This window comes from Podarcis filfolensis, assembly GCF_964270895.1.
Source record: "Podarcis filfolensis genome assembly, chromosome: 8".
In the NCBI taxonomy this organism is placed as follows: domain Eukaryota; kingdom Metazoa; phylum Chordata; class Lepidosauria; order Squamata; family Lacertidae; genus Podarcis; species Podarcis filfolensis.
In genome coordinates, this window is record NC_139611.1 from 44,411,329 (window position 1) to 44,472,276 (window position 60,948).

General features: G+C 41.2%; 3 protein-coding genes across 12 annotated transcripts in view; 1 reads left to right on the plus strand and 2 right to left on the minus strand.

Annotated features, from left to right (window-relative positions):
• The window catches only part of PDP2 (pyruvate dehydrogenase phosphatase catalytic subunit 2), a 13,647-nt gene extending 2,234 nt beyond the window's left edge, over positions 1-11,413 (minus strand). The window contains exons 1-4 of one of the 9 annotated variants that reach the window (XM_083625903.1): positions 11,352-11,413; positions 8,450-8,510; positions 6,675-6,740; positions 1-4,696 (exon numbers count right to left, since the gene is read on the minus strand). The exon at positions 1-4,696 is cut by the window's left edge and continues 2,234 nt beyond it. In XM_083625903.1, coding sequence (XP_083482029.1) covers positions 3,040-4,653 — 1,614 coding nt within the window. In that variant the 5' untranslated portion in view covers positions 4,654-4,696; positions 6,675-6,740; positions 8,450-8,510; positions 11,352-11,413 and the 3' untranslated portion in view covers positions 1-3,039. Of the gene's footprint in view, positions 4,697-6,674; positions 6,741-8,449; positions 8,514-10,126; positions 10,219-10,437; positions 10,733-11,351 lie in introns of those variants that run through there. The other 8 variants (XM_083625898.1, XM_083625904.1, XM_083625900.1 and 5 more) reach the window with 8 other exon arrangements.
• A 13,471-nt stretch (positions 11,414-24,884) lies between these two features.
• Positions 24,885-40,262, minus strand: CA7 (carbonic anhydrase 7). 2 transcript variants are annotated; one of them, XM_083626548.1, is made up of 7 exons: positions 40,040-40,262; positions 33,715-33,912; positions 30,863-30,981; positions 30,381-30,476; positions 28,746-28,808; positions 27,666-27,821; positions 24,885-27,226 (listed from the first exon to the last, which is right to left on the minus strand). In XM_083626548.1, exons 1-7 carry the CDS (start codon positions 40,128-40,130, stop codon positions 27,104-27,106), a joined length of 846 nt encoding a protein of 281 aa, XP_083482674.1. In that variant the 5' UTR covers positions 40,131-40,262; the 3' UTR covers positions 24,885-27,103. The 2 variants fall into 2 exon arrangements, with proteins under 2 accessions (XP_083482674.1, XP_083482675.1); XM_083626549.1 differs by lacking the exon at positions 40,040-40,262 and adding an exon at positions 36,205-36,261.
• Positions 40,263-40,346: 84 nt separating this feature from the next.
• NAE1 (NEDD8 activating enzyme E1 subunit 1) lies at positions 40,347-57,693 on the plus strand. Its single transcript, XM_083626495.1, has 20 exons — positions 40,347-40,506; positions 41,845-41,948; positions 42,034-42,094; positions 42,677-42,707; positions 45,144-45,215; positions 45,886-45,965; positions 46,856-46,965; positions 47,636-47,745; positions 48,463-48,525; positions 49,403-49,466; positions 50,534-50,625; positions 50,723-50,782; positions 50,865-50,998; positions 51,851-51,926; positions 53,299-53,338; positions 53,889-53,975; positions 55,774-55,866; positions 56,233-56,347; positions 56,433-56,482; positions 57,237-57,693. The coding sequence occupies exons 1-20, from the start codon at positions 40,439-40,441 to the stop codon at positions 57,344-57,346; spliced, it is 1,620 nt and encodes a 539-aa protein (XP_083482621.1). The 5' UTR covers positions 40,347-40,438; the 3' UTR covers positions 57,347-57,693.
• The last annotated feature ends 3,255 nt before the right edge of the window (positions 57,694-60,948 follow it).

A 60,948-nucleotide genomic window follows, 5' to 3' on the forward strand; every position in this document is an offset into this window, starting at 1 on the left:
AATAACAGGCATGAATCAAATAACAGGCAAAGGACTTCAGGTGGGACCGGACATGATCCAAATTGATGGAACAGAAACATACATTTATTTAGCAGAGGGGCTTTGAACTGATTCAATGGGTCAGATACACCAGGAGGGTAAGCCAGCTAGGAATTGTGTTTAGATCAGAAACAAAAACAAAAACATGGAATGAAGTGTCATACTGACACTTGGGAAAGTCACATGCTCCTGAAAAGTAACAGCAGCCTGAAGAAATTCAGAAGTTCCCTCAGAAGCACAGTAATTAATGGCAATCAACTGTATTGCTGCAGCTACAGAAAGAGTAGAATGTGCAGCCAACTGCATAATGTGCATATTTGTTAAACACTTTCTAAGTATTAATTTTCACACTCTAAATTTTTATAGCAGGCATACAGCAGTTATAAATACATGCTAAGTCTGTTTTTACACGAAAAACCCACAAATGTGGTCTCTTAAACAGTAATTGCCAGTTAACAAGTACAGTTCAACACAATCTTCGTAAACATTTTTTTTAAGGTTTAGTGTGTTTAAATAACACACACCATTTCTTTTGAAGCTGACATGAAAGAGCCTCATTTGTAGCAATCTTACTTATGCACAATTGACTAAATGATAAGAAAACCCTTCTACTCAGGTATTAGAGATTGTACTTGAAGCTAGAATCTGCATCTACTAAAAGGATATTACTTTTAGTTAGTTTTAGTTTAGATAAGTTTACCAACTGCTCACTTGAAATCCAATTCATAGTTAACAATTGCATCCTTCATTCAAAACCATCAGATAAAGGCACATTTAATACACTTCAACATCACATTTGATGGAGATCTTACACAATATTCAGGTCCGTTGCTAAGTAATGCCTAGACATGCATTCAGATCCAGCAATATTTTATGATTTAAGTCCTGTCTGTGTGCAAAACCAGGCACAGTAGTTTGATTTTAAAGTGCTGGCAGAAAAAGCAAACTTTTGAATTATAATATACTTTTTAGAAATTGATTCCAAAATAAAAAGTGTTAAAATTCTACAGAACTGAATACATGTTGTGAATGCCACCCACTTCCTTCCTTCCTAGTTCTCCTCTTACTCACTTTCTTCTGCTTTCAGTTAAGGCATTCCTGCAAACCTCAAGTTATATCACTTGGAAAGAGACAAAACTTATTTCTAATCCACATCAAAACTAAGTCATGAATTGTAGCTCATGCCATTCACCCAACCTGCCCACATTCCTTTGTACAGAGCATGACATTTAAGATTTTAATTCCTTGGGCTTTACTCCTGAAATTTGTACTGTCAGATGTGGCCTCCAAACAAGTCCCAATTTTGACTCACAGAGTGGAAAATTCCACCTGTGTGATTGTTCATTGCCTAGTACAAAGCCATTGTATTCTTTAAGCAATAGACTGAAATGTATTAAATGTGCCTTTATCTGATGGTTTTGAATGAAGGATGCAATTGTTAACTATGAATTGGATTTCAAGTGAGCAGTTGGTAAGGTAAGGTCTTATCTGAAAGCAGGATTCAAACTATACAGAACTCTAAATAAAAGCTCTTTAGGAAGCATTCTTCACGAAGATTCAATACGCATAAAACAATGAGCACTGTATGCAGATTCAAGACTGCATTTCCATATAGCCTACAAACAAAACTTCAGCCATCTTTTCTTAAAACAAAAACAAAAAATATCATTGTATAATTTTTAAGCTACTAAAAGAATACGTTCCCCAACGAGCCAAAAATAGTTAGCTTCCACTGGTAATGATTTATTTCAAAAGACGTGAGTTGCACTGATAGCAGATCCAGATGCCCAGACACGTTAATAGGATACTTTCTGAAAACTAGAAGTATTCAGCCATATGCTTTGCAAGGGTGCAACATAACTAAAAGTAGTAATTGCTTCTGAGGTATTTTAAAAAGGATAACATTTCCATAGGCTTGAGAAGCTCTGAGGCACAGATACAATTGGTACTATGGCAGCAGAAGCAGTCAGCAAGAGATTTGAATCCCTGTAGTGCAGTATAAATGCGTTCAAGCAGCAATTAGTCTAGTGCATAAACAATCTCACAGTCAGAATAAGAAGAAAGCTAGTTTTCATATTTTAAATAGGGCACTGCAGGAAGCTGAGAAGGAGAGCCAATCAAACTGACGTTTTATTTTAAATGGCTACACTGCTTTGTGAAACAAATGTTCCCTACAGGAATAAATGCAAAGGATTTATCATGCTGGTTTGGAAGTGAGTCTTAGTGAAATATTATGCATGATTTCCTAAGACAGTTTTCTAATATGTGCCCCTTTTGTTCAGCTACTATGCATTTCAAAAAATCTTGTACCAGAATAGTACCTAGCAGACTTTCCCATGGAAACAGTCAGTCCTGGGGGCACACCTAGACCAAGCCCCTCCTCACCTGACATACAGTATTTGCATTCATGGCTATCATGGCTATCTTGCAACTTAGCCTTCAAAGGAAAAGTGCTGTCCACCATTCTAGCATATTTTTCTAATATTGTTCAGTGTAAGTGCTCTCAGTTCACAGAGAAATTTGCCATAAATTTCAATGGCAATGATATTTGGCCACTTGAGTTTATGGCTTTGATTAACAAGCAGCATATTTCATTCTCATCCACCTTGGCACAAGGATGCCCTTTCCGCCCAGAATGTCTTACAATCTTTGTTCTATTAAAATAAATAATTTTGCATTGCTTTACCCCAGCTGTCCCCCCACCTGGGACCCTCCAGATGTTCTGGACTATAATTCACATCAGCCCCATCCAGCAGGTCTTTACCAGCTGGGGATGATAGAAGTTGGTAGTCCCAAAACGTCTAAATACTTGGGGGCAGCTGTTTTAATCAAAGCAGGCATTAGAATTTTCACATGAATTCTTCATTAAAAGAGCCACTATAAGACTTCTGAAGACAAGATAGGGGGAGTTTCTGCACAATGGTATTGCTAGGGATTTAATATTTTTTTTAAAATCCCTAGTGGTCCACAGAACATGTACGGTTCATAAAGACAAGTCCATTATTCGTTATCTCTGTAGTAACCTTCAATTATATCTGAATTAAAATATATCACAGTAACCGTGATGTCATCCCTATACAGCCGTGCTACATCATCAGGAAGAGTCAGCATTGCCATGAGCCTCTCTGGATCAATCTCTCCATATTCATTATTGCCAATGGCATTTCGGATGAGGTGGGTAGCCACGTTGTGGTCATAGGAGCGGATGTGCCTGCCCTTCCTCTGAAGAAGGAAGTTTTGCATGTAACCTAGGTTGGCTGGTTTCTTAAAAGCAAGTGGCGTTTTCTGGGCATTGTCTCCAAGCAGATGCATGGCAACAAGCTTGACCACCTCTTCATTACTCAACATGTCCCACAGCCCATCCGAAGCAATCACTAAAAATTTATCCTGCTTTCTTATTTTGTGGTACGTGACTTCAGGTTCTGCAGTTAAATAAGGAGGTGTATGATAGTTTGGCAGTGCATACTCATAAATGTTTAAAGCCTCCGTGTTGCAACCATTTCCTAGCACACTCTGCTGAAGTTCCTGGCTCCACTTAAATCTGACATCTCCGAAAGCTCTGGAGGGCATAAGAACTCCCAGCAACCTGTTGTTCACAATGACAGTGTCCTCTTCAGAGGCCGGGTGTTCACTTTTTAACCTTAAAGTTTCCAATTTGTTGAAGGCATTGTGGTCTTGAGTAAGAGGGAGGGCAGACCACATCCCATCTTTATTTTGAACCCCTAGAATTGCTCTACAGTCACCAGTATTTGCAACATGCAAATTAACACTGTCGATGTGAGCCACACATGCTGTTGCGCCCGAGAAAGCCACCTGAAGAGCTATGTTCCTTATCAATTCATTTTCTGTGGGAGCCTGGACTTCCAAAGAGAAATCTGAATCCAGCCTTTTAAATGCATAGATCAGTGCATCCTTCTTCGTATGGCATGGCTCCATGTCCAGGTTCAGCAAGTCTTGCCAATAAACTCTGAGCTGCTCCAAATACATTGGGGCGACCTCATGAAAGAACCTGTCGTTGGGGTGCTTGTGCCACTGCAGAATAGGCAGAACTGGTTTCATGGACTCCATGGCAGACTCGATTTCTTGCAGCGTTTGTTGAGACAGAAGAGAAACGGCAATGTAAAAAAACAGCCTCTCGCTGACCGACTGTGCACAAGCATAGCCTGCATGGCCATCAAAGACTCCAAACATCATCCCTCTGGTCTGCAAACATGTAGCTGCACTTCTACGGTCTTCACTCGGGGCGTTGGCAGCCAAGTGGTTACTCTCAAATTTCAACACTGAGCTCGGGTTCTTCCCATCAAATTCAGGTACTGTATAGGACAATTCATTAGCCCTTAAGATTTCATTTATCTGTGATGGCGTCAGGTGGAAGGAGAAGTCTTCTTCTTCTGTGGAGGTGTGTCTGAAAGCTTTTCTCACAGTGAAGATGCTGTCCATGCCACAACCGCAACTTGACAGGAAAGAAGAAAAGGAGTCTTTGGCAAGCAAACCCCTCCATGCTACTTTATTCTGGCTCGAAAAGCACCTGGAATACAAATGTCCTTTTCCATGCAAAGTGGAGATAATGTTTCTTGCCGAGATGATACTCCAGGAGGTCATAGTACTTGACATCTTAAGAACAGGTTCTGCTTTAAAGCAGGACAATCTGAAAAGCCTACAAGTAAAAATAAAGCTATTAATTTTTTTAAAAAGGCAACAATGCTTCATGTTAACATCCCTGCTGTGACTTATACCAAGAGACCACTGAGAATAAATAAATAAATAATTTGTTTTGTAACTTTATCATAAATTTATAAATAATTTGTGCATTCTATAAATTTAGAATTTAGTAGCAAGTTAAGCAGATTCTGAAACTGACAACTTTAGATGTTGGTGGAATGTACCCTGGCATGCTAATGTTAAAAGCACATTTACCTAGAAATAACCCTACATTTTCAAATGCCAACACACTCAGGATTATTTTCAGTGTTTATTTCTAAGGGATAGGCTACATGCCAAAAATATATTCCACATTGTCCAACCCTTTGCAGAGTTGTTTCATATCCGAAATATGCTACCTTCCAATCTGAATCTACTCTCAATGGCTATGAATGAACTGAAGTACATTCAAGTTGAGAGGACTTGTACTGAACTAACCCCAGACATGACACCTATTTTGTAATACCTCGTGTAATTATTCCAAGAAGGATCAGAAGTTCTGCTTAATCCTACTGCTAGCATGAAATATGCAAAATAACTAAGCGAAGAAATGCCTTCTATTGCACTAGCTTCTCTCTACCTGGAATCCTATGCACACCCACTTGAGACTAAGTAAAGTCTCACTAAAAACAATGGGGCATTTTTCAGAGTCAATATGTTTGAGGTCACTCTGTCAGCATAAGCAGGTATGGAAGTTTTGGAAACAATCATGAGTTAGCCTAATGAAAGTATATGCTCAATCTGCATAGTACAAAAGCATTGTCTTGAGTTTATAAGCCTTGGAATAGCACCTGCTTACAGAGCCCACTGATTGTTTCTAACTCTTTCAAGGGGGCAAGGAGTGGTGTCAAGGTGGCAGTAAAGGGGGTTTGCTTAGCTTATTGGTGGAAAAGAATGCCAGTAGCCCTGGAAACTATCACTCAAACTGGCTTTCTTCAGGAACAGAGCTGTTAAGGTTGCTCTAATCTTAGTTTTCTGTTACACTCTGTTCAACTCCTTTGACCAACATGCACCACCGCTGACATAACTCGAATTGCTACTGGTCATTGCTCACCATCCAAAAATTGTCTGGCACGTTAAACACCTCTTGGTTTAGAGAATGAATGCAAACTTCTCTTTCTAGGTAAGCAGACAAAACACTGAGCTTTACTGGCTTAACAGGCAGCTACACTGAAACTATTAAAATGTTGTTCTGTTAATTTTTTTCTTTTGTACTTAATATATCTAGTATCTAGTTTTGCTTTATGAATCTAGAATGCAACTGTAGTTACATGTCTGGCTGTACACACAACAGAATCGTCAGAAACTGGCTTGTAATTTCCCTCCCCTCTCTGCTCTCTCTCTCGGAAAAAAAAAAATCAAATACGGTTTTTATTGTCCTTCCAGTCCTAAGAGTTGAACCAAGCCTACATAGCTTATGACACATTGTTATTATTAATAATTACCTTCCCTTCACCCTAAAGCCCCAGAACAGGTTACAACATTAAAACACAGTATCAAAAATAGTTTAAAGCAACTTACAATCACCAAAATAAAATGGTTCCTAAAAATATACACCTCAAGTGTCAAAAGTCAGGGTAAAGAGGTGTCTATTCAACAGTCACTGGAAGCTGTACAGTTGAGGTACCAGACACACCTCTGCCAAACACATCAAACCAAACACAGTCCACTAACTACATATGAAGGACTACGTAAGGTGCCTGGTGACTCCGTGTCTATATTATCATGTATTCAGCAAAAACAAAGGTTTCATTAAACTTCTGGTGATCACCATACACAGTTGTTGAAGCGGAGTTTGGCTTTGCAGGCTACAAATGTGCATGCTTAAGGTGCTGATTTTGTTTGGGGTCCTATTGCTTGTAAAAGGGTAGTTTCAGGACAGAAAACTTCTACATGTACGATTTAAAAAAAAAAAATTCCAGGTATGCACTTATAATCGGGAGACTGTCCTATCCTGGGTAACAGCTGGGCATTTCCCAAGAATGGTCTTTTTTAAGGAACTGTGAAATAAAGAAGACAATCAATATATATCTATCAACATAATCAGAATCGGAACATCAAATCCTGCACTCCCTTTACCAATCACATTTTTCTCTTTAATTACTTCCAAGTAATTTATTAACTAAGCACAGGAAGCTATACAGCCCCTGAACTATTACATGTGTCAGATAAATGCCTCATTAACAGCTCATGATATATTGCATTTGTGAATATATAACACAAGGTTCCTTTGACCGGGCTGGATGTAACATGAGGCAGTGATCATTCTGTAGGAAGCAGGATTGCCAGCTTCGACCTACAAATCATGTGTATTACCGTATTTTTCACCCTATAGGACGCACTTTTCCCCCTCCAAAAATGAAGGGGAAATGTGTGTGCGTCCTATGGGGCGAATACAGGCTTTCGCTGAAGCCTGGAGAGCGAGAGCGGTTGGTGTGCACCGAATCCCTCTTGCTCTCCAGGCTTCAGGAAGCTCTGTGCAACCCTCGGGAGCCCGGCGCGAAGCTGCGCCAGGCTCCCAAGGGTTGCGCAGAGCTGCCTGCACTCCCGGGCTCTGCGCAGCTCCGCGCAACCCTCCGGTTGCGTGCAGCTTCGGCATCGCTCTGGGACCCGTTCTGGGGGCTGGGGTCGGGGGAAGCTCGGGCTTTCCCCGCCCCAGCCCCACACCTGTGTGGGGGGGAAATAAAAAATATTTCCTTTATCCCCCCCCCCCCAATCTAGGTGCATCCTATGGGCCAGAGCGTCCAATAGGGCGAAAAATACGGTACTTTGGTTTCTCTAGTATGGCAGGGCAGCATGCTGTGGGACTGATGGGACTCCTGACACTATCTATCTATCTATCTATCTATCTAATCTATCTATCAGATCCACCTAATTATTCTGATTGTAAATTGTCTGATTTTAATATTGTTACAATAATGCCCCAAGACCTTATGGTGAAGAAAGGTAAGAAATCCATTAAGTGTGTGTGTAAGTGTGTGTGTGTGTGTACACACACACACACACACACACACACACCCCTTCTGCAGGTAAGAGAGAAGGAAAGGTGCACTAATAAAGAAGACACTCAATGCTCAGAGTTGTTAAAATAAACTGGCACCATCTCCAGTTCTGATGGCAAGGCTGATGATTTTAAAGAGTCACAGAGCAGAGCCAGCGCCCCCATCTCTTTTCAAACATTTAAGCCAAAATTTGGGTGCGCTAGTTTAACCTCCACACTGCCAATAATGACTGGCCCACCCACTACAGTGGTACCTCAGGTTACATACGCTTCAGGTTACAGACTCCGCTAAATCAGAAATAGTACCTCGGGTTAAGAACTTTGCTTCAGGATGAGAACAGAAACTGTGCTCCGGTGGCGCGGCGGCAGCGGGAGGCCCCATTAGCTAAAGTGGTGCTTCAGGTTAAGAACAGTTTCAGGTTAAGAACGGACCTCCGGAACAAATTAAGTACTTAACCCGTGGTACCACTGTACTTTGGTTAAAGGCAGGAGTTGTGAACTTCCCTTTTCACAAGAACAATTGCTTGACTTTCCTCCTGTGTATCTTCAAGATGTGTGGTGTTTTGTTTCTTTGTTTTACTATTTTCCTCCCCCCACTTCCTTATTCCTTCTGTCACTTTCCCTTTCTCCCACCTAAAATCAATATGGTTTCCTTCTGTTTATATAACCAAAGAGAATGGAGATACAAAACATCTGGCATTTATTTACCTTGTTAATAATACATGTCCCAGCTATATTTCTGAACATAGGTAACGTCCTGCTTCTAAACCTGCTGAAAATCAAAATAAATAAGGAGATTAAAAAAGAAGTATGCAAAATAAACTGCTTTCAGAACAGAAGCTCTTATTTCCTCTAACAGCAAACTTGGTGGTCCAGTGCCAATTAGTCTATCAGTTGAACGAAGCTACCTACAGCTTAGGATTTCTGCACTGGCATTCAACTCCCCAGGTATGCATAAAAATATTACTTTCTAACAAGGGGGAGGAGAGCAAGACAGATTATTTTCACTTATGAGGCATCCCAAAGTGATAAGCATATATAAAACAGTTACATATATAAAAACAGTTTAAACTAACTATATATATATACACACACACACGCACGCACGCGCACACACACACACACACACACACACACAACTTAAAGAGACAACAGCACGTAAAGAAAATCAATTCAAATCAGAGACAGATACCATCTGGGATAAATATTTCTGAAAGCTTGCTGGGGAAAGAAGTTCAAAGATTGAAAATATTTAAAAGCTTTCCTGTAAGAATGTTAGAAGATAAAAGTTTTGACAATGAAAATGTGAGAGGAGTAAACTACTAAAACCGGAGAGACCAGTTTTGTTTAATGAAGGCAATAGGGGTGGAAGCAGAAATTGGCCCTAGAGACCAATTCTACCCCCTAACCCAATCCTTCAACAACAGAAAAGGAACCATCCGAAACAGAGAAAGAGATAATCCAATTTCCCCTGCTGCACTGTTCAGAATGGGGCTTAATTACACAGTCACCTCTGAAACTTCACTGCTCTGTAGAGCTACAGTGCTCAGCTTCAGAGCCCATGGCGCAGTGGGAGGGGGGCAGTCTGACAACCACCTATGCTATGCTACCATCAACCTTCCCTGATCTGTCTCTCTCCACCCCCAATAAGGGAAGAAGGGAAGATTAGCACACTGTGAATCCTCATGGATTCCCAATGAATCCAATACCCTCAATGCCAATTCTCCAAAAATGAACAGCATTTAAGATTTCAATCCTATCCACACTTACCATTGAATTTAATAAGGCTTACTTCTGCATAAACATTAATGGGTTTATGCTGCAAATTTATTTAATATCAAGACCAGTTACAGCAACATTGCATGTTGCCAGAATACTGTTGTTATCACCATAAACTTCACATTGTTTGCATAATAGATCAGCCAAGGTAATATTACATTGGAACTTGATCAAAGTGGTTCTCTTCTTGGTTGCAGTTTAGCTGCAATGGCGTCTGTTTACTTTTTCCTCATGTTGCCAAAGAGCTATCAGCAAGTTCAACAAAGTAAAAAAAATTCCAACAAAAGTTTTTTTAAAAAAAGAAAATGAAGGAGGAACAAATTAAGCAAGGACAGAGCAGCCATTCCTCCATGACAAGATTACACACTTGCAGCACAATCCTAATTGTGGCTACTCAAAATAAAGTCCTATTGAATCCAGTTGGGTTTTCTCCCAGGTTAGGATAGCAGCTTTATATATTCACATTTATACTAATCCACACAAATAAAACACAGACATTGTCCCTCCATTAAGATTAAAGCCTGAAAACAGAATAAATGGACATTTCCTAAATCCACTGTTAAGCAGGCCGGAGTTGGGAGAAGTACAGCAACAGTATAAACCTACCTCTTTGAATTTCTAAACAGTAGAAGATCACCCCAAAACTTTGGCTCCTGATTATTTCGGTATTTCTCTTCGCTGCTTTGCCAGGGACTATGCTTTTAGTAAAATTAAAAGGGGGGGAATCAAATGTTAAGAGAGCTCCTAAGAATACGGCTTGACATTCTAGAAAATTTTGGGAAGTTTTGGAATCGGGTTGCCAGCTTTCAAAACGGTTCCTTTTACAGTCGCAGCAATTAACAGGTGGCAAAGTTAGAAAATCTGATCCTGAAATGTATCACAGGTAAGAACTGCAAATAAACAGCGTTTCGTTTTACCTGCTGACTTCTTACACATCAGTGAAACCTCTGAGAGAGACAAGACCGAGCCGCGCCGATAGATTTCATTTTGCTTTGGTTCCCTCCCCCCGCCCCCTCTCCGGGCCACTGGGTAGCTCTCCGCTACACGGAGAACAAGTTGGACAATTCAGCCCGTAACACACTAAAGACAAGCTGACGACTTTAGGGAGGACCAGCTCGGCTCCTCCCCCAGAACGCTCAGCGATTGGCTGCAAAGAGGGGCGTGAGGCGACGATGGCGGAGCCAAGTGGCGCGTGTTAGGCGCGGACCGTCCCCGCCCAGCCATGCTGGTCTGCTGGAAAAAGGGGCGCGCGGGCGCAAGAAGTGCACGGCGCGGGAACCTGCTCCCTGAATGCCTTTGGAATGTGAACGTGTGAAGTTAAGGAACAGGTCCTATTGGCTTCAGCGTCCACCGGATCGCAGCCTTTAAAACATGTGCAGTTTCCCCTTCCGCGGCTGGGGCGAGCGAGTCCTAGGCACGCTTACTCGGGAGTAAACCCCGCTAGCTTTTGTGAGGTTTGTGCGCTGGCACCGGTTGTAAGCCTATGCTCAACGGGGCTTCCTTTTGAGTAGGACAAACCGCGTTGTTACCAGCCCTGCACAAGCCTGGCCATTTCTACTTCTCCTCGGAAGGGAGCCCCCTTGAAGGGTGTGGCTGTGGCCGTATGCTTATTATACCTAAGACTCCGGGCTTGTCTCCTACCACCCGACGCCCGTCTGCTCCCAAGTAAGCCCCGGCGACCTTCCTCAACGGAGCTTCCTTGCAGCAGGAAAGCGTGCAGGCAAAGGCGGCCGCTGCTTCCGACGCTGGAGGCTCGGCCCCTCCTCCTCCCGCAGCCAAACCCAGCTCGTCTCCTTCCTCGGCTCCCGCAGGACACCAAGCACCCCCTTACCCGCTTGGCTTGGCAGAGGCAGGGATCTGGGCCGCCGCCGTTCATGCCAGTTGCCCCATCAGTCCATGGTCGCCTCACGCCTTCCCCGCCCGCCCCCCAGTCCGTCGCCGCGCCTTGTTCGCCTGCTTGACGCGAGGTGATCCGCCGCCCGGCGTCTGCAGCGCGGCGAGGTTCTCCTCTCTGCCTTGACGCTGCTGCCTCCGCGTCCTCGGCTCACCTCGGCCTTGAGCGACTCTGCCCCAGGTGCTTGGCGTCCGCCCAGCTTCCCTCCCACGGCTGTGAAGGATACGGGTCACCAGCGACCTGTTGCCTGCTTCGCGCCAGGCCTGGGCTGTGCGTTATAGCGGATGTTCTGTTCCGCCTTGCCATAGAAAGGCCTGCTTTTCTCTCTTAAGAGGCTTAATGGTAACATTAGGACTCGGGAGCAAAGAGGAGGGCAAGGAAAGTTGTGCTTAGGACGGTGGCCGCCTTAATTCCCATTAGGGGGACCCTAATGATACTTTTATTGACATGACTCAGCTATCCAAACCAGACCCCATTAGGCTACTAAACCTCTGGTGGCTCTGGTCTGCCCTCCCCTTGTCAGAGGTGCTGGAAAATGCTGAAGTCAGAGCCGTTGAGCCCAGGACCTGCTTGCTGGTGGGCTTCCCAGGGAGGTGTCTAGGTAGCCATTGTGATAACAGGATGCTGAACTAGATGTGTGACTGGCCAGAGCCAATAGGCTCCTCTTCTGTTGTGTACAATAAAAAGAAAATGCAATAAAAGCTAAACACTAAATGGTTAAACAAAAACCCCAAATGACAGTGGCTAAAAATCAAACATCAAATCTGAAGAAGTGTGCATGCACATGAAAGCCTATACCAAGAACAAACTTAGTGGGTCTCTAAAGTGGTACTGGACATTAAAATTTTATATATATATATATATATATGAAGATAAATGCATCGCCATTAAAAAGCCACAGCACACAGGAAAGTCTTAACCTTAAAGATTGCAGTGTCAAGGCCTCTTTCTGGGTGTTATCTCAAAGGTCACAAAGGAGAGAGTAAACTTTCAAACCCACCAGAGCTTTTTTTTCAGGCCGGATAAGCGATGAGTATTCTGTGGCAGCTTAAAAACTAACCAAGGCAGCGTGATGTGGTTAGAGAAGATTGGGAGAGGGGGGTTCAAATCCCCACCCAGCCATTGGGCACGTTTCTTTATCTTTGCTTCTGGCCTACCTCACAGGGTTGCTGTAAGGAAGAGGGATGAAGGGAAGAACCACTTATGCACCCCTCAGCTCCTTGAAGGAAGGCTGGGCTTTAAGTGTAATAAATACACAACAAACTTTACATGGCATTTTTACTTTCTGACACATCATGAAGTATTATTCTCAGAAAGAATGGGTGCTGTTGGTGTGAAGATAAACAGGTCAAATGGACATGAAATTCAAAAGTTCAGTAAAGGCAGGGAGGAAGAAGGGAGAGGAAAAGGATGTTGGTAGTTATGATGGAAAAACCCCAGTCTGAACTTTATTACAGAGACAGTTGCAAATATTGCAAATTGCAACATGGTTTTTTCCATGACATCCAACATTTGTAAATGTCCGTGGTGCCTTTTTGCATAAAATTTAGCATAAAGAAAAGTTTTGGCCTCATGACTTTTTACCCTTTAATGTAACTTAAAGATGTCATCACTAAGCATTGTAGGGTGGGTAAACCTTATATTGATAGTATACTAATCTTTGGTTTACCGTTCTTGCTTATTTGTTTCTGTTTTAACTATAAGCGTGTGCATTTTAATTTTAGTTTTTTAAAAAGAGATATCATTCCAGCATGAAGCTCCTACCCACATATTCTACATCCTCTGTGGGTGTATTCAGTGATGAGTGGTAGTCATACAGTAGCTGCTTAAAAGCGGACAATGTGGTGCAACCATGTGGAAAGGTGTTTTCACTCCTACCCCACACAACTTGAGTTGCTAAACAATCATCAGGTTTAGATAGTAAAAGGGCTGGGGTTGCAAATGGTAGTTACTGCACGTAGCCAAGGCTGAAGTTCTTGTAATGAATTTCGCAGTATTGGTAATCAGAAGCAAACTTAAGATACTACAGAGTTAAACAGTAACTAACTGTCTACATATATAAAATATTGGTGGTGACAGTTACCAGTAAGTGTTCAGCTCATTCCTCAAGGACAGGAGCACTTCCTGGCTAAGTCTATTTACTATCTGTAAAGATAACAGGTAAAAATCATAAAATATATTATCCATTTGAGAATAGTTTATTTTTTATAATAAAATAAAAGCATATAAATCCAACTGGTAGAATAGCATTGATCCTGTACTATGGTCCTGTTTGCTTCTGGCCTGTGCATTTTATATATTTCTTTAACCTTCTCTTTGCAGTGCAACATGGAACTGCCTGGAAATTGCAATGGACGCTCACGAGCCACATCAAAACTAACTGGGGTCATTCCAAGTAAGTTCTACTCAGAGTAGACCCATAGAAATGAATTGACCTAAGTTAGTCATGTGTATTAATTTCAATGGGTCTACTCAGAGTTGCATACAACCAATAATGTATGAGTAACAGATCACCAGATAATAAAATACTGTTGTTGTAATAGCTGCATGTTAGGATCACGCAACTTATGAAGTAGACTCTCATCCACAAAAGCTTATGCCAAACAAAACACTTTGTTGTTATTGCATATTAGGATGTTTAGGTAAGAGGACATTTTCAATGCACTTTGTTTTCTTCCATTTGTCATTTAACAAACCACTTTTGATATAAGATACAATTACAATAAAAATTTTGTCAGTCAAAAAGTGCAAAGTGTTTTTTCTTTCTTTTCGTGTGCAAAGAAATTCATTAGTGCTGACGGCAGTCCAGTTTGTGTTTATTTCCAGAAATACTGCTGTGCATCAAGCCACACACAATTATAACACTTTCGATAACACAGCCTAATAACCCCAGTTTCCAAAAGTGATTCACTCTGTGACAGACTGGACAGACACCTGCCTGAAACCCTGGATTCCCACTTCTATTACTGAGCAAGATGGATCACGTGTTGCAGTTGAGTAAGGCAGCTTCCTATATTCATTCCTTTAAAAAGTACAGTGGTGCCCCGCAAGACGAATGCCTCGCAAGACGGAAAACCCGCTAGACGAAAGGATTTTCCGTTTTTCGATGCGCTTCGCAAGACGAATTTCCCTATGGGCTTGCTTCGCAAGATGAAAACGTCTTGCGAGTCTTGCGATTTTTTTCGCTCCCCCCCTTTTTCTAAGCCGCTAATAGCCTTTTAGCCGCTAAGCCTTTAATAGCCGCTAAACCGCTAATAGCGCTAATCCGCTAAGCCGCTAATAGGGTTGCTTCGCAAGACGAAAAAACCGCTAGACGAAGAGACTCGCGGAACGGATTATTTTCGTCTTGCGAGGCACCACTGTACAGCATGAGATTGTTGCATAAAGCCACAGCACAGATAGGAACAACTACCTTAAACAACCTTCATTTCTTTTAAAGGTGCATAAGGCAGAAACATACCCAAATATCACTGTAAAATCTCCAGCTCCAATAAAAAGTTCTTCCACGCAGTGCCTGCCCATTGACCTGTATCATTCCAATAGCTTGTCTGCCCCAAGCAGAAGAACAATAGATATGAACGAAGTGTACTGTGTGAAAGTCACCTGGAGGACAGACCAAGTCTAATAAATGCTGGAAGTCTTTTTTACCCACAGATTGATCTCAGATAATGCTGAATGTCTGGTGACTAGCATGAATATTTTGTCCTCTTATCAGCAAACACTTAATGATGATGTTGTTGTTTATATTTGTTAAAAACTTTTCCACAAAAGTGACTCAAGGTAACTTACATTAAAAACCAGTTAAACCAGTTAAAGGCCTAAAAAACACATTTGCAGATAGAAGTCAGATCCCATCCAGCCTTTCTCAACCTGTGGGTCCCCAGATGTTGTTGAACTACAACTCCCATTACCCCTAGCTAGAAAGGCCAGAGCTCAGGGATGATGGGAGTTGTAGACCAACAACATCTGGGGACCCACAGGTTGAGAACAGATAGAAGACAGATCCTATCCCTGAAAAAGTAAGGAATGAAAGCCTTGGCAAACAGAAAGGTCTTTGGTGCCTTTAACAAAAGATGGTGCCAAGTGTCTCTCCCTGGGGAGAGCATTCCACAGGTGGGGGACCACCGCTGAAAACTTTAAGTAACAACAGTTATGATAGCTCATGTAGACACAGCTAATTGTAACCCAGCTCATCCCTTTAAAGTTCTGATCCAGGCACTAAAGTGGCCAGTTGGTCTTTGTCTTCAAAGAAACTTGCCTGACCAGTTCTTCAACCTCCACCAAACTCTGAACAATATGTTGGGGGGTGTGTGCAAAACAGAGAATGGGACATATGTGGTGGCCATGTAGTTATTCAGAAAGATATTGGAAGGTGATTATTAGATTGATGACAAAAATATTGATATATGAAATACTCTTAGATCCTATATTGATATTGCTGAACTATATGTCATTTATCTTATTTTTTTAAAAAGGAAATTTCCTATTTATTAACAGCTGCAAGGATGTTATTGGCACAAAAATTGGAAAGTTACATTACTTCCTCACTGAGAAGAATGGCTTAATAATGTTTGGGATTTGGCTATAATGGCAAAAATATTGTTTCAGAGCAAAAATGGCAAGTGGATACAGAAACACATTCTAGGAAAACTGGCTGGCTTTTATACAATATAGTCAAGGAAATACGTCCTGCAAAAGCAAATTCATGTAGGTTTTGAATTTTTTAGAATAAATATTTCAGTTTTATGTTAATTTATATTTATTTGCATAACATGATATGAGGTGATTTTTGATTTAGTTTTGTTGAGAACTGATAATTGCTAAAAGAATAAATAAATTGTGAATAATGATGATGATGTACAAAGTCTCTGTCCAGCATCCTGTTCTAACAGTGACTGATCAGGTGCCTCTAGGAAGCACCATAAGCAGGGTGAGGGGGCCAAAGCTCCCCTACATCCTCGCCCTCCCCCAGTAACCTTTGCTGCTTTGGGATATTTCCATTTAGCTATTGTGGAAAATAACCACTGATTGCTCTATCCTCCATGAATTTGTCTAAGCCCGTTAAAGCCTTCTAAGCCAGCTGACCACATCCTGTGGCTGCAAATTCCCCAAGTTAATTAGGTGTTGTGTGAAGAAGTACTTTCTCTTGCCAATTTCTCTGGATGAACCTCATTGGTGTTATGAGGGGGAGAGAGAGAAAATCATCCCCCAGTTCACTTTCTCCACCATCATATATGTCATCTCCCCAATTTCCATACTGAAATCATTTGTGCCTATGTACAACCAGATTTCTATCAGCATGAAGTGAGCAAAAGTTTACTGACCAATGAATTCTCAACCAAGGCTGCAACCCTGAATATAGCTAACTTAATTAATAATGAAGACATCATCTGTAATACTTAGCTGATCATAATGTGAGTTTCACACTTTATCTGGTTTTTATTGTATAGATATAATGGTTGTAAATTACTTTGATATTTTTATATGAAATCGCAGCACAATTAAAAATAAATAAATTAGTTATGGGAGTTGTAGTTCAGCAACATCTGGAGAGCCACAGGTATTACTCCTGAATGCAATGCAAACACGTATTTACTAACCCTTATAACACCCTTGCGGAGCAGGTCTTATTATCTACATATTGAAGATAGGGGGTTGAACCTGAGAAATAGTGACTTCATTATATCTGCCTAGTAGTTCATGACTAAAGCGAAATTTTGAAACAAAAGCTTCCTGGCTCACAGCTCATACTCTTACCTGCCAGGCTATTACCTAACTGATTTTTACGAAAGTATTCATTTATACTATGTTGTTAATCCAGATTACTCCCTTAAATAGTTTACTGGAAGTGAACTGTCCGAAAATAGATAAGTCTCTGTGATTAACCTCAATTAATAGCAGGGCAATTCTATAAAAAGCACACATCATTCCAAAAAAGATTTGTAGGTAGGAACTGGAGGGGAAAGGTGGCTGGAGGGGAGATTTCAGGGCTGTCTGCACACAGAAGTTATTGGAGTAATAACTCACCACCCCATCTCCATCAGCAGTGCAAGATTCCAAAGGTATCAGGCATGCTTGCCAGGGTCTGTGTTCCCTTTGGGGGCAATGAGGCAAAACAAAGACTGTGGTGTTTTTATGATATACGACCTGCTTGCACATATATACAACCTGCACCTAGATGGAGGGATTACAGAGCATTGACATCCTAAAGGACTTGTCCTTCCTAGCAGCTCAGCATTGGATTCAGTGGCATCCTAAGTGCCATCCCCGTGTCTGTCTGTAACAGCCTGCTCCAGCCAGCCAGCATGGCGCTGCCCTTCAATCCCCACATGGAGTTCTGCTCTCCATCCTTCCCAGCAGCACTTGCAGCAAACAACCCCTCCCCTTCAGCTTCCAGTATCCCGCCCCTGCCCGCCATCACCCTGGCAACCTCCGTTTCTCAAGCTCACTGCAAAAGGCACATTTCTCTATTGTTTACACCAGGTTAACAGTAATCCTACGCCAAAAGCTACAGAGGCTGCACTGTCATGGCTTGCCATTATCAAACAAACCAGGCCATTATCAACTTTCGTTTCTTCAACAACCTGCCCCAGCAAGCCTTGCCAGGTTGACCTCATGAGAAAGGTATTGGAACTGGAACAAATCCCTTTTTAAGACAAACTTTCCAAGCACAGCTAGGATTTCAAAAGGTAAAAGCCTTGCCTAAGATCCAGAACAAAACGCTGCCTTTCAGAAATTCCCCCCAGACGTCTATCCACCTTGGAAATCTTGGTAAATCTGGATGTATGGCAGCCCTAAACTGCACCAAACTGGCAAAAGCATCCACATCTCCTGGTCCACAACCTTGAGTTACATAAAACTACCAATACCCATATTTAACACTGAATGTAAATTTTGTACTGATACAGTCCATAGTGCACATAAATGCTGACATCTTCAGAGATCTGATGTTTGTTCTACTGAAGTTGGGCACATAATGTTTTCCTGCGTAGTCACAATTTTTAGACACTCATATTTAAATATGGAGCAGGATGGTAAATTTGGTAAGGGCAATGATCTGACATTAAACCAGGACCTTGCGGAGCAGGAGACAGCCGGGTACACTTCCCCCAGGCCTTGGAGGGTTAAGCTGGCAGGGGCCCCAGCAAGGGGCATAACCTGATATAAAATATACCCTTAAATGAACTATATTGACCCTGGTGATGGTTGTTATCTTAGACATATCCTGAAAGGGATGAATAAATATTCCAACTTCTTAATTCTTAATGTAAAGATCAGCACACTAATCCTGGGTTATTAGCAAAGTCTAGTATCACCTGCAGGGGTTCTGCTCAGACAATAAAATCTTATTCTAAAAGTAAACTCAGCATTCAGGAAACATAGATAACTTACTCATTTCTCATTAGAATCATGCCTTTTCAACTAAAAATTGAGCAAGGTAAACAAAACACAAAACAACAGACAGCCAGGAGCTTGTTGGAATTAATCAACTTACTGTACTTTTCCGTGTACAAGACTAGGTTTTTTTATTAAAGAATTAAGTTCAAAATTGTGGGTCGTTTTATACACAGTTAGTGCATTTTGGGGACGTGGGATTGGTTGCTGCTGCGAGCTGGAGATTGTCATTGGCTATAGGTTGCGTTACTGGTGGCTGTGGCAAGGACTGGTGTTGATTGGCAGTTGCTGCGGCAATAGGGCGGGCAAGGGGACAGATGCTGTCTGGGCAATCCTCCCCCCAAAAAGCTCAATAACTCCAGGCAATCTCCCCCCATTTTCTCAATTTGAAGTCCCCCAAAATAGGGGGCGTCTTATATATGGAGGGGTGTTATACAAGGAAAAATACGTTACTCATCCAAAAAGGCCCCTTCCCGTTTCCATAAGTATGTAATAAATCATATTCAGGAAGACACAAAAGGCAATTCAGGAGCTAATGGCAATACCGTAGTAAATAAACTTTTGTGGCAGGGTGGTTGTGTAGTTCATAAAAGAAGATATCCACCAAGCCCAATGTAAAAAAGAAGCGTTCTGCTAGACAAGAAAAATCTGTTTGTACTTACCTTTTGCAAATAACTATATTCCCACATTATCCTCAATAAAAATATAAACATGTCATCTGCATTATTTGTACAGTTGTTTTGAAAAATATCAAACTATGCATTAAAAAAGAGGACAGGGAGGAGGATGCTTTGAAAGAACCAATCTATTGAAATATTTCTGCCCAGGACAAAACTAGTTAAACACTACTCCACCCTAAGTCACACACCCTAACTTTCTCATTTAACAATTTCAAAGGCAGTGCCAGGGGGTGGGGGAGAGATGAAACTCTAAAAATGCAATCTTATACATGTCTTCTCATAAGTAAATCCCAGTGAGTTCAACAGAATTTACTGCTAGGTAAATTTGTATAGGATTGCAGCCTGAATTACTGCTACCTTGGAGGCAAGCAGAAGCAACAGAGGACAGAGCTCATGCACTTTTAATAACTGTGGAGGAGGGGAAATTTCAATGGGTGCAGCTTACATGACAAGCTACACAGGCTCAAATTTCTACACAGCTGCTGAAAGTGCAGGGGCCCTGCTCTCTTTGGCGTCTGGCCAGCCAACAGCTATATGGACACATGCAGCCTCCAGACTGTCAATATTTTGCAGAAAGGATTTATGCACACAGAGTAGATTTAGGTTTGCACAATTAAAGCAGATTAACATGCTCTGTTGCCCTAACACAACAAATCTAAATTAACAAACAAACAAAAACAAAACAGATTTATTTATTTTTTGCAGTTATGCAAGTGATGGAGGAATGCACTGAAAAGTGTAGAAGGAAGAAATGGTCAACTCAAACATGTATATAAAAACCCTGAATGCATATCAGGATTAAGAATGGGCAAATCTGTCCATTTTCATTTATCTACACTTCTCATTTTTGCAATCTTCTGTTCAGTTCTCCTCATTTCCACATTTGCAATATTTTTTTAATGTCTCCATGAAAATTCATCAGCCTTTCAGTGTGCATTTATCCCAATGTACATATCTTTTGTGCACAGTTTTTGCTAAAAGAATGCATTTTTTTCCACCAGTATATGCACACTTTACTCTAGCATTCACATTTTTGTATAGATCTTTTCATTGGAGAACTGCATTGTAAAATCCAAAAAAGTGCAAGATTTGAAGGATGGCTGTGTTTTTGTTTGTGTATTATTTCAGACAGTGCAAATTGGACAGGTTTGTATCACCTCCCCCAAACAAATAATAACAAATGCTCAGTACTGTATAGCTTTGATGCAGTCTAACCTTTGCATACGTTTTGTGCAAGTAAATCAGGATAAATGTTAAATAAACAGGAGGAACAGTTTCCAGCAGTCATTTATCGCCACATTTCTATACCCTGCTGCAGGCAGTAAAGGTAAATGATTTCTGGACAGTAAAGTCCAGTCAAAGGTGACTATGGGGTGCAGCGCTCATCTCGCTTCAGGTAGAGGGAGCCAGCATTTGTCCACAGACAGCTTTCCAGGTCATGTGGCCAACATGACTAAACCACTTCTGGCGCAACGAAACACTGTGAATGTAGCCAGAGTGCACGGAAACACTGTTTACCTTCCCGCCACAGTGGTACCTATTTATCTACTTGCACTAGTGTGCTTTCAAACTGCTAGGTTGGCAGGAGTTGGGACAGAGCAACAGGAGCTCACCCCATTGCACAGATTCGAACCGCCAACCTTCCGATTAGCAAGCCCAAGAGGCTCAGTGGTTTAGACCACAGCGCCACACACTCCCTACTGCAGGCAGTGGATACGTCCAGTACCACTTCTAGCTGTAAATTTGCAGTCACACTCAGTTACTGACAGATTAGTATTTTAATAAATGCACAAGGCCAATTTTTCCATAAGTATGAGAATGGGCAACCCAGACAGGCTGGCTCTACATGCCAGCCATAGGTCACAGCAAAACATTATCCACTATTACTAGAGCAGAATCTACCTTTGAACCTTGAGAATAAAAAACAGAAAGCAAATCCTGTGGTCCCAGAAACGCAAACAAATTTCAAACAGAGTAAATACAGAAGGGACAAGATATTGCATCTAAGTGCCAGTGGTCAAAATACAACTTTATTTTCCTTCACTACTTAGTTGCCCTTTAATTTTAGTTTCAGTCCCGTAAATTTAATTCCCTGTCCTTTCATGCATATGCACCAGCTACGTACCCTTCTGGTATTAACTTGTTTACCTTCCTTTACTCATCAAAGTATTCACACTTCACATACATAGTGGCAGCTGACATAGTGGCAGCTATTCCCATAACCTTCTTTTTCTAGCTTGATACACAGTCCAGCCAAGTAACAGCGTTATGATATCGATTTTCAATTCCTTTTCTAATGATGACTAACATAGAATCCACCTTTTTAGAGCCACTTGCACACTGATCCAACATATTCATTGAGCTATCCACCACAAACCCAGTATCTCTTTCTGTCACTGCCAGTTCACAACTCATTGTGTGACATAGCTGAGAGTCACCTCAACCCTGGTAATAATGATTCAGTGCCCAGTTTCTGTTACTTCCACTTAAAGCTGTGGATTAGTGAAACAATCAGTCTTGAAATGTTACATTTTTACAATGTTAGGTTCAGTTCTCCACATTTCCACATCAGTTTGCAATTTACCGTATTTTTTGCTCTATAAGACTCACTTTTTCCCTCCTAAAAAGTAAGGGGAAATGTGTGTGCGTCTTATGGAGCAAACGCAGGCTGCGCAACTATCCCAGAAGCCAGAACAGCAAGAGGGATTGCTGCTTTCACTGCGCAGCGATCCCTCTTGCTGTTCTAGCTTCTGAGATTCAGAATATTTTTTTGTTTTGTTTTCCTCCTCCCAAAACTAGGTGCATCTTGTGGTCTGGTGCGTCTTATAGAGCGAAAAATACGGTATTTATTTTCAAACAGTCTTCATGAAACCCCTGCTGGTTTCTTCTCCTAATACACACACTTTTGTATGTAATTCTACCTAAAAGACATATTTTTGCGAAGCAAATTTCCCTCATACAATGCAATATACAGTGTATATTATGTTCATTAACATAAGCATTTTAATGCACACTTTATCCTAGTATATGCATTTTCAAATACATTACTTTGTTGGACAACTGCACTGCAAAATTTGGAAACCTTTTTGAATTTTCAAGGATGGCTGTGTTTCAGTTCACATTTTGCTTCAGAAAGTGTGAGTTAGGTAAGTTCACATTTAAATGTGAACTGAATTTCTGCGCCATCCCTACTGAAAGAGAACCCTCAAAGATTTCAACAGTCCTCATTTCCCAGCAAGTACGTTGGGAACTTAGAAGTGCAAGTGTTGCCTATGGCACAGCACAGTATTTTATTATTATTATCCAGAATGACCTGAAATACCTTCAGAAGTGAAGAAGGGTGTTGCTGAAAGCCTTTACAAGGAGCTATGTGATAAGAGACTTATCATATGGCCTTATCGTGCAGCCTCTGGATTGCTTTCATGCTGTATCTATCTCCTCAACCTTTGTGCAACTTTGAAACCCCACCGGTGCAAATCGCCTCGCTGTACTTTGTCACTTGCACCCATTTCCTGATCAGTCACACCTGGAATGCGCCCCACATGATCGCTTGTTGTGCCACAAGAGAGACGGCATGTCTAGCAACACCTCCTTCAACTCTCGGCACATGAAAGGATTCAAAAGCAACTTTCAATATTGTCTCAAGTGTTACAAGTGTACAGCTAGCTGAATTGCCAGCTGTGAATTCTCAGGAACAAAGGAGGTTCTTAGACAACCCCAATTTGGATTGATCTCTATCCTCAAAAAGCAAGAGTGGGGAACCTGTGACCCCCTAGGGGTTGTTGGACTCCCAGCTCCCATCAGCTCCAAGCAGCATGGTCAAAGGGCACTCTACAGTTCCCAGGATTCTCGGAGGGAAAGCCATGATTGTTTAAAGTGGTATGGTGCTGTTTTAAATGTATTGCATACATGGGGACTTACTCTCAACTACAGTGGTACCTCTGGTTACGAACGCTTCAGGTTACGAGCTCCGCTAACCCGGAAGTAGCTGCTCCTGGTTGCGAACTTTGCCCCAGGATGTGAACGGAAATTGCACGCCAGATGCTGTGAGCAGCGGGAGGCCCCATTAGCGAAAGCGTGCCTCGGGATAAGAACAGTTTCAGCTTAAGAACAAACTTCCAGAACAAATGAAGTTCATAACTAGAAGTGCCACTGTAAGGGCATAAAATTGCTGCCTAGGTCAACCAAGGCCACTAGATGGCATGTGCAAACTAGCTTTTTCATTATCCATTTTTATTAGTTAGTACTTGCTGTATACCTCCAGTATACAGAAGTCACCTATATAGCAGAGACAGTGGCTGACCGTCTGGAGCCTAGGGGAACAAGGGTGAAAAGAGCATGGTAGGAAAGGACATGGGTCAGTAGAACAGCATGTGCTTTACACCCAGAAGACCCCATCTTCAATCCCCAGCATCTCTAGGTAGAGATGAAAAAGATCCCTGCCTGATACTCAGGAGAGCCACTGTCAGTCAGCACGGAGTCCAGCCTTTCTCTGTCTTGGGTCCCCAGCTATGGTTGGACTACAAGTCCCACCATCCCTAGCTAGCACGATCAGTGGTCAGGGATGATGGGAGTTGTAGGCCAGCAACATCTGGGAACACAAGGTTAAGAAAGGCTGTGAGACAATGCTGAGCAAGATGGACCAATGGACTGAATCAGTATAAGGCATCTTTTCATGTTCATAAAACGTAACAGCCATTGTGATGGGAGGTGGGGGAGACAGAGCTGAGGTTTTCTAACTCGGGAGCCCTGCAGTTCTTCAGAACTTTAATTAAGAGGGTTCTTTATGAGACGAACATTACTGTCAGAAACATAAACTACAGCTGCTTACATATTTAAAGCACACACCCCTCCCAAAGAATACTAGGACATGTAGTTTACTGTGAGAACTACAATATCCAGCCCCCTTAACAAACTACAGTTCCCAGGATCCTTTGGCTAAATGTGTTTAATGTCTGGTGTGGGCACAGCCTGAAAATCTGCCTGCAGTTTTGTGTCTCCCCATCTCCCTTTAGGGAAATGTTAAGCAGGTGCTATTGCGTTTCCTGTTTCCACAGCTTGTCATGTAACCCAGCAGGTCTATTTATTCTTCCTGATTTGCTTGCAGGTGTTTCTGCATCTTCTTGTTAGTTATTTGTTCATCCCACACCTTTCAATGCATTTTCTTGCCTGTTTCCAAAGGGCAAAAGGTCAGACTATTTTTCAAAGTGAATTTGTTGTGCTAGAGCAGCAGAACACTTTAATCCACTTCAATTGCACAAACCTAAATTTATGGTATGTGCTTGAATCCCTCCCCCATTTCTCATTTATTTTGATGAAGAGACGGCAGCTTCGGAATTATATCACAGCATCAGCATTATAGATCAGCAGGAAAATGAGTGAGAATAGACTACAATTAGGTTGAACCTTTTTTATTTTATTGTGCAAAGTCAGATTTATAATACATCAGGTACAACTTTGAAGAGGATCGATTGGAACAAAAATATATGTACCATGAAGGGCAATGGAGTTCAGTCAAGAGCAACAAAGCAACCCATAGTTTCAGTCAAGCAAAACTTCCTTTTGCTTTTTATAGGCCTCACTGCTATAAGAATACCTAAGAGCACAACTATTAAATGTCTATGATTATAAAAAATATTGCCCCTGGTGTCCTGTTAATTCTAATCAGAAAAACTGCAAGACTTTTCATTGCAATTTCCCAAGTATTCCTGCTACTTTATTTTTGGACTATGACAGTCAACTGATCAGGAGACATTAACCCTTTTGTCCTAGTGTGGCACAACTTTGTGCCAGTGCAGTGTCTGCTATGCCTGTTCAGTTGCTCATTGGCGAGTCCCTTCTTCCACATCTGAATCTGCCTGCATTCATCATTCCTTCTATTTCTGATGTTGAGACATTTTGGAGGGATGGAAGGATCTGTCAGTTTTGGTTCTTTAAGCTTCTCATTTTTCCAGTCTTAAATTCAGTTATCCACATTTTGCAGTATTTTGCCATTTTAAAAAGAATCCTCCTTAAAATTCATCAGCATCTTAGTGTGAATGTCTCCTAAAAACACACACTTTTTATATGCAGTTTTGACCAGCATATACATTTTGTCAAGCAATTTCCCTAATATAATACATTTTTGTATGTTATTTTCACTGATACCATCATATTCATTCACATGTTCCTCTAATAAATGCATTTTTATTGGTTGGAGAACTGCATCACAACATCTGGAAAAGTGTGAATTTCAAAGGATAGCTGTGCTTCAGTTTGCATATTGTTTAGGAAAGTGCAAATTTTATAGATTCAGCTTTAAATGTACACTGAATTAAATTTCTCCTCCATCCTTAGCCATAGGTGTTGCTGCTTGTTGGGTGGAGGAAAACACAAAGAAATCCCAATGAGGACTGAGCATGCTGAGTGGGCACAAAATACTGACTAACTGTTGGAAGTGGAATGGACCAGAAAACTGGGTGGGAGGGGAAGTGGAATGGAGCGTTGTGGAGGAGGGCATGGCTGGCTGGCTGGCTGACAGGTGCAGTGAACAGGAGAGCTCCGCAATGCAACATTTTGTTCCAGCCAGGCCCTTTACTTATACTATGAATAAAACAGAATGTTCAGTAGAATTACAATGATCTGAAACACCTAGTCACCTAAATTCAGTGAGGAACTCATCATATCAGAACAGCCAGATTTATATGCTTTATCTGAACAGTTTCTTCCAGTTGCAATTCGTTGGCTTCTCCCAGAATCTAGTGTTTGCAAAAGTTTAAGTGGACTGCTTTAAGTAGCTTTATAGGGAGCAGAACCCCATTCTGTGAGTGCCAAAGGCACCTTTTGCTTTCTGAGCCCTCAGCTGTGCCCTCAATACACTGTTCTCTGCTACTTTGAAGGCTAGAAACTTATTTTGTAGTTGTGTCCATCAAACAGATGCAATAAGATGATTCTTACAATAAGGACCATGCCCACCCCCTGTCTTCCAAAGCCTAATTACAGTTGTACCTTGGGTTACATACGCTTCAGGTTACACACTCTGCTAACCCAGAAATAGTGCTTCAGGTTAAGAACTTTGCTTCAGGATAAGAACAGAAATTGGGCTCCAGCGGTGCGGCGGCAGCAGAAGGCCCCATTAGCTAAAGTTGTGCTTCAGGTTAAGAACAGTTTCAGGTTAAGAACAGACCTCCAGAACGAATTAAGTACTTAACCCGAGGTACCACTGTATTTATTTAAGGGTTTATATCCCACCCTTCGGGGGGAAAGGTTCCCAGGACACCTTACACAACACCCCCACCATTTTTCTCATTGGAAGATAATGACAGATTGAGGAGTTTGCTCCAAGAGACCTAACTGCAAAATAAGGACTGTCCCAGGTATTATTTTGAAAAATAATAACAGAAAGTAATTTTCAGTACTTAGGAAGGGAGCCCAGATTAGCATGGGCACGGTACATTACCATATATTTTCATTTAATCCATGCTAAGATCCAATACTTTGGATGTTCAAGGGTTCCACTGAGATGGTTTTCTAAGCTGCAGGTCTATTATCCTTTTTCTTCTGTTTGCCAATATTGAAGCCCTTTGGATGTGTTGATGTTCAGTTGTTATTTCTCCTACATGCATGCACACCTCCTTAAGCCTTGAATGAAGCACGAACCACTCTTCCCTTAAGTGGCTGAGCGGGACGGAAGTTATTCACCATCTGGATTCTTTCATCTTCTTCTGTGGTGAAGAGGAGGGTACGGAATTTCTCCATCTGTAAATTCAGGGGACTTGATATTACTTGTTTAAGTCGCGCCAGAGCTCATGAAGAAAGGAAAGCGCAAATGGATTTAGGATGGCAATTTACATGTTGCCCAAAAAGTGGACCAAAGAGGACACAGATTTGCATAGTATTTGCATATCCTAATTGATAGCTGCAACTATAGAAATAAATAAATTAACACAGAAATGCAATCTATCTCACTGTAGAGGGAGACTGTGACCAGGTGACATGACAGTCTGCTGTCCAGGTGCTAACGACTGATGGGAAACGTCAAGGCTGCTTCTCTCCCTTCTTGGGTTTCCCCCCCTATATGTTCATAAATAAAATAGCATTTTTGTGTGTGTGGTGTCCAGGATTTTAAGAGCAGACAGCATGGGCACTTCTGTGCAAAAAAAGGACAGCCCCTCACCCTCTGCCACCCAAGATTTACCTGTTTATCGGATATTCTGATGGTCTCCTTTAGCACTATCCAGGTCACACTCTCATTAAGAGGAGGTGTTGTCAAGGATCCAGGATATGTCCAGTAATCGAGGCAAGAGGGCAGGAGGCTGCTTGGGTCAAAAGACTTGAACTGGGCTCTGGTTCCCTGAGAAAAGCATGGGCATGGTTTAGAAAATTAAAAGTAGAAATTAAAGGTACAAACTAAATTGTTTTTACAAAACCTTCTGGAATCTGCAAAAGCAAAGCAAAGCTATTGCTCTTGTCCAATAGCTGATCAAATATTGGATTTAGCTAAAAAGGAGAAGGGAACTGAAAAAAATACATGACGTGTCATCATGGTGTAGTGGTTAACATGTAAGACTAGGACTTTGCAAAATTCCAGGTGGGGAGATATTTATGGGAAGCATTGCATCATATTAATTTCAGAGGTCATTTAATTACATCAGTGTTGATCAAGATTTATTTTGGGGAGGAAGCAGATTTGTTGCACAAGCTGAATTTGTTGGTGTATGGTTGAATCCCACCCAAAAACAGTGACAGTCTGAAGTACCCTGAGCACAGAAATGATTTGGTTACCAATGCAACGGGTATGGGGTTGGTGTAATGGGATGATGATGATGATATTCTGCCTTTTCCACAGACTGGGACTCAAGGTGCCTTACACAAATTGTAACCGCATAGATAAAATACAAAACGCTAAAAACAAAATATACTGTAATAGTCTAAAAGCAATTAAACAATAATAGAATTAAAACAAGTCGATTAAAATACAGATAGTAAAAACAGTACAGCACTATTAAAAGGCCTTTCCTTAAAAACAGTCAGTTCGCCAAAGCCTGTTAGAATAAGACTTCACCTGCTGGCAGAAGGACGGTGAGGAGGGAGCCAATCTGGCCTCCTTAGGAAGGGAGTTCCAAAGTCTGGGAGCAGCCACTGAGAAGGATCTCTCCTGTGTGCCCCACCAACCCAATCCCACTGGCATCATGGCTGCCACATTCTAGACCAATTGGAGTTTCGGAACAGTCTTCCGTGACACAAAACAAACTTTGCATTTGTATTTTAAACTTACCTTAAACTTGACCATGTACAAGGCATCTGTCAATCTGTTCATACTGGCATGTTCTTCTCCAATCTAAGAGTTTAAAATGAGAGAGATGCCTAAGAATGTGGATTTTGCAAAAAAAAAAAAAAAAAAAAAAAAAAAAAGGAAGTGTTTCAACAAACCAGGAGCTGCCATTCTCTATCACCGCTTTGTTTTTCAGCGTTTTATTTCCCCCTCAAACACTGAAACAAGTGCCTGGAAAATGCTACCAGAAAAAGGGAAGAGTCTTTTGAGGTTCCCCAGTGTCTTGGACAACTCTACTCTTTCTCCTTTTCTGTCCTTCCTGCCTTCCAAAACACCTGCCCCCTCTCTTCCTTTCCTCAAATCCTTCCTCAAAGCCATTTTTTCTGTGGTACAACCTCTAGACTTAGATCATGGATGGACCACCTTTTTTTCTTTTGGGGACTGCATCTTCTCTGGGGTTGCCTGCCAGCAGTGGGTGGGGCCACTTCCTTCCTTCCTCTCTTCCTAGGCAGCTGGGGGAAGGACAGGTCACACTTGCCAGAGCTCTGAACAGATACTGTAGCTACTGTGTAGAAATTAAGCCAAGGGCCACATTACATCCCTGCCTTAAACCTCATCCATTGCTGAAACTTAGGCTGTATACACACCATACATTTGAACCACATGAGTTCCCTGAAATAATCCTGGGAACTGTAGTTTACTCCTACAGACCTACAACCGTCAGCTTCCTTAGCAAATGATAATTCCCAGGCTTCTTTCAGGGGAGCCATGCACTTTAAACGTGCATTAAAAGTATGGTACAGTATTTATGCAGCCAGAGCCTCTAACTGTGAGCAATTTAGCTGAATGCATCTCATTCTCTTTTTACTCTCCCTCTATACCAGTGGTGGCGAACCTTTTAGAGACCGAGTGCCCAAACTGCAAACCAAAACCCACTTATTTATCGCAAAGTGCCCAAAGTTGTTGAGCTTTTTTGGGAGAGACAGAACAGAAAAATCACCACCATTTTTGCCTTCTCCCTCCCTCTTCCCCCCTCCCGCCAGGCGCACTCCCCTACTAGCTGGGAATTGCCATGCAGCACTAAAAAAGTGCAGGGAAAAAATCACGAGGGTCAAATAATGAACGCTGTTACACCCAATCAGAAACAGCCACTGCCGTAGCCAATTGAAAAACAGATCAATCGCGGAATACAATTGCTGGTTTAAGCAGTGGATGCACACAGTAGTTTGGGAAGGAGTGCGAGCACAAATGGAAAAAACAACAGGGCCAATGGCGCGTGTGCCAGCAGTGAGGGCTCCGTGTTCCCACTTTGGCACACATGCCATAGGTTCGCCACCGCTGCTCTATACTCTCCCTTGTGCTGAATTTTAGACTAAGCTCCTCATGGCAAAGACTGGTCTTCTTATACAGTGTCATGCACGTTGGTGGTGCCACACACATAATAAAAAGTTTTTAAAAACCACTAAAGGAAATAAAAACCTTCATGGGAGGTTTTTAAAGAGATGTTGGGTGGTCATCAATCAGGGATTCTTCAGCTGTGATTCCTGCACTGCAGGTGGGTGAACAAGATGATCTTGGCATCCTCTTCCAACCTTACACTTCTATATTTCTAAGTGCAACAAGTTTTGTGGCTCTTACCTCTAAGAAAACACCAATCACTGCTAAGCCATCTGGAGCCGCTGCTGCCTCTTCAAAGGTCACATATTTCTTAGCATTCCAGTGAACTAAATGGAGCTGGGGAGACAAGTCAAACATCAGTATTCAGGGGCAGCACACCCCGTTCCGTCACTTGAGGCAAAACAGAGAGTGCTGCCCTGACATCACTCCCGCTGCCACCTGGGCCGTCATACCTGCCACCGCTGCCTGCACCACATGCTCCGCCAAATCAGTTGCTGATGGAGAAGTGGCAGCTCCATCAGTGTTGATTTCAAGTGAAATTGTGCCAATTTTGGGAGAGATCTCACCCGAAATCAGCACTGATGCTGGCCCTGCTTCTCCATCGCTGGTGTGATTTCTGGAGACCACAGAAATCTGACATCCTATGATTTTCTCTGCAACCCCAGCGCAAGTTTGTATATTTAAAAAGGGGGTTTAAAAGACATCCAAGATTTATGACTCGCCTCGCAAGGAAAAGGGTTGCCATCGATGGTGTGCTCTGATCCGGAGTCTTGGCTTGCCCCCCAATGAAAATGGAATTGTTTCAGCCTGTAAGGATCTTCCAGTGGCCCTCCACTGACCGCTGCAACCAAGAAGACAGAAAACTGGCAACTGGCTTCCATGAAACTGACCATATTATACATCCCTCCACCCACCTCAATAGCTCTAACAGGGGAAAGTCCCAGGTGCAACAAAACAAGGCTTGGTTCCCTTTCGATAAGTGAGCACTGAAGACGTCTTTGCAATACTGTATCTGCTTTATTTACAGATGGTACCGGTATTCACATTGCCAGAAGGGCTCTCAGAATTGATTACAGATTTATAAGCACAGTCCCTGCTCCTCAGGCTTACAGTCTAAAAAGACACAGCACGAAAAGGAAAAGGAAATGTACAGGGAGGGAGGAGGAAAGCAAACAAACCCAGGTAGCATATTCTTGACATCGCAAGGTTCTTATAAGCTGCTTACAAAAAAGAGAGAAGAGAAACAGTCTCTCTTCAACAAGAACAGACCAGTAAAAGAAAATACCAGACTCCATCTACATATACCTAAGTACAGTGCCATCTACTGGTGGAACTAAATAATGAATTAAATAAATCCACAAAGAAATTCAACCCCAAAAACTAGAGAGAGATTCCTAAATATCAACCACTAGCTCATTACTGTCTATACCAGGGGTGCCCAAACTTTTTTCAAAGAGGGCTAGATTTGATGAAATGAACATGCATGAGGGTTGACCAAAGTTGTTGACCTTTTTTAAGGATTGAGGTTGTTGAGCTTCTTTTGAGCTTCTTTTACATGCCTGGTCTATACTCTTCTGGATTTCAGGCAGGAGTCTTTCCCTGTTAGGGATTGAATTTGGGACCCTTTGCATGTCAAGCTTGTGCTCTGCTACTAGACTGCAGTGCTTCCTACAAGATGTTCGGGCCGAGGGCGCACTGCAGGCACAGCGGTAAGTGCCGCCCCCTGCGGTGTGGCACCCATTGTGCGCCCCCAGCTACGCCTCTGTGTTGGAGACACCCCCACCCTGCCAAGAGGACACACCTGGAGCCAAGCCTGAGTGATGACAACCCAGTGCAAACTGAAAGTGAGCACTAGAAGAGCTTGTTATATCGCAGACCAGACTTCCCCAACCTCAGGTCTTCAAGATGTTGTTGGACTACAACTCCCATCATCCCTGACCATGGGTGTAGTCAGGATTTTTGTTGGGGGGTGGCAGGCCTTTTTTTAGGGGGGCAGAACTTCAGTTTGCTATGTATTTTTATTGATTTAGGAGAAGCAGCTGCCCCTCCCTGCCCCCCCCAGCTACGCCCATGTCCCTGACCACTGACCATGATGGCTGGCGCAGACAGAGGAGCTCAACATTAAGAGGGCCACAGGTTGCCCACCCCTGTCATATAATGCACAAGCATATACCGGTACTCAGACATGGATTTGACCTCATGCATTATTGCAGCACAGAAGCACCGTACTAAAGCTTAAGTGAGAATGGATTCATTACAGTCCCATTCATTGTCACTAAATACCACTGTAAATGAAGGATTCGCTGAATGGCATCTACTACTGTTCTTCACAAGTTAAGTCTTACGTATTCCAAAGGCTGCAACTTAATACTGTACTTGATAAATGGCACCATGGGCGTTCCTCACCTGTCACTGGAGACTCAGCTGCTCTGTAACTATAGCTTTTAAGGCATCTTTCCTGGCTGGAAAAAACCTGGAGCAGCACCATACCAGTGTGTAGGCACAGACTAAAGAAGTGTGGGGCACTTCTGCTCCCCACAGACACAAATTCAATGGGCCAGCAAAGTTTCCCCAGCAGTTCTCCTCTATCCCACGTATCTGATTGATCTGGCTTTTTCCCCTAATTCCAGTGTTGCCCCAAGTATAGAGAGAGTTGATTGTGGGTGTGATGGTGGAAGAGAAGGGAAGGATTAACTCTTTAACTCTTTCTCCTTGTGCTGTTTCCCCAAAGAAAATCACCAATCAAGGAAATCATTTCAGGTGGAGCCTGCAGTAGAATGCTGCAGTGTGGGTATTCCGTTCCATTCTCCATCCCAATTGGTTTTCCATTTTGTTCTCTAATAGCCAGCCTGTGTTCTGCAGCCACTTAACATGTGGTCACACCTATACCATACATGGCTTCCTCAAAGAATCTTGGGAACTGTGCTTTGTGAAGGTTGTTGGGAATTGTAGCTCTGCGAGGGGTAATCCACTGTTCCCGGGATTCTCTGGGGGAAGCAATAGGCTTTAAGTGTATGGTGTCCTCATTGGACTGTTTTTGCTCTTACCTTCCCATTCAGGCTTTCTTTTTCTAAATAATGTTTGGTACTTCTGCAAACTTTATAGTTCCTCCAAGCTTGCTGATACCTCCCTCCTTTTGCATGGATGGTGCCATTTTGGCCCCTGAATGATCCACACTCACCTCTGCACTTTGAAAATAGAGGGAATTGTTTGTTACATGTTAATATCATTTCGCTACCAAGGGGGCTTAGAGGAAAGTAAACATCGTTCCTTCCTCTCCTTTTCATGCAAATCTCTTCTAAGAAGCACATTTTTGTGTACAGTTTTGACTACTGTACATATTTTTGCAATCCTAGCATAATGCATTTTTCGATGTTATTTTCACTAATTTACAGTATTCATTTTGTGCACACTTTCCCCCAAATACATGCATTTTTGAAGAAGTATGAATTTTGAACAATGGCTGTATTTCAGTTCTCATATTATCTCGGAAAGTGCCTATTTGACAGATTCAGCTTTAAATGTGAACTTAGTTGACGCCTCCCCCTCACTGAACATAACATGCACCACTTACCCGTTTTGTCATCAACATCCTTAAAGTCTACCATGACTGAATGCCCATTGTTGGAGATGTCGATAGATGAGCACGATTCATACGAAATGCTAAGGGGCTTCAGGCAGGGGTCATAAATGGCTTGTGTGGGGATTATATCAATTGGAGACTGATGATTTCCTTGGGCGATGGGGTAGGACTTGTACCACTCAGGAGGTCCTTTGAGAAGGAAAAAGGGAAAAACTGTTACATCATTCTTACCTTCAGACATTGTGAGGTGGCTTTTTATTTATCCTCAGAAGGATTTGGGGTACTGCATTCCATCATTTACAGGGGACAAACTAAAGCTTGTCTCAGTAAGACTTATATGGAAAAACCCGAAGCAATCAGACTAGTAGAACATTGTTTTACTGACTAGGTAACTTTAGTGAAATATGGCAGGCAAAGGGCATTAGAACCATTGGTACATCTTACTCAGTGTTGCCTACACCAGGGTGACGAACTGTAGCCCTCCAGGTGTTGCTTTTGCAGCAGCTAGGGACTTTTCTGAACACACCATTTCTAGTGGCATAGTTGCTGTGTATTTTTTCCAGATTGTTTTGGCATGCTGCTGCATGACATCACCAATATTCAGCTAGTATTCTGGAATAACGTAATAATTTTTTTTTTCTACCACAAAAACCCTGACTTCTGTGAAAGAACTGGAATAGAGCCTCAATATTTTCATTTGTGTGGCATGTGCGCAAACACCATCCCAGTTTCTGTGTAGCCAGTGGGTTTGGGAGACACCTGTTCTGCTCCCCTTCCCTTGGGCAACAGCCCACTGTCAGCATGCAAGCTCCATTCAAGAGATGAGGTTGAGGATTCTGAGTGAGATGGGGAATTGCATGCAGTCCCAGCAGCACTTCCACACAAGTGGAGCCAGTGCTTCTGCGACTTGAGGACATTACACTGCCTCAGAGGACTCCATTGCAGAAGCTCCTGTAGAACCAGAGTCTCTGCCACTCCCTCGGAGCTGAGACCCTTTAACTGAAAGCAGAGAACTCTTGCTCCTATACAGGGCTCAGTCTCAGGCTAAGCGTTGCTGAAGTGACACTGGATGTCTGCTTTGCTAGCCCAGTCAGCCTAAACCCTGCACACAAAGCAGGTTAGCGCTGCCTGCCCTGCTGCAGAGGCCAGTGCTTGCAGCAAGACAATTGCTCCATCTCCAATGTATTGTCTACATTGCCTGGCAAACAGAGGTCTTCCCTACCACCTGGTGCCCCAGAAATGCCAGGGACTGGATCTTGGAATCTTACATATGCAAAGTATTACGTGCTGCTCTGCCTTGGAAATATGGCTCCTTCCATGGGCAGCTGTGTTGTGTTTTCCTAGCATTATTCTCTAACGCCCGCAGTTTTTCTGTGAACTGTTGTGTTTTCTTGAACAGTGACCACACATGAAGCTGTTTCACACTGAGGTAGCTGGACCATCTAGTTCAGCACATATATGCTTTCTGGGAGAGGCTCTCCAAGGCAAACATCTTCCCCAAGCATGTTATTTGAAAACCTTTCAAATGAGAAGCCAAACATTTGCCCAGAGATCTTATGCATGCAAACCTCTAATGTGTTCCGCAATTGGTCCATGAAAATGCCATTTTGGGCTACCTTCATTCATCCTCCTGATGACAATCTGATGACAGAAGTAGCCAAGTAGCCCTTTTAAATAATGGTAAACACCAGAATTGCTATGCTCCCCTGCCTCTACTCAGTCATTTTGTGAGGACTTACAGTGGTACCTCAGGTTACATACGCTTCAGGTTACAGACTCCGCTAACCCAGAAATAGTGCTTCAGGTTAAGAACTTTGCTTCAGGATGAGAACAGAAATCATGCTCCGGCGGCACGGCGGCAGCAGGAGGCCCCATTAGCTAAAGTGGTGCTTCAGGTTGAGAACTGTCTCAGGTTAAGAACGGACCTCCAGAACGGATTAAGTACTTAACCTGAGGTACCACAGTATTTTCTATAGATTTGCTTTAATGCTGTGCACTTTTCCCTGATCAATGCTAGAGCATGCATTTTCTCTCCAGTTTTCCTCCCACAAAAAGGCTACCCCATTTTCCATTTGCATGCCGACTAATGCTTGATTGGCATGCAGGTACATATTGCTGACCAGCAGGTTATCTGGAAAGGCCCTTCAAAGGGGCACAGGTCATGAACAAAGGTCAGTAGACTTGGTGTCTTTGCACTTCTCTAATGAAGAATAAACTTACAAGATGCTGCTGCAAAGGCAAGTCATGCTTTGACCCCAGCATGCAGAAAGGCAATGAATCTTGCGGCTCTTCCGAGCAATAATTGAACAGTTGCTTATTGGTTAACCACTTAAGCGCCTGTTGCACTTTGCCTATTTTCTAGGAAAGATGGCATGCAGTCGGCATCTGCAAGGAGTACAGCAATAAGTGCAATAAGCAGAAGAGCAGAGAAAGGATGGGATGGATTCAAAGCAGAAGGGGAAGGGTCTGCATATAACCTACCATCTTTCTGCCCATATCCCCAGCAGTTATGACCGGTCATTATGCAGGCGGATTCGTTCTGCTTTGCTGCCAGCTCTTTTAATCCGAGCTGCTGCAGCTTACCTGCCTTTATAATAGCTCACTTGTGGGACAGCGTCAGTCTCTTAAAGAGGCAGCAGCAGTTCCTGCTCCTGAGGCCACTGTGTACAACTAGGGCTGTTTAAAATATGATCCCAGAAAGAGATACCCAGTTAGACTGGGGTTTGTGATGGGGGATTTGGAATTCTACGCATACCCTTTCGAATTCACTCGTGGCAAACATTAGACAGGTGCTCTCTCTATTGTCTTTTCAGCACCTACAGAAGATATTCTTCTCCCACTGAGCCTTTTAAGTAGAGATCTTTCTGGATCTGCATTGAAATTGACTTTATATGTTTTAATTTGTTATTACTAGTGTGTTTGCCACCCTGGGTTCCTTTGGGAGAAATGACAGGATATAAATGTTGTTGTTGCTGTTGTTGTTAATAGATAATGCCACATACACAGCTCCTTTCATTTTGCTGGTCTTCCATAAGGGCTATTGATGCAACAAAGATTGTGTGCAACATAGGTTGATTCAGTGCATCTAGATAGTGCATCTTAAAAAAAGTTAGAACATATTACATTCACAGGAATAGGGTGGGCCTTGAAAACACACATCTCAGGTGGCAAAGGCCAGGGTAAAGAGATATATCATCAGTCACCAAAAGAGAACGCTTTCTCCCAGGACCCCCACCTCCGCCCCAATTTTTAGGGAGATGGAACCACCTAGAGCCCCCCTGTTTATATTATTAAGAAGAATAATACAGTGATACCTTGGTTTACAACCATAATCCATTCCAGAGGTCCGGCTGTAAACCAAAACAGGTTGTAACCCAAGGCGCGCTTTCGCCAATGGGGCCTCCAAAAAAATTTGGTTGTAATCCCAAAAAAGGGACACATACTTCAGGGAGGGTTTGACATGGTTGTAATCCAAAATGGTTGCAAACCAAGGTACCACTGTAATCATGAACTGACACAGAAAAATTAGAAACTGAAAAAACCCAAAATTGACAGTTTTGCCTGGAAAGATGTGAAACATTTCTAGGCCCACCAGCATAGCTAAAAACAGAGAAAATGCTCCACCAATCATTTGCATCCTGCAAGCAGAAGGCTGTAGTCCTATACTCATTTACTTGGGAGTAAGGCCCGCAGAACTCAATGGGGCTTACATGTACAATTGTGCAGTAAAAGGGAGAACCTTGATTCTTGTCCCCCACTTGGGGCCTGTCCTTGGAGGGGCAATTTAACTTGGTAGTGAAAGGTTAGTTCCTTCTATATTTGTTATCTCTTATGTGACACATGATAAAATAAGTCACTATAACCGAAAAAGTTAATGAGAAACAGCATTCAACCTGGAACCTCTGAAATATGTGAGGAAGCAGATATGAAGTGCAATTCAGCAGGGAAGATTACATCTATAATCATTACTAGCCATTGACAGCCTTATTCTTCATGGGTTTTGTCTAATATTTTAAAGCTGTCCAGGTTGGCAGTTATCACTACATCTAGTGAATTCCATAGCTCATCATTAGGAAAGGAATCAGAAACAAAACTGAGGGTATTATCATGCCTTTATACAAACATATGGTACAATCATTCCTAGGCTACATTCAGGCAGCATTTTCTTCCATCCTCCCTTTACCATTTAATTTTTGCATCTTATGTCATCTTTCACATGATGCAAAAGCTACTTATGGAAATCTAGAAGTGGATTCCAAAATACGTTAAGTGCTCATTTCTGTGTTTCCAGAAAAAATCAGTTCGCAATTCCAATAACTTTACAAATCACTGGAGTTTTACATGGTAATTTCCCCACGGTTTTCATGATGATGTCATCACTGCTCACATGAACAAACCTGGGGTATATAGTGATCTTCTGCAGTATAGCCACATTTGCATCACACAATAGGTACTGCAGTGTAAAAGGAGCATTGGAAAGAAGGGCAGAAGTGCTAGCATTATGCCCCATCAAACTAGCTCAATATACCCCATATCTGAATACTGTGTACAATCCTGGCCACTGCATCTCAAAAAGGGCATTGTAGAGCTGGGAAAAGCGCAGAAAATTGCTACTAAAATGGTCAAGGGGCTGAAATAGCATGCATTTCAACCTTGCTTGTGTAGAACAGCATCTCATTGGATTATGCTCCCTATTAATCTGTCAAATAATTGCTCCAGAACCGCTTTTAAAAGAATATATTTTTACTTCCCAATAACTGTAGTTGTCTTACACAGCCAGCTTCCATTTGTTTTAGTGAGTCTTGAGCAGAACACCCACTGGTTGTGCTAAATATTCTCTACTCAAGAATTCTCCCCACTCGCATTTCTGAAATAGTATCTTATCCTTGTGCAGCGTATCTCCCCTTAGGTTACAATAGAATTACTGACATTCTCAAGAGCTACAATGAGAACTGTAGCTACAATTGATGTTATGCACTAACATAAAGGAAGCCAATCAAATTCTCTATTGTGAAGTTATATATCTGAAAGCATATGTAAAAATCATTCAAAAGGTGGACAAATTAGATCTAGAGATTAGCTTCTATTCAGTTATATTTTTCTTTTTTAAAAAATTAAGTGATCGTTTACTCCAAAATAAGTGCCACTGCATTCAGTATGAAGATAAATAGAATAGGACTGCAACTTGAAATGTATGTTGCAGAATGAGAATGCACTTTTTTAAAAAAGAAAGGAAGGCTGTAATTTTATGCCCATTTAGCTGGGAGTAAACCCAACTGAATTTAGTGGGACTTACTGGTGAATAGACATATACAGGATTGCATTGTAATAAACAAAAAGCCATACAGAGCTGGGGGGGGCAGGAGGGGGAATACAAATACATGTATATGAAGAAGTGTGTGCTTGGAGAGAGGTATTTGCAACAGAAAATTCAGCTACTGCATTAAATGGGATTATGTCCAATATTTTTAACCTATATGCTTTCTGTACCAGTGTTCTTTTGATATGAATTATGAAATAGTGATCCACTTCCAGACTATCTACAATAGGGTAGTCACAGAAGACAACAAATCTTAAAATGTTGCCATTTTATTTCAATAAGCAGAATGTCAAATACTTAACCGTTGCTACAATCCCAGAAAGGGGAAGAATGTACAGTATTGAGACGGCAAATACAAAGCCAGAGAAAAGCATAATGTGAGATAAGAAAGCTGGGAAACAGGAAACATTCTCTTGCAGTAAATCATCTCTCAATTATAACATTAAAGTTGAAGAGGGGAATTCCCACGGAGCTCATTACTTCTGAACAGGTTTACATAGGACTGCTCTGTAAGGTGAACATACCATTCACACCTATTTAGCACTAGGAGTAACCCAACTGAATTTTGGGTGTTTCCAGGTTGTTGCTACTTTCAGGTGGGATTTGGTCACATGCCAGCAAACTCAAGTTGTACAATTTGGAGTTCTTGCTCAACAAACCTGCTCTCTCCCTACCTCACCCCCGCAATCTTTTTTGCAATAAATGATGGAGATGTGCACCAGGAAATTATTAGTATTTATTAAATTTGTATTCCGCCTTTCACCCGAAGATCACAGGGCGGTTCACCACCTGCAAATACAAAATGAGAGCACGAAATACATAATAAAACACGGGATGCCGCTTGATGTGAACCTTGCACAGAGGAGCGTAGGAAGCTGCCCTATACGAGTCAGACCGTTGGTCTGTATTATCTACCCTGAAGGCATGGTCCAACGAGAAGCGCCCTGCATAAAAGCAAATATTCTCTCATTCTCCGGTGCATTTCCCCATCCTCACCACTTTCCTTATCAGAAAGGGCGCTCCCAGGCTGCCGCTGTTCTCCAGTGGGATTCAATCGCATATTACTGGCAAATACACGATGCCGCATTTATTTGGGAGGAGGATGCCAAGGAAGGTGTGCGGGAACCTACGCGCATAAGCCACGCCGATCCCACAGTAAACAGCAACGGATGCTGACCGCGGCACCAGCGGCCAACTTCCCATCCAGCAAAGCGCCGCGCCGCGGGAGGAGGCGGGACGAGCGACCCTGCCCGTCAAGCAAAAACAGCGAATTGCCGGCGGTGCTTGCCGGCTTGCGCAAGCGCGTTGGCGGACGCTGAGCATTCTTGCGCCGCTTCAGGAAGGCTTGGGGAAGTGCGGCGGAGAGGACCGTCCTCGGTTCGGCGAAGGGGCGTCATGGCGGCGACGGTGCAGCAGCAGGGCAGAGTCAGCCTGAAGGAGCAGCGCTACGACCGGCAGCTCAGGTCGGCCTGGAGGGCGAGGAGGAGGAGAACGAGGGCTAGTTGGGCGCAGCGCAGGGGGAACGGCCGGCCTCGCGTTGCCACTTGTAGGGAGGCGGGTTGGGCAGGGGCTTGGAGAGGCTCTGCCAGGGCAGGATCCTTCCTTGGCTGTTTCCTAGGGGCGCCCCCAGGATGGTCCAGTCGCCGCTCAGGGGACTCTCCTCGGCGGCACCGGAGCCAGGACGCCCTCCATCTCCTCCCGCCCAAGGCCTCTCTCTGTTGGCTAAGCCTAGGGCTTAAAAACAAAAGCGAAGAGCTCCCTTAATAAACTTTTACAAAGGCAGTGTGGTCTAGTGGTTACAGCGGTTGTTCAGGACTGGGAAGACCCAGGTTCAAATCTCCCATTGACCATGGAGCTCAGTGGGTGATCGGGGGCTTCTTACGCTGGACAGGTGCACCCCACCTTCAGCAGAGATCTCTCTCCTTCCTATGCTAGGTATACATCTCAGGGACTCGCTTCACTTTTAACAGATGCCTCTTCTTCCCTAGCAAGTTCTAGTGTATCTTTTATATTGTTCCCAGCGACAGCCAAAAAGCCTCTGACCCAAAGGAGCACTTTGCTGTGTGTGCAGGTTTAAAGCTGTCTGTGTACCCTGCTTCACTGGCTTGTTATGATGATGGAAGGGGAAGACCTATGTTCACATCAGCCTGAGTTCCTTGGACCTTTAAGCACTGTATAAATATTACAAATAATGCTTACAAACTTCCTTAAAGTGCTCAAAAACCTTACAATATTTTCTAACTTGAGTCTGTTGGAAATCAAGCTTTCTTCTTTTAGCCAACTGTTCTCTCACTCTGGCAGATTTGTATTGTGCTCTTCCTCTGAGGAGTTCAGAGCCACATCATCATAGTAATTCTATTAGGTAGATGAGGCTGGGAGATGGTGCATAGTCCAAGACCACCTAGTAAGTTTTATGGGATTTTGAACCTGGATCTTTCTAGTCAAAGTCTTAACACCTGTAGTCCTCCATAATACATCCCATTATCTCTGATTATTGGCCATGTTGGCTGGGGCTTCTGGGAATCAAGAATCCAACATCATCAGGATAGCTATGTGTTCCCAAGTCTTGGTCTAACACTATAATTACAGTACAAAAGTTTCTGTCCTGTTCCATTTTCAAGACTAGCCACTTCTCATTTCATCTGTTAGTTGTTTTTTAAGATACTCAGTTCCATGCTTATATAAAGAAGCAACACTTAACAGTGATGTTCTGAATTCATCAATGCATCAATTTCTTGTATGTATCCTCTCTCAAAATTTGAATTAGGAATGTTGATGATGCCTGTGTTTTTGTGTTGCAGATTATGGGGTGACCATGGACAAGAAGCTTTAGAATCTGCACACGTTTGTGTGATAAATGCAACAGCCACAGGAACTGAGATTCTCAAAAACTTAGTTCTGCCAGGTATAAATAAAAACAAATGTGCAACTTTCATCGAGTAGAAAAGTTGTAATTTGGTGTAAGCACCATGTTTATTTGTTTCTTCAAGGTGTTGGATCATTTACAATTGTTGATGGGAATCAAGTCACCGGTGAAGATGTTGGCAATAGGTAATGTGTGCACCATAGTTCTGAAAATGAAGGAGTGTGTTTAGGTGTGGGAGGTGAGGTGCTTGCAAACCCGTAGGGACACTGCTGACCTCTAAACTATATGATCAGCAGGTTGGGCAATGTTCTGTCTGTACCAGGCCTATTTCAAAATTACCATTTAAAATACGTGGGAAGAATTCAGTGGGGCTCTGAGGAGCACAGTGGTGTAGAGTGTGGGGCAAGTAAAGATGTGGCTATGCAGAAACAACTGGGCGTGTGCTCTTGGTTGGTCTTTGGCAAGTGAGACTTGTTATAAGCACTGATAAATTAATTGGTGCTTAGAGTAAGCCCCACTGGGACTGACTGGGTCCTGTTACTGCATTCTTCCACTGTCTCAATGTTCTGCTGTTGATAGGGCCATAATCACTTGAATTACAAAAATCCAAAATATTAATTCCAACAAGAACATTCCTATTGGGGAGAGGAAATGTGGTTGGGCTGTTTTCTTGGAGTACATTCCATAAAGTGATATATTTTATTTCCAGAAATGTTTCATCAAGTTAAAACTCTGAAATGTGTGGTTGCTTTTTCTGCTTTTTTTAGTTTTTTCCTGCAAAGAAGCAGCATTGGCCAGGTAAGAAAATATTAAATGTGCTGTATTAGGAAAGTGACTCTGCAGTATTTGAGAGACCACCTTATCTTTTACCTATGCAGTAGGTCACTGTAGTCTACAGGATAACTTCTCCTAAAGTTCCAAAGATCTCAAAAGCCCACTCCACAGTAACTTGGAGCAGGGATTTCAGTATGGCAACCCCTGTTCTATGGAACAAAGATATGACAATTGCCCACTATTTGCACTTTCCTGGACACAACCCACACTTGATATTCACACAAGGTTACATGGATGGCATTGGCAGCTGGAGGAGCATCATGGTTAAAGAGCAAGTCCTGGTTTCAAGCTTAAGATCAGCTCTTTCGTGGTGGCCTCAAACAACCCTTTGGCTGCAAGGGGAATCCCTCCCTTAATTCAGGATGCTACAGTCTACACATGCTGTGGCTGCCTGCCCTTTTCCCTGAGCTGTAAAAGCACCTTCAATAGGGTGATGGGAGGTGACACAGTCATCTTCCAGATGTGCAAAGAACCACCCTCGCCACACTAAACGTGACAGCAAGCCTCACACCCAGATCTGAAGCATTAATGGGAACCTAGGAAGCTGCCTTATAAGGAGTCGGATCCACTACTCCATCTAGCTTAGTAATGTCAACACTGACTGGTAGCAGTTTGCCAGAGTTTCAGGCCTGGAGAGGCTGGGGATTGAACGTGTGGTGTTCTGCGTGCCAAGCCACTGAGGTTACAGCTGTTCCCTTTAAAAACAAACTAAGATTGTAGTCGCCATGGTTCTGAAGAAAGGGCTAATTTAAACAGGAACAGAGGGACCTTCCCTGTACCACGTCAGGACCCCTGAGCCCATTTAGCTCAGTTTTGTCTTCACTGATGGGCAGAGGCTCACCTGGGTTTCAGGAGACACACCTTCTGTCCTACCTGGAGAAGCTTTCAAGGACTGAACTTGGGATCTTCTCCATGCTCTCCCTATTGAGCTATGATGGCTCCCTCTCTTCTCCTCCCCTCCTCCTATGCAGGAGGCCTATCTCGGCTTGTCATTATAATGTATATATGTCAAGGGCTTTGAGATGCATATAAAATCAGGCTCAGCATTATTAACTGGACTTAGATAAGCCATGGTTCCCCTTCCTTCCCTCCTCTGAGGCTCGCTTTAAAGCAGCAAAGCGGACAGGAGCCACCCGCTTTGCTGCTTTAACTGGTTTAGTACAACATTTGATTCAGAATATTTTTTTTCATGTTTTCCTCCTCTAAAAACTAGGTGCGCCTTATGGTCAGGTGCGCCCTATGGAGCGAAAAATACGGTACATTTTTGTTCTGACATGTTTTCCCAGGTGAATGAATGGGTCTCTGCCATGGGTGTCCACTTTGAATTGTTTTAAAAATTACCTGTTGTTGTTTTCTGTCTTATGTTTAACTGTTTTAAGCTGTTTCATTCTGTTTTGTACATTGCCTTGAAACATGTTTATGGGAAGTGATTAACAATAATAGTACATTGGACCCACCTGGTGAAATATATTTTACTTTCTCTTTTATAATAAAGAGATTAACAGTGCAATCTCATACATGACTACTCAGAAGTAACTCCCAATGAGTTCAAAGGGATTTACTTCCAGGTAGGAGTGAACAGAATTGCAGCACATAACTAAATAATATGACTAAAATACAGATAAACAGATTGCAAATTATGTAAGAGCCAATCAGAACCCTTACTAATTCATACAAATGCTTGGAAGGACTTGTTCTAATTAGTTCACTCAAAATTAAGACTTCTTAGCCACCTGCTTGCATGCAAAGGTCAGCATGTTCTACCCAAACAAAACTTTGGTCATTTCCCCCTCTAGCTATGCTAGTTCCTGTGAGAAAGTAGAGCCCACATCAAATTCCTTTGTCCTCTTTTCTCTGCACCACTTTTCATCAGCAGTACATAACCTGACCACTCCATGTGTTGGTAACCTTGAAGCTGGGGTACTGTAATGTGTTCTATGTGGGACTGCCCTTGGATCTAGTTCTTTGTATGTTGATTTAAATGTAAATTCCACCATAATAAATAGTAGTAGTAGTAGTAGTATCAATACGCACCCTTTTCCCTGACAGGGACTCAATGCAGCTTACAGAAAAAAATAAGAAAAGCTAAAAATATGGGGCGGCGAAACAGTCATTAAAAGCAATTAAATGTTGATAGACAATCAAAACTATATATATACAAATAACTGAAATAAAAACAGCACAGCACAGCCATTTCATTAAAAGCAGTCAGTTCCTAAAAACCTTTTGGAACAAGAAAGTCTTCACCTATTGACAGAAGGACGACAAGGAGAGAGCCAACAAGGAGAGGGAACATCCCTCTCTGCATCCCCACCAAACACGCTTGTGAGAGAAGTATGTAAGCATGCATAGGATTGTAGTCATAACAGTCTAATATTTCCAGTTGTTATTTTTAAACAGAACCGAGCCCAGTGCGCCACAGAACTATTACAAGAATTGAATAATGATGTCTCCGGAAATTTCGTGGAAGAGGTTTGTAGCAAACATCCTTGTGTATACTGGAGTGTTGGCAATTGGAAAAGTATAAAAGAGAAGGTTGCATGTGCATGCCATGGCATGCAAGTAGAGAATTACAAGTGAAGGGATATGGTAGCCAAGTTAGCTGAGTTGTGTAGCATCCTGCCTCCTCCACAGCACCCTTTGTCATCACTGTGGAAAGGTCTGATGTGAAAAGGCATCATCAGCCACACTCTAAATAGCAAACCCTGTTCATGTTGTGTGAATTGATATTATAGCAGAGCGTAGATTTACTCCAAAAGTAGGGTGAACTTGGCAGTTGTTAATGCAGCTTTAAAGAGTGTGCATGTGACAGTTAATCTTTGGCAAATTGTGCCATACAGTCATCACTGTTCTGTGCACGGTGAATGAGGTAACTGCTATGTTTATGTGGTTGATGCCTTGATTGATGCTTGAATGTGAGGCACAGAAAATTCCAGGGGTTGATTTGTTCATATCTATAGGATTTAGGAAAATTCTAAATTTAGGGGGGGGGTTAAGTTAACCGTAGTCCTACATATATGTGCATATTAAAAGTAAGTTTGCAATTCATGCACTTAGCCCAATAAGTGAAACTAATGTTTAATATTTCTATGTGTAATTGCTTTATGATCTAATATGTATGTGTCTAATGCATTTTCTTAAGAATCCAGATAAACTTCTGGACAATGATCCTTCATTTTTCTGCCGGTTTAATATAGTGATTGCAACTCAACTCCCAGAGAGGTAAGCAAGAATCAAATTAACATTATCATGTAAAATGCAAATATTCTTTAGGCTTTTTCAGTGAATATGTAAATTACGTGAGAAAGCTAGTGTGTCATCCTTGTTTTTAATGCTTACATCCAATTGATTTCCATTATGTTTGAGCACAATTCAATTTAGTTAAGTTGTGTTTTCCTCTAGCTATTTCCATTCCACTGAAACAAAAAAAATACACACTTGGCTGGGAAATTCACTAGATAGGGGCCAAACTAGATGTTCTAGAAACCTGAGTTCCCTAGGCATTGCAAAGAGTGGAAATTGTGTCCTTGCAACCTTTCTCCCTAGATGTTTTGTCCATAACCGACCCAGAAAATGCATGTCTGGGAACAAAGTGGGGGGTTGCAAGGGGAAAGTGCATAAATTATTTCTACCCTTTGCTTTGCAGCAGAGAAACAACAGTCTGATTTCCCAGTGCTGCATTTGTTTCTAAATGCTTTGTTTGGCCCTAAGGAGATCTGCTGTGGTAATCAACTTGTTAACCTACCAATCCTTATAAAGGAATTCTCTACTTGATTTGTGGCCTGCATCTTGATAATGAAAGGAGTTCAGTCATCTCTATACTCTGATAAAGATTCAGAAAAAGTTGATAAAGATTCAGAAAAAGTTGCTACATTGCTTGCTATTTTGTCATAATGTACTGAAAACAAGAAATTTGAATTATTTAAGATACACTATATCTTGAGGTGCTGGTTAAAATAACTTTTGTGATTGCTTAACTTTATGTTCAACAGAAATATAGGCTGTGGACTGCTATTAAAGAAAAAAAGATTTCTTTTTTGCAATAGAGCAGTCTCTCTCTCTCTCTCTCACTCTGTTCTCTTGATCTGACTCCATATCTTATTATTTTTCAGTACATTACTCAGGCTTGCCGAAGTCCTTTGGAATTATAACATTCCGCTATTAGTTTGTAGGACTTACGGATTAATAGGATATATGAGAATCATTATTAAAGAACACCCAGGTAAGAGATTCATTTAATAATTAAGAGCTTCTCCTATGTTGGGGTAGTCAACATGGTGCCTTACAATTATTGTTGGTTTCCAGCTTGTATTGGCCAAGCCAGTGTAGGCAGTGGGCAGGGATGATGGGAGTTGTAGTCCAACAACATCAGAAAGATACCATGTTGGCTACTTCTGCCTTATAGCTTATACATGCCCATCTTTAAAAATGTTATTATTATTGAATCGTAACATGAAAGATTTTTTGTGGCACTGCAGTGTGTCTCGTAGTGAGTGAACATACTAAAAAATAATAATCTAGAAATGGATTATGAGCATGTAGTTCATCTTGTTGGTAGCAAAATTAGATGTAAAATCTAGTCCCAAGCTGTAGATCTGACCACCTCCACTTTTTATTGTATGCCATTTCTCCAGCAAATAGTAGGTTTTTCCAGAGGGGAAGGGGCATTGCTCAATGGTAGCATCCGCATTGTATGTAGAAGGTTCTAGGTTCAATCTCTGCCATTTCCAGTTAGGTCTGGAAGAAAACCCTGTCTGAAATCCTAGAAAACATTGCCTGTCAGTGTAGATAACACTGAGCTAGATGGACCATGATGATAAATAGCATGTGAAGTTGAATATGTTATCATCAACTTTTCTTTCAAATCAAAATCTCCTTCAATATTTTGATAGTTGTGGAATCTCACCCAGACAATGCATTGGATGATTTGAGACTGGACAATCCTTTTCCAGAACTGAAGGAGCACATTCAGTCTTATGATTTGGATCATATGGAGAAAAAGGTTAGTATAAGCTCTGTGTTCTGTCTAGCAATATGGGTGCAGGCTTTAGAGGCAATCCACACAATCATTTTAAGAGAAGTGGCTTACAGGCAGTAACTAATGCCTACGAAAGACTCTTTTTAAAAATAGTGCTTTGAGTTTGAGACTTTCAGTGAATTCACCTATTCTAGTTTCTGGTTTTATTTTGAAGAATTTAATGCTGCAGTAGAATTCCATGAGATAAGCAGTGTGAGGCCTGTTTGAAGAAAAAATTGCTAAGCATACTTTTTGAACCAGATCCTTCATTACAGGTTTGCTTCTCCATACACTTCCAACATAAGCTTGTTGTAAAACCACAGCAACTAGCCCAAGGAGCATTGAATAGCTCAAAATAACTAAATCATTGATTATTATTTAAGGCTTTATGGCCACACCTGAATGCTGTTGGGATTTTAAACCAGAAGAAAATTCTGTGTCTTCACTAATGGGCAACTTGCAAAGTCACATGCAAACTCATAAAGCTGAGTGGGTTCTTCAGATCTGTTGCACAAATTGGAAGAATTATGCTGCAAGTATGTTAATGACACCTGTTTTTTGAAAGCAGTTCAGTTAATTTATCTGTTTTTGTTGAATGCTGAATTTTTGTGGTGCATTGAACCTGTACTTAGTTCAACAGCTTCCTTGCTTCAGGGTTGCTGTATTCATCTGTTTAAAACAAGTGTAATTTTGCATTTGCAGGAACACAGCCACATTCCATGGATTGTGATCGTATCCAAGTATCTAGAAAAATGGCATAATGAAGTATGTAGACACCATGGTAATATTCTAACATATTGGTGCTTTCTTTTCAGCACTATGGAAATTAAGCTTCCCAAAGAAGCTTAAGTGCTATTATTATATGTTTTAGGACAGAGGCTGCAGTCTGGTGTGTGGCTGGCTGCTTAAATCCTACTGACCAACTCAATTTAAACAGCCAGATTGTGTGTAGAAATGCAGCTAAAAAGCAAACCAGTTGAGTGCTCTCCAGAGATATTTATTTGGAAAAAAAATATTTTTTAAAAATCTGGTTGCATATAGGCAAAGTACCTGCATGGGAATCCCCCCAGGATTCAGTAATACCCTATTCCCTTGTGTTCTCTTTTATCCCTCACCCACCAATTTCAGCATGTAAGTTCATGGGCAGGCAGTTGTTTCAGGCAATTGAAGGTCTGTATGCACTTCCCATATCCCTATTCAGACCCCATTTTCTGCCTCACAAGTTACTTGTGTTCCAGGTTGGCCTGTATTCTGGGGAGTGTGTGGGGGGGGGATAGGGCTCGATTGAACCTTGTATGATTCCGTACCTGGGTGCTGCACCAATACACAACTGTATCAGGCACTTGCCTTGATTTATCGTCTTTGATTAAGCTTGAGATCCTGCTGCTGTTTTTGTTAAACATTGATAATTGCTTTTAATGTAAATGTTAAAACAAGTAAAGATTTCACTTTATATAAATTAAAAAGAACATCAATGCCTGGATAGCTTACCCCTGGTCAGACATAGTTAGAAATATGGAAAATAGTGCCCCAAAGAACAATTTCTGCTATTTGCTGGAACACAGATGCATACTCAATACTCTCTTGCTAGTTGGCCGCTCTTTGTTTTTACATAGTTCACATATATAACTTTTCTATTTAGAACAGTGGACAGATGCCTAAGAACTACAAAGAAAAGGAAGCCTTCCGAGAGATGATTAGGCAAGGTAATGTCAAGCAGGAGCTTATTAGCAATATACCAAAGGTGCAGAATTTTAAAATACATTTTTATATATTAATATGGGGGGCAGGGCGGCTAACCTATGGCCTCCAGATGTTCTTGAACTTCAAGACTCATCAGCCCCAGCCAACATAGCCACTGGTCAGGGATCAGGAAAATTGTAGCATCAAGCGGGTCAGGGTGCTCATGAGTTAACCCAGGACTTAGCACTATATGAATGAGCCTTCACAAGTCTGAGTGAAGCATCAGGCTCTCACACTCTGTCCCCTTTCATCCTCGGTAGTGGCGCCCACCCTGTGGAACGCCCTCCCAACAGATGTCAAGGAAATAAGCAGCTATCCTATTTTTAAAAGACATCTGAAGGCAGCCCTTTTTAAAAATAGTTTAATATTTTAATATTTAATTTAAAAGTTTTAAATATTTAATGCTGTATTGTTTTTAACACTCGATTGGGAGCCGCCCAGAGTGGCTGGGGTATAAATGATATTATTATTATTATATTATCCTGCTGCTGGGTTTAGTTTCACTTTCAAAGAATCTTCGCTTAGCATTGCTTGCAAGCCAGGGGCCCATATTTCAAGCTAGCAGTGCTTAGTTTCTAAAGGAAACCAACTTCAAAATACAGCTTATAAAGCTGTCCTGTTTAAATAATCATTTTGTGTGTGTTTTAAATCAGGATCCCTAGATTGTACACAGCACTACAAAACTAAGCAGAAATCTTCCTCCCAGGGATATGGGAGGTGTGTGAGCAGGGACTTCACTTTGGAGGTTCATCTATGTAGAACTAAACAATGGTTTAGCGTTGCAGCTTTATCTTGAGCTCTGTTGTGCTTTAAGAATACATGTAAAATATGCATAAATGGTATTACTATTTTTTATCATCACCATCATTAATGTATTAATCTTATAAGCCACTATCTCAAGGCAGTTTACATAAAAATGCCCGAAGTATCAACTTTTAAGAGAACCTGACAAAGTCACTTGAATTTTAAGGAGCTAAAGAATAATGAAGATCATCTGTGTTTAAAGTCCTGCTTTTTCTCTTGTTATTAGGAATCTTGAAAAATGAAAATGGAGGCCTAGAAGATGAAGAAAACTTTGAAGAAGCTATTAAAAACGTGAACACAGCTGTAGCTGCTACTAAGGTAAAATAAGATTCCTCCACAGTATTCTAGCCGCATAATTACTGAATCCTTTGTTGGAAAATTTGCTTAAATTTGTTCTCCCCCCACCTTCCTTTAGATACCAGGTTGCATTGAAGACATTTTTAGTGACGATTGTTGTATCACTCTTTCAAAGCAGGTAATAAACACAAACAGCTTGCTACTGTATTCTGCTTATCTAAATAGAAAAAGTTAGTGTGATATTTTTGTTTACCCTTAAGAGTCCACACTTTTGGATCTTGGTTCGAGCTGTAAAGGAATTTGTGGCAAAGGAGGGTCGAGGAAATTTACCTGTCCGGGGCACAATTCCAGATATGATAGCAGATTCTAGTAAATTTATCAAGCTGCAAAATATGTAAGTATTGTCTGTTTTTTGCTTTATATTATATTAAATATTGAATGATAACGCGCGCACACCCAAATCATAGAATTGTAGACTTGGAAGGGATCCCAAGGGTCATCTAGTTCAACCCACTGCAATGAAGGAATATCAACTAAAGCATCCATGGCAGATGGCCATCCAACCTCTGCTTAAAAACCTCCAGGGAAGGAAAGTCCGCCATCTTCTTAGGGACTGTGATCCAATTGGACTAGCAATATCAGCATGGGTGACACGACAGTGTAAGACAGGGTATAGCAGCTGTATAGAAGCACGTGTAGATTTGAATGATTTTTGTTGTTCTTCCATGATCTCTAGCATTTCTTCCTTCAGAGCTCAATAAAAGGGAACCAAATGTGTATTTTCCCCCATAGTATTTTTTTCAGCCACAAACGAATTGCCAATGCACCATTACCTGTAGTTCACTTACAGGGCAGTTCTCAGAAGTAAGTTCTGGGACTACGATCTTTAGAATGCTGCTCGTTCCACTAACTACTTAGCCATAAAGGTATTTGTTCCCTTAACTGTGTTCATGTTCCTGATAAGTGAATTCAAGCAGATGACAATATTGATAGTTTTCAGTGACCGCTTCTCACATGCCTGTTTTGTACAGAGATTCCTGTTTCGGTACAAAAACATATAAAGTAATAATGACCTTCTAAGTATCAATTTTAAAACAAATAGATCTTAGGAAGCTGGCGCAGTCCCTGTCTTTCCATTTGTCTTTGACAATCTGTAACATGAGAATGAATATTGATGTAGATGAAGCCTACTGATTTCTGGAATTGGTCTTACTGAAGTTTTACGTTTTTGCCCCTTTTTAAAAAGATATCGTGACAAAGCTAAGAAAGATGCTGAAGCTGTGGCTAACTATGCTGCCAAGCTGCTCCAGTCATTAGGCAAGGTGAGCTAATGAAAGTTATGTTTTGAATCTTCCTTCTCTTTAATCTTCCTTCTCTAACTTAACATGGAAAGCGGCTCCTATATAATGACCCAATCCAAAGAGCTAATGATCTGTACTCACAGATTTGTACTTGATCGACAGAACTGTTGATAATTGCGAGTAGATTTTTAAAAAAATGATAAATTAACATATTGTGTTGGGATGGTAAAGGTAAAGGGACCCCTGACCATTGGGTCCAGTCGTGGCCGACTCGGGTTGCTGTGCTCATCTTGCTTTATTGGCCGAGGGAGCCGTTGTACAGCTTCTGGGTCATGTGGCCAGCATGACTAAGCCACTTCTGACGAACCAGAGCAGCGTACAGAAACGCCATTTACCTTCCCGCCAGAGCGGTACCTATTTATCTACTTGCACTTTCGAACTGCTAGGTTGGCAGGAGCAGGGACCAAGCAACGGGAGCTCACCCCGTCGCAGGGATTCGAACCGCCGACCTTCTGCTTGGCAACTCCTAGGCTCTGTGGTTTAACCCACAGCGCCACCTGCGTCCCGTGTTGGCATGGAGCCTTTAACTAAAAGACACCACTGTTCACCACTGTTCATGTGACTTTCCTTGTTTCATTGTGACTGGGATGAATGTTACAGCTGTGAAAATTCATGGAAGATTCTAATTCCTAGGAATTGTGTGATGGAGGCATCCAGTAAAGTGTGGACTAACATACTCACTGTCCCAAGGCAGGGTCACATGGTACCAAAGCATCAACTAGTTCCAGTTCCTTTCCTTCCTTTAAACAGAATATGTTTAAACTGCTCCTCACTCCTTTGTTTTTGTTTTTAATTCTTACCTTGCCAGTTCTTTGATTCTTCCTATTTTTTCTGCCTATTTTTTCTTTCCCCCTTCACAGTTAAAAAATAAATAACCCAAACTCTTCCCCCACCCTATGCTTTCCTGCCTTTTTTCTCTTGCTGGCATCCAGTGGGAACAAAGACCAATGTCTTTCTTTCCCTATGGCCTTATTTTCTTTTGTGACGTTGGAGCAGCTCATCCAACAGCAGAAATTTCACCACTAGAAAATCATTACCACATAATACCATTTTTTAAAAAGATAATGCAACAAAGCAGTTTACACCAAAGCAGCAAATTTATATTGAGCATACACTTTCTTAAACACTATCAGTCTTACTGAATCAGGGCAATATTCCTCAATTTTCTTGTCTTATTTGCTACTTATTCTTATGACAATGCGGAATTAGGAGAAAGTGGCTGCTTAATAAGATTATTCTGCTTAAATAAATGTGACTTCAAACATCTAATGAACATTTTAAAAACAATTGTGTTAAGAGAATTGGCATGTTAACATGACACTTTATTTCATAGGCACCAGAATCTATTTCTCAGAAAGAACTGAAACTACTTTGTAAGTATTCATGGTTTTCTCTCAGCTTATACTGTGTTACATTGTCTTTGTTACTGTGTACTTAGTTTTTCACACATGGCTTCTCCATTTTGGCTTTATTTTTGTTAAATAAATCATGACACATGTCATTTATTGTTCATCTGAGGTTGCATTTACCTAATTTTAAGATCTGCTAAGGAACAGATGATTGTTACTATGTCCTGATATGTACAACAGAATTCATAGAGGGTGTACTTTCTTTTTCATATGACTGTATATGCATAAACATTTCTGTCTCTACAGAGTTTTTGGTGTCATTCTAGTGCCTGGAGAAAATCTATCTTTGTTTGAAGCATCTCACATTAGCATTTCTGTGGACCAGGAGGTTCAAATCCTTACAAAGCCACTAGAAATAACTCAGTGAATTTTATATAATTGCCAGGTTTATCCTTTTTTGTGTTTTTTGTTTAAATGATTAGGTTTCAAGGGCTAGTTGTTTTTGTTTTTTAAAAGTGCTATCCCTTCATTACACATACTTTTCTCTCTTATCTTCCTTCCCAACCCTATTTAGGCACTAATTCAGCATTTCTTCAAGTAGTGCGGTGTAGATCTCTTTCTGAAGAGTATGGTTTGAATACTTCAAACAAAGATGAGATCAGTAAGAACATGACTTTATTATCTACAGTCTTCTTTTACTGTGTTTTCATCTGCAGGCAGTGATGTGGAAATAATGACCTGAAAGGGATTATGTCATTCTGTTGTTTCCTTTGTTTCTGCTGTAACATGGAAAATGGAATTGGGATCTTAGTTACGGGGAAATGTGTGACCCCAAAGTAGCTTTGATCTTTGTGCCTTATTATAGATGGGATATGCTAATGGTTACAGCAGTGATGAGGAGAGTGAAAGTGCAACTTGCTTTTGCTATTTCTTGGTGAAAACAAATTTCAGAAATTATTTTGTTACATCTGTAAACATACATGAACCATTCATGCTGACTTAGCAGGGAAAATTCTCAGGGAAAAACCTCAAATGCTAGGCACATGATTAGTCCTTCCCTTTGTTTATTTTAAAACATTTTATCCCTCTTACCACAACGAGCCCAGGGTGAGATATAACACAACAGAACTAAAATACAACGTAACAGCAGCATAGTGATATAAATACATGCAAAGCAGAAAACAAAACAGCCTATAATGAATTAGTGAATTTTAAGAGGGAGAATATTCCACAATTGGGGCTCTACAGTGGAGGCTGTTAAATGGGTTGCTGCATAGCAGATATCATACCTAAGTGGAAACATTAACAGGGCTCCCTCCCCCCTTCCCCACAGATTTTAATTCACCAGCAGGAGAGAAGGTACATATTTAGCTCTCAAGCTGTTTAGGGCTTTATAAATTAATACGAGCATCTTGCCTGGTAGCACATGGGTAGCCATTGTTGCTCCTTCAGGACCAGTGTTAACATCATCCTGGTATTCCAATCTACTCAGTAATAAGGTGGCTGCATTCTGCATAAGCTGCAACTTTCAGACCAGCTCCAAGGGCAGCCCCATGCAGAGCACATTACAGTCATTTATCTGTCTATCTGGGAGGCTTCCAGTGCACGAGTCACTGTGGCATGGCTATCCGTGTCCAGGAATGACTGTAGCCGACAAATCAGCCAAAGCTCTAACAGGCACTCCATCTTGTTGGAGTTCAGTCTCAGCTTATTCAGCCCACCATTGTATCCAAGCCCAATCAAGAACTTGTAGACTACACCTGAGTCAGATGCCAAGGAGAACAAAGCTGGGTGTCATCAGTGTATTGATGGCCCTCAAGCCCCTGGTGGCCTCACCAGTTTCATATAGATGTTATATAGCATGGGAGACATGACTGTATGTTGGGAAATCTCACAGAGACCCAGCTGTTCTCCCTCAAGACTACCAGCCTGAAATCCACCCTGCAGGTTGGAGTGGAACCACTGTGTCTTCTGACACCCAAGCCACAGAGCTGTTCTAGCAAAATACCATGGTTAATTATATCAAAAACTGCTGAGCAATCCAAGGGATGTTACTGAGCTTCATTCCTCCTTTTCTCCTAACAGAGGTCATCCATCTAAAGAGACCCAAGACCATTTTGGTTCTGAAACTGGGCTGGAACCCAAGAATGGGTCTAGATAATCATCTTCATCCAAGAGCTGAAGTTCGGTTGCAACCACCCTCTTGAGCACTTATCCCAGAGCATAGACCTTAGCGAGTAGGCAGTACCTATCACAGCATTTGGGGCCCCAAAGGCCAGTGTTGGTCAAACACATTTATGTCTGTTGACTGTAATTCACAAACCATACAGAGATGTTTGTGTAACCAATTTCTTGTGAAAATGAATTTCAGTTCAGGTGATTTTAGGATTTTTATAAAAGCAATGCAACACTTTTCTTCAGCCTATTGGTACACAATTAACACTATTTTTCCCTTAAAGTTTCCCATATGGATAACCCTGATAGTGAGATGGTGCTGTACTTAATGTTACGAGCTGTGGATAGATTCTTTAAACACCATGGGAGATATCCAGGTAAATTTGATTTTAATATTGCCCAGTTTCCAACACTGTTAGCAAAATATGTGTTTAGTACAATGGATAAATTGAATAAATTGAAATTTTCCGTAAGTGACCCTTGGGTATAACCTTAATAATATTCTGTGTTCATAAATATATAGATTAATTGTGTGGTTGAGGCATATACCATTATTATGCCTCTATATATTTTACAAATTAGATTACAAAGCTTTATTAAATCATTTTAATACAATACAAAGCTTTATTAAATCATATTATTATTATTACTATTGTTATTATTATTAAATCATTTGATTTTTTTTAAAAAATCTTCTCTTACAAAAATTATATCTATGTACAATTTTAAAAAATCATTTCCAGGTGCTTATAATTATCAAGTGGAAGATGACATTGGAAAACTGAAATCTTGCCTCAACAGTTTTCTTCAGGAATATGGATTACCTGTGACAGTGAAGGATGATTACGTTCATGAATTGTAAGTACTATATAAAATAAAAATAAAGTTTTCCTGGGTTTTGTTTTGGTATTACAAATTTTACAATGTTGTTTTTCCTGTGTAGTTGTCGCTATGGAGCTGCTGAGCCACATATGATTGCAGCATTTTTGGGAGGTGAGAAATACTATAATTTTAACCAGTTCTTCTCTAGCTGTACACTTATTAGCACATAAAAAATATTACAGCTTTATATTCTCTTTTTTAACACTAGTGGAAGTTTTTTCACTCGTCTTATTAATTAATTTATGACTCCTTTTACATCCATCTCAAGACAACTTACAGACATACCATAAAACAATAACATAGTTTTAAAAATTATGTAAGAATAATAGAATCATAGATTTGTAGAGATGGAAAGTGCACAATGAAGTGTTCGTTTTGAATTGTTTTTAAACCTACTTGTCAAAATTAAAATGTCTCTGGAATATATAGTATTTGGAATACATGCTATGTAGAATTCAAGATATGAGATAGTAGTGTATTTGACTCAGCCATGATAAAAACAATCTATATCATTTCCAAAACTGAAATATTTCCAATGTGTACACATTGTTCAAGGTAAGAAACATGTTGTAGACTCTGTTTTATGTGATTAATGTGATTACAGATATTATTTAACAAGGTTCATGGGTTTTGCTGTATGCTGCTTTGAAGAGTCTATATATAAAGCAGTATAAAAATGTCCTAAAATTAATAAGTTGTTTGCTGTCTACCACTGAGTGAAGTTGGTTATGGGAATTGTTAAGCTCTATTTTCAGTTCACTGGCATAAAGTGGCAGTTGAAGAAAAACAATTTTGTATTGCATCAATTGAGTTATGAAGTTCTAACTTTGTTCCTTCCTCTTCCAATTACCCTGCTGTTTTACAGGAGCTGCTGCTCAAGAAGCTGTGAAAATAATTACAAAACAATTTGTAATTTTTAATAACACCTACATTTACAATGGCATGTCACAGACATCTGCAACATTCAAGTTATAGGCTAAGCACAGTACATTGTTTAAAACTGGTTGCATTTAATTTGCAGTTTGTTCTGTAAATGATTGCTGCTATATTTGCTGCCAAGTTCCCTTCTTTGTAATTTTTCCTGATTATTAAATGTTCTTCTGAACTGCAATAAATATTTTTATCTTGTATTTTAATAAGAGGCACTGGAATAGATTGACTGTCATCACTATCAACATCGTATTATTTTAGATGTAAGCAGCATTTTTCTTCTGTGTTATTGGGAGTGGGACCCAATACAGACCGTTGCTATTAGCCTGCTCATATCACTCCGAAAAGTGTTTCTTAACCTATGTGTTAAATAAATACCTCTTTGAAGCAAATGTACAGCAAATAATATGGAGTGTTGTTTTCAACGTAAGCTGCTTTTGTTCAGAAAGAGGATTTTTTTAAAAACCAATGAATACACTAACACACAATGCACCTTTGAATATTATTAATATATTAAACTATGAACAAGATTTAAAGCATTCTGGAAGAGAATGTGTAGTAATAGCAATTTTAGAAACTGCTGTTCTTGGTCTTCCCAATATATTTGTTTGACTGCTTCTGCTCCTTTACTTATAGTAATTATTCAGTTGTTAGTATCTGTAATGTTGCTGGGGAAAGGATTAAATATGTTTTCCTGGGATTAGTTGAAAGACTTGGACTTGAAGATGGTTTGTAGAAACATACGTGATCATGTTAGCATTAGTTCCAGTGAATTAGAGGAGACTGCTCAAGAATGGGATTTATTGGCGGTGGGGAATCATACTTGGTAGGTACATTGGTGTTACTTTGTACAAGAGGAGGTGCCCTAGTTTAAGATTGTTCTAAACTGCCCTGAGGCTCCATGGGATCAAAGGCAAGTTTAAAAGAATTACAAATCGACATGGATTTTAGTTCTAGTGCAGGCTTCCTCAACCTTGGCCCTCCAGATGTTTTGAGACTACAATTCCCAGCATCCCTGACCACTGGTCCTTCTAGCTAGGGATCATGGGAGTTGTAGGCCAAAAACATCTGGAGGGCCGAGGTTGAGGAAGCCTGATCTAGTGTGATGTAAGAGTACATATTATTCACTACCCAATTTACAGGCAGGCAAAAACAAGGAAATACAGTATATGATTTGGGATAATCCCTTCCATGGGTTTAATGTCAATTTTGAAACAGCATTCTAGGAAGGGGCTCATGCATGTAAGCCAAACAGTGATTTGGTGCTGTGGCATGCTGGACATGTCAACTATAGCTAATAGTATTGGCTCTGTTAAAGCAAAAAGCATACTAAGTAGGTAAAATGAAATGTTTTATTTGGTGAGCAGGTTTTTATGAGATTTTAATATTTACCATCTGCTTGCAGTTCCAGTGCTTTGTGTGAATTGAACTTATCACTGTTGCAGAGGTGGCTCCTTTGTGTTCACATACAGATTTTTATCACTTGGTGTTTAAAATAAATGTGTGAAAGCAACCCAATAAAGATCAAAGCTTGTGGATTGCCTCACCCTGCTTTTCAGTCGAGGCATTTTCATGTGTAATCTTTGTTCATGTGAATTAGGCACCTTTGTGCATGTGCATGCATTACTTGTACACCTTTTCATGGACAAACCAATACGCCTGGATGGCACGTTAATTACTTCCTCACCAACTAGTAGACCTGGAAGTCTGATATGAGGTGAAATAATTCCCATATCTAAAAAACACCTCTAAAGTGACCCCCTTCCTGAAAAAATCTGTGGGGTGACTTGGTGGTTTTAAAATACTGGAAAGCAGGTGCTGATTTTGCTGGCTTAGATCCAGAGCTGTGTCTGCATTCTAAAACTGCACCACTCCATGCCTCTTGAAGCTCAATAGTAGGGCATGAAACTTATGGTAAATGTTACTGATGGGAAGGGAGCACAATTAAAAAAAAAAAATAATGGCACAGGCTAGCAAGTAAAATGAACAATTTACATTCTGATTCCTTGATCCTAAACCTCAGCACTGAAGTTAAGCTTCAGGGGCATTTCCAGTGAGAGTGCAGAGGCAGGATGAGAACTACCCTAGGACTAAGGATAACTATGAAAAATGTTGGATGGAAGTGAAAAAGGATTTAGAAATATGGTCAAACCTGAAGCTATCATTGCTAGGCCAAATTGCTGCGATAAAGATGAATGTATTGCCAAGGATGTTGTTTTTGTTTCAAACACTGCAAATATTAGATAAAATGGAGTGTTTCAAGAAGTGGCAGAGAGATATTTCTAGATTTGTCTGGCAGGGCAAGAAACCTCGAATAAAATTTAAGATATTAACTGACGCTAAGGAAAGAGGTGGATTTGCCCTGCCAGACTTAAAACTTTATTATGAATCAGCCGCTTTTTGCTGGCTGAGAGAATGGATGCTTCTTGAGAACACTGATGTGTTGGACTTAGAAGGCTTTAATAATGTCTTTGGGTGGCATGCATATTTGTGGTATGATAAGGTCAAAGCACATAAAGCGTTTAAAAACCATATTGTCAGAAAAGCACTGTTTAATGTTTGGATAAGATATAAGGATTTGCTTGAGAATAAAACCCCACGGTGGCTGTCACCAATGGAAGCGAAGGCTCAGAAAAAGCTCAATATGGAGGCTAAATGGCCGAAATATTGGGAAATTTTGGAACAAGAGGGAGACAGATTAAAACTGCAGAGTTTTGAAAAATTAAAAAATAGAGTGCGAGATTGGCTTCACTATTATCAGATAATGGAGGCATATAATTTGGATTAAAAAATTGGCTTCCAGGTGGAAAAATCAAAATTGGAAACAGAACTGTTAGTCTCCAAAACTAAGAATTTGTCAAGAATGTATAACTTGCTGTTGAAATGGAATACTCAGGATGAAACGGTGAAATCTGCTATGATTAAACGGGCACAAGATGTTGGACACAACATTATGATGGCTGACTGGACCACAGGTATGAAGTTCACGGCATGTAATGCCTTAAGAGAGAATATAATGAAAATGATATACAGGTGGTACATGACACCAGTCAAGCTTGCGAAAATATATCACTTGCCCGATAATAAATGTTGGAAATGTAAAGAGACTGAAGGTACATTCTTTCACCTTTGGTGGACATGCCCAAGGATTAAGGCTTTCTGGGAGATGATCTATAACGAAATGAAAAAGGTATTTAAATATACCTTTCTGAAGAAACCAGAGGCCTTTCTCCTGGGCATGGTTGGCCAATTGGTGCCAAAGAAGGACAGAACTTTCTTTATGTATGCTACAACAGCAGCAAGAATACTTATTGCAAAGCATTGGAAGACACAAGATCTACCCACCCTGGAAGAATGGCAGATGAAGGTGATAGACTATATGGAACTGGCGGAAATGACGGGCAGAATCTGAGACCAGGGAGAAGAGTCGGTGGAGGAAGATTGGAAGAAATTTAAAGACTTTTTACAGAAGTATTGTAAGATTAATGAATGTTAGAATGATGTTGGAATGAATTTATGTGATTTTAGCAAAAATGTAACAAAGATTTAAGAAAAATAGACTGTTAATTGGTGAAAGGAGGGAAAGTAAACTTGTATTAATATCAAGATAAATTTTCAGGACAAAAATTTGAAGAGAGGGAAAGGAT

What these genes read in the sequence shown, in the direction of transcription:
- CA7 (XM_083626548.1), bottom strand. Translation starts at nt 40,130, where the DNA reads ATGCGGCATCGTGTATTTGCCAGTAATATGCGATTGAATCCCACTGGA. An exon ending in TGTACATGGTCAAGTTTAAG is followed by an intron (nt 27,822 to 28,745) that starts GTAAGTTTAAAA and finishes TGCTTTTCTCAG; the next exon opens with GGAACCAGAGCCCAGTTCAA. An exon ending in TCAGAATATCCGATAAACAG is followed by an intron (nt 27,227 to 27,665) that starts GTAAATCTTGGG and finishes CTGAATTTACAG; the next exon opens with ATGGAGAAATTCCGTACCCT.
- NAE1 (XM_083626495.1), top strand. Translation starts at nt 40,439, where the DNA reads ATGGCGGCGACGGTGCAGCAGCAGGGCAGAGTCAGCCTGAAGGAGCAG. An exon ending in GGTGAAGATGTTGGCAATAG is followed by an intron (nt 42,095 to 42,676) that starts GTAATGTGTGCA and finishes TGCTTTTTTTAG; the next exon opens with TTTTTTCCTGCAAAGAAGCA. An exon ending in CCGAGAGATGATTAGGCAAG is followed by an intron (nt 49,467 to 50,533) that starts GTAATGTCAAGC and finishes TCTTGTTATTAG; the next exon opens with GAATCTTGAAAAATGAAAAT.